Genomic DNA, 72,089 nt, shown 5'->3' with positions numbered 1-72,089 from the left:
CCGAGAGAAGACTGCATTTATAACCCCGGACGGCCTATACGAGTTCAAGGTGATGCCGTTTGGGCTGTGCACGGCGCCAGAAACGTTTCAAAGAGTCATGGACACTGTGCTAGCTGGCCCGAAGATTGCACACCTGCCTCGTATACCTCGACGACGTTGTGGTATTCGCCCGGACTTTCGACGAACACCTTGCAAGGTTGGAGTCTGTACTCGAGGCCATTCGTACGTCGGCGTTAACGCTGAAGCCTGAAAAAGTGCCGTTTCGCGTACGAGGAGCTCAAGTTTTTGGGCCACGTCGTCAACGCCGCGGGAGTCCTACCTGACCCGGCAAAAACTTCAGCCATTGCGAACTTCCCAAGGCCGAAAGACAAGAAGGGCCTGCGAAGATTTCTCGGACTTTGCGCATACTACCGGCGCTTCGTCGCAACCTTCACACTGCTTCACACGCATTGCTGAGCCACTCACACGCTTGACGAAAGATAGCACCCCTTTAAACTGGGAAAACGACCAAGAAAAAGCCTTCTGCGAGCTGCAAAAACGCCTGCAAAGCCCGCCCGTGCTCGCTAGTTTCGGCGAAGGCGCCGAAACGGAAATACACACGGACGCCAGTGATATAGCCCTCCTGCGCTGCCCAGGGGGCGCTGCGCAAGCGGCTTCCGGGCAGTACTTGAGCGGGTCCCATAGGATCCCGTGTTGACAGAAGCAAAATGAGCTCGATGCTTCCGATTGTTTTGCGACATGGTCACCAGCCCATCCCCGACGAGTCCGATCTCTTTTGGCGATCAACTTGGGATTAGGGGAAAAAGCTTTCCAGCGCTAAATACTACGTCTACAGCGCCGACGAAAGTGCCGGGACGGTGACGGCGCTCTGGCACTCGGAGGTTCACAGATCGATGGTCGTATGAAGTGAAATTTGAAGTGAAACTTGTAGTTTAAACTACTTACTACTCTAGGTGACAAGGACTTTTCAACAACAGGCGATCAAAAAAGAACAGTGACGCAATCGATGATGATGGCGCTTTAAAAGCCAGTGAGTCCGGCGGACCGCTGGCTCGCCTGCTGCGGTGCGCTGCTCTTTTGCGTACCTGCGCACTATGCGTGCGCTTTCATTAAATAGTGCTCGTTTGCGCCACCGTTACGAATACATGGTGCAGCGTTAGCTTGCCGTTTTGTTGCGTGTCTCAGTGACAAAATTCAGCGAGCGTAAGAAGCGTGAAATCTGTTTTGCGATTCCGAAATTAGTGGCCATAAAACAAAGTGGTCGGGCGAACCGAGAGGCCGCTCGCTTTCCTTGTTTGCGCTCACTTTACTTAATTACGCTCTTGCGTCATATATTACCAGTTCGCACTTAATAGGCTAGAATGAGGGTCAGCAACGTTTTGAAGTGTAGGGCCGAGTTGCATGCAGCCGACACGGCGGAGGGCTGGACGGCAAATCGGGTGGGAGGGGGGCTTTGAATGCAAAGCGAAAAAATTCAGCGAATCGCCAATAATATATGGCAATAATCTGGCGAAGTGTAAAGATGGGGGACAATTCAACTGGAATAAGCGACCAATTTTCTGTTCCTGTCTCGCTGTCTAACTCCATTTGAGGACAAAACTGGCTTGTCGGCGTTCAGATTGTTAGCTACGAAGAAAACCAACAAAGCAACAGAGTCAGTGATGATCGCATGTAAAGATTCGGGGCCTTCGCCGTGTATGCGGCTGTGTTATGTTATGTTATGCAAATATAGAAGCACACATTTCTGCAGGCAGCGGGCGTTCGATTTCGTGATTGTTTTAATTGCGTCCTTTAATATTGCTTAATTTGTTTATTTGACGCAATGCCTCAACTACTCGCTAGAATACAAGTACCCTGCCGTTCGTAAATCGTGCGGCGTAAAACGTTACGCAAGGATCATTTAGTTTGCGAAAATACAAAACGAAATTTCCACTCGTTTTCATGGCGGTGCCAGGCCAGCAGTGTCAGCTGAGTCGGCTGCGCAATTCTTGGGTTTGCTTGCATGCCCCGCTGAAGCAAGCTTTTGCAGTTACCTCAGGCTATAGGATGGGCAGCGTTCCGTGTTTATGCTACTCGTGAACTTTCCTTTGTCGACCGCACACGAGAAGAAAGAACGGTAATCGTCGTCAGGAAGTTAGACCACCCGACCTGGCGATACTGTCCCACGCCGCGACGACCGCGACTGCTCGCTGAAAAGAAATCCAATAAATCGGCTTGTTTGAGCGGATATTATTTTGTTTAGCCTCTACAACTACTGTAAGAGCTATTTCATACAGTATGCAGTCATTTAAACGCGCCACAAAGTGGTTTAAGTACAACCAAGTTTCACTCTGCCTAGTAATTGAAAACGCATGGAGGGCGGCGAGGGTCGTCTGCTTTTGTACTACCCAGAGGCGTCGGCCACTAGGGGCGCTGCATGTCGCCAAAACTGGGTGCCGTCCTCGTCCAAAAACAAAGCGATTGAGAAAAAGTAATCGCCTTTGCCCACCGTGGTCTGTCGATGGAGGAGAAAAACTACTCAGCGTCTGAAAAAGAGTGCCTCGCTATTATATGGGCGATTTCAAAATTTCGCCCATACGTGTATGGTAGGCAATTCAAGGTTGCGAGAGACCATCATGCGCTGTGTTGGCTCGCCAATTTGAAGGACCCCTCAGGCCGTCTCGGGCGGTGGATCTTGCGCCTGCAAGAAACAGTTCGACGTTACAATCGTCTATGAATCCGGGAGGAAACACTCCGACGCCGACTGCCTGTCCCGCGCTCCCGTCGACCCACCACCACAAGACTCTGATGAAGACAGCGTGTTCTTCGGAGTCGTGACGGAGAGCGACCCAGCCGCCCAGCAGCGTGTCGACCCGGACTTACGCGTCATAATCGACTACCTCGAAGGATGCAACGTCGCCGTGCCTAGAACCTTCAAACGCAACCTACCAGCATTCAGACTGAAAAACTCCGTTGTAGTGATGAAGAATTTCAACCCCGGAACGAGAACGAATTATCTTCTGGTCATTCCCGCAGACCTTCGTGACAACATTTTGGAAGCGTGCCACGACGACCCATCTTCCGGGCATCTCGGCACAGCCCTCACAATTGGAAAAATCAAGGCGAAGTACTACTGGCCCCGCCTTACATCCGACATCACCCACTACGTCCGAAGCTACCGTGACTGCCAGAAACGAAAAACGCCACCGACGAGACTCGCCGGACTTCAGCAACGGATCGCCGTCCCATCGAGGCCCTTTCAGAAGATTGGAATGGACCTTCTAGGCCCGTTCCCTACGTCCCGATCCGAGAACAAGTGGATTGTCGTAGCGACAGACTACAAGACGCGCTACACAGAGACCGCCGCTCTTCCGAGGGGGACTGCACAAGAAGTCGCAAAGTTCTTCATAAGCCAAGTGATGTTGCGACATGGAGCCTCGGAAGTCCTAATCACGGACAGCGGAACGGTCTTTACTGCGGAGCTGATGCAAGGAATATTATGCTACAGAAACACGGATCACCGAAGAATGACGGCGTACCACCACCAAACGAACGGACTAACGGAACGTCTGAACAAAACGATCGCAGATATGCTGTCAATGTATGTACGTCGACGTTGAAAGAGTGCCTCGAAGTGCCTTGACTTGAGTGTCTTGACTCAAGTGCCTTGAAATGCCTTGACGCAAGTCTCGAAGTGACTTGAGACGAAGTGCTCCCGTATTTCACGTTTGCGTACAACACGGCTATTCAGGAAACTATGCAGATGACGCCGTTCGAGCTTGTCTACGAAAGACGGCCAACTACGATGCTTGACGCCATGCTTCCGCATGTAGAAGACGACGACCTCAACCCCGACGTCCAAGGATACCTTCAGCGTGCGGAGGAGGCCCGCCAGCTCGCTCGAGTTCGTTCAACGGACTAGCAGCTGGTGCATGCCGGGCGCTGCAACCTCCGACGCCGAGACGCCGAGTACCACCCAGGGGATCGTGTTTGGATTTGGACAGCAATCCGACGACGCGGACTCAGTGAGAAGCTTCTGCGACGGTATTTCGGACCCTACCAGATTCTACAACGTGTCGGTCAACTTACCTACGAGGTGATCCCCGATGGTGATTCTGGAACATCAGGACGACGCACTCGGCCCGAAGTCGTCCACGTGGTTTGCTTGAAACCTTACTATGCAAGATGGCGGTCTTTTTTTGTTGTTTGTTCGGGCTGTCTTTTATTTTAGCATCGGTTCGGTGCACTCTTAGAGAGGGGGTAATGCCGCGAACCACGTATGGGTTTGTTTATTTACTGTTTGTTTACTGCCCGGCCACGCTCGGCTCTTTTATCTGTGTCCCAAGCGAAGCGCGTCTTCCATTCTTTATTTTAAATGCAGAGCATTTCAGTAACTCACGATGTCACCCGCGTTGACGTCCGTAGTTCGCACCGCACCCCTCCCTACTATATAAAAAAAAACTATCTGGCGCCAGGTTTCGATCCCTCGACCCTGCGGGCGGAACGCAATGTACATGGTGCTCTACCCATTGCGCCACAAAGCCGACACAGAATGGGACGCTATGAACGCGCCTTATATCGTTGACTCATTCAAATTACTGCTGACGAGCGCTCTCTCGTCAGCAGTTGCCACAAGTGCAACAAAATTAACGTAACGCAAACTACTTAACGTCGTGCGCCCCCGGAAATGCTCTGCATTTGATCGTGCCCCTCGCGAGGGGGATGTTTCACTGCGTCTTCTCTCGGTCGCGGGACCCGTGGCGCCATCTGGCGGAGGCGCGGCAAATATGGAATAGGGATGACGCGCTTTCGAGGCAATCCGCCGACGCGGCTGCTTTGTGTACAGACTCGGCGGCGAGCGTCCCGGGATTCTGGTGCCGACCGAACTCCATTTTTTAAATCTCAATACTTTATTTTCATCTCTAAATCTGGTTCAAGCGATGTAATCACTTGTGACTGCTCAATGAGCGTATGGAGTGCTACGACGTTGGAGCAACGCTCTCCTCTTGGGGGTGGTTGCTCGACTAGTTCTTGTACGGTCCATCCTAAACTTACGTCCTAAACTTGAATGTTTCCTATAACAAAATCCCAATAAAAATCTGATCCAATTAGGATAGTGATGTCGCTTTGGTCCCCGTACTCACGCTCAAGACTTTTATGTGCGCCGTGTGTGTCCTTCCTTTACTTCGTCCGCATCTCCCATTTGCTGCGCAATTATTTTTAGTTATCGAGACTTGTAGTGTCGATTATCTTTTATGCCACACTGGCTATCTCATTCAGATAGGCAGACTGTTTATCCCCAACGTCACTAGCCCAGAATAATCTTCTTTTATCTACAATGTTCTGAATGTAAATCGACGGTTCCAGAAGCACTCGCGCCGAAAGATAAAAGTCTGCAGAGCAGACGCCGCGGCATTCGAATCACCAGAGCTCGCTTGCGTACGTCACTCGGCTGACTGCTGCTTCGCCGCCTGTGTATTCTTTCAGTTGTTAGGGGAGCACAAGTTCGCTCCAGTAAACTTGTTTTCCTTGAAGGCAACTGCGTTGTCTTTGGCATTGTGACAATGTATAAAGATCACAGGGGGTACTCACTGATGTGCAACGTGTAGTGTCCCCGAAAGCTTTCTAAGCGTGTACTGCTCCTCAAACCTATTCAGTAAATTAATAATGAAGACGCACCAAGTAAGATGTGGGTATAATGAAAAGGGGAGAAAAGAGGGCGCAAGCTATAAGCCTTACGGTAATCACAGATGCGTCAAGCCGGACGCGCCTAGGAAATTTGGGGACAAGGGGCATGTGCCCTGGCCTAACCCTAACCAAACATTGCAGGCAAGAAGGCTGCATTAACACAAAGGTAACCATAGTGACCACTGCATAGCGCTAACGACGCTACAAAGGAGACCCCTAAACTTTTAATGCACTAGCAAAGCAAAACTTCCGCACAAGGCCCCGAGACCGCACTTCGCAAGACGTTGGAGAAAACAGAGGATAAACTGAACGGGTTACACTGCGTGGGCAAAAAACAAGATCAGGACACTAAACGAGCACGAGAAGTGCATTCAGCTGACCGAACAAACGCTAGAGGTGGACAACCGCCGACTCCACATACGTGAAGCCTGGCGCAGCCTTGCGGAACCGCTCAAAAAGCAGAAACACAAGAGGAAACTACGCATCAAATAGCCAACTACCAACAAGCCGCTGAGTATGCGGCAAAGAGCACGCACACTCAAACTAGATGGCGTGATGCGACGAAGTAGCACCCCCCTGTTCCGGTTGCTTCGGGAATCCAGGGTGTATCTGTACATTTAATTTTTCAATACGCTGAATACCAAACTTCCGCAATAAAAAAAAAAATCAGCATGACAGATGTCAGTTAGAACATGTGGCAACTGTGCCGAAGCCTCCCAGACCCGTTGTAGACACGAGGGGAAACGCAAAGGCACTTGAATGAGCTATGCATAAATTTGCGGGGGTCATGCGCAACAAACACATGTCAAAAACATGACTGCTATGGACTGGAGTACATATATAGAGGAAAAGAGAACTCGAACCTAGAAAAACCCTTTTACACTACAACCTAAAAGCCACGCTAGCAAGAACGAGTAGGGGGACAGCCCCGGACAGGGATAAAATCACATTCATATTCCTATTTATACTCCGTGACCATGATACGATACATTATTCGAATTTATAAACAGTATATGGTCAGGAGAAACCCCTCTTCCACCAGATTGCAAAACGTCCTTCGTCATCCTCATCCCAAAGGCAGGCAAACCGGTTCATACCGACAACCTCCACCCCATCTCCCTCACATCTTGTGTAAACAGACTAATGCAGACCGTGATAAGGGAAATGCTTTCGGAGCAAATAATAAAGCAGGGACAATGTTCGGGTTGAGACCGCCAATCGGAACAATATGTGTTACTGCTGCCGAAACACGACGTAATAAATCAAACAACACATCCTAGCAATAACAAAGTAGTCCTCGCCATGTGCATAAAATGAACCTCTGATAAGCTAAAGCATAGTGTAATTCTACCCCGCCTACCCGATACGCACTGTGGACGAAATGCTTTTAGATACATTCGCGACTTCTCACGGAAAGAACGGCGTAAATACGAATCCTAGGCGAAGAACACGGACCGTATAGAGTAGGCACGCGACGAACGCTGCAGGGGGCAGTAGTATCCTCAATACTATTCAATCTAGGAGTGCCAAATCTTCCCAAATAAAAGGCATAAGCTAGACACTCTACGCAGACGATATCACTTAGTGGGCAACGGCAGGAAGCATCGGAGAGATAGAAGTACGACTGGAAAGTGCAGCAAACGAGGTGGAGATGTACGCCCCACATTGCGGACTGCATAGCTCCTCCTCCCCCTGCCCCCCCCCCCCTTCCCCCCAAAAAAGAAGAAATTCAGCTCTCACTAACGCGTAAAACTTGAAGGTAGCGAAGCTTTACGCAACCTTCACGACCATCACAAAGGTTTAAGTCCACGATCGCAACCGATTTATTTCTTCTGCGCTGCAGCAACGACCGTTACACCGCCATTGTTGATATAAGTGTGAGCTTCTTTCATGTTTCTGAAAGTAATAATCATTGGACATCACCTTAGAGGGGCGAACGCTAGTACGTGTCTTTCTCGTTCGGAGCAAGTGTTGCCATGATTATGGCGAACGCTGGAGTTTTTTTGGCGAATCTTGGCCCATCTACATAATGAATATGCTTGACTTGACAAACGTGCGCCGGGGACGCTGGGAGGTCGCCGCGAGGCATGCGCACACGAGCGCTCGGCCTTTTCTTGTTTTTTTAACTGCCGCGCGGTCGCCGTAATCTTGGCCAATCTGGCGTATTTCCAAACGCTTCGCTGCACTGAGCACCCACGTGAGATGTCTGTTCGCGGGATACAGAACGGTAATTAAATGTCGTCATTGGCTGCTCCCCAAACCTAAAGCGACCCAAAACATACCAAATCACTATTATTAAGACAAACAACACGTAGATTTGTGTTTAGAAAAAAAAAATTAAATTTAGGCAAAAAAAAGTAAGCAATGAAAAAAAAAAGCGATAGACCTGCTGGGGCTCGAACTCAAGCCGTCAGCGCCACTACTCAGTAGTCTACATTGAGGCCACATAGCTTTTTTTTCTTTATTTCCAGACAAACACCGCTGTTACAAACATAATACACAACAACAAAACAAACCCATTACACTAAGACATAAAATCACTGTCCCACTCAAGGATACAGTGCTGACTGCTAAAATATTTTCATTTTTGTTAACTTCTCCACTTGTGACAACCAGTCTGGAACACATTGCCGTGCCTTTTGCACTTCAAGAAAAGATATATGGCCTCTCGGAAATACTCATTTACTGGGCGCGCATAAATGTCTGAGTGGCGGACTGCCATTCGGCATCTCCATATACTGTGCAGACCTAGTAACATTATTAGATCTAGATGAACGCCATCATCATCATGTTCAACGGACAAATACCGAATACCATGGGCATCGATTGGCAGATCGTTTTTCAGCGTACGTTGCAGCACATCCCAGAAGACCCCGTCCCAACAGTCAATGAAAACATGTTCAATGGTTTCCGGTTTGTTTCATAACCAACACTGTTCACCCCACGGCATAAAAGGGCCCTTTTCTTGCATCCATGTTTTCACAAGGAGTGTCTCGGTGTGTAGTTGAAAGAAAAATGTTTTACATCCCGGTGCAATTGGCATTGTTTTAACCCGTTTTAACACATCTCGACCCGTGCCAACCGAGTGAGCAATTCTGTACATAGGAATGGGGAAAACAGTGTCGCAGAGATCGTTATAGTTTCTTGCTCAAATACTTTAACGAAAACCGTGCGCATAGAAAACGTAATGAGTCCACAACTTCTTTTAGATAGCCACGGATACCACCTGACATACACAATGTCGTAACGGACAACTCAGGCAAAACCCTGCCTAATCCCACTTGGCAAACGGTGCGCGAAAAGGGATCTTTTACATTCCTCCAAAACAGAAAGCGGTTTGCCAACTGACGTAAAAAAAATGCGTTAAACCTAGCCCCCCTTCCCGTACACGTCGAAAGAGATTTGTACGACTCATCCTCTCCCAGGTTGAACCCCAAACAAAAACTGCGAAAACACGATGTAACTTGGACGTTTGCCTGTGAACAGTGGAGTACCTGTAACACATACCAAAGTTTGCTCGCCATGAAAAGGTTGCAAATTGTTGTGCGTGCGAAGATGGATAAATTCGCGTCCTTCCACTTCTCTGCCTTTTCCCTGAGCTCTACGGCTTGTCTCCTCCAGTAAGGGTCACTGTCGGAATAATACTTTAGGGGAACACCAAGGTACTTCACCGGTGTCGTCACCCACTTTACATTTTGAAATGCCACCGGTGTTGAACTCCACTCTCCGTGCCAGATGCCCAGGCTCTTAATTGTCCAGTTTACAGCACATCCACTAACATAACAAAACCATTTAACTGTATTAATGACCCCAGCAATGCTTTGTTGATCTACGCAGAAGATAGCGATATCGTCCTCGTATGCTAAAACTTTAATTTCAGCTCCATGAAGTGGAAATTCCTTGACAGTGTCCTTTTTTATTGTGCTTAAACATAATGATTCAATATATATGCAAAAGAGGAGGGGGAAAAGAGGACACCCCTGCCTCACAGACCTCTGCACTTCTATACGCCTTCCAACCACTTTGTTAACAATAAGTATACTTGTACAGTTGCTATACGCCATGCGCACACCCTCTAGAATGACTGACCCGATGTTACTATATTCCAAAACCGCCATAAGTCCATCGTGGGGCACACGATCAAACGCCTTTTCTAGGTCTACCTGTAGCATTGCGACGCCTGTATGCGTCACGTCGCAAATCTGAAGCACACTCCGTGCCTTGTGTATGTTCGTAAAAATTGACCTGCCCTTAATACAACAGGTTTGATGCGGCCCTACTAAGACACTAATTACAGTCTGCAACCTTCTAGCGAATATTTTCATTAGTATTTTATAATCAACGTTTGTTAAGCTTATGGGCCGGTACGATGTGACTTGACGGAGTTTGACCATTTCTTCTGCTTTGGGAATTAAAATCGTGTGGCCAGCCGAAAACGATGGTGGAAGCGTTTCTAACATATAAGCTTCTTCGAACACAGCAGTTAACACAGGGGATATGTCACGTGTAAAGGCCTTATAAAAAGCAGCACCCAAGCCACCTGGGCCTGATGACTTTCCCAAGTTTAACTTGTTAATAGCTTCCTTAACTTCCTCGACGGTGATAGGGGATTACATAAGTGACTATGCTTCATCATCAATTTTTGTTAGAAGTGACACAAATTCACTTTCAAACTTTGCCAGTTCAATAAGGCTTCGAGAAAACAAGGTCCTATAGTGTTAAAAAAAGGACGTTCAATATCTACTTTTTCACTGTTAATTGTGCCATTATATTCAATCTCCGTTATTTCGTTATGGCGAGCGTATCTTTTTTCCGTCCCCAGCGCTCTCTTGGTGGGCGTTTCGCCCGCTAGAATTTTTTAGATGCGACGCTGAGAGCATCTCTTGTCGGCGGCCCTGTCCTTCCTGCGTGCGTCCGTTGTTGTTGTACGCACCGCTGCCTTTCTGCGTGCGTCCGTTGTTGTCTGCACCGCTGCCTTCCTGCGTGCGTCCGTTGTTGTTTGCCGCAAGGCTGCGTCTATCCTCCACTCTCCCCCCCTCCTCTCCGATAGCGAACACTCTCTCGCGAGGGGCATTGGATTGGATTCGATTGGCTTGGCTTGACTTGGCGTGGCTTGGCTTGGATTGGATTGGATTGGATTGGATTTGGATTGGATTGTATTAAAGTGGATTGTGTTGGATTGTGTTGCGTCATAGCCGCGGCAGACGCACTGGTGCCGGCGCGTGCCCAGGTGAGAGCGAACACTCTCTCTCAACATCTGCGGGTGTGCGGGCCAGCGCGCTCTCACTCCGCCGGTAGGCGGCGCTGCGCATGTGCAGTACCCTCTCCTTCGGGCGCACTGCGCATATAACCGGTGTGCCGCTCTCCGGCGGCCTTTCGGTCGACGGTTGCTCTGCGCTTGCGCTTGAACCCCCCTCAGCGTCGTATCACACCAGGGTTCCCACGAGGGAAGGTGGGCGTAATTTTTCCGCTCTCGCTCTGACAAGCGCTGCGTGATAACGCTCCGCATCTATCTGCTCAAGTTTTGCTTTTGTGGCCCGTATCTGTTCTTTCAACGCCCCCGGCGCTCGCTTTTCTTCAGCAACCATCGTTTGCAACATAGTGCGCAAGAGGCATTCTTGCTTTTGTTTATCCTTTTTAATGGCACTTGCCCTTTCGATTGCTCCCATTGTTATTTCTTGTTTGAAGTGTTCCCATTGAACGCCGTATTTTTCACTGCTGCAATTTTATATTTTTTCCGAAGAGTTTCTTACTCGTTCCATAAAAATTTCATCTTCTAAGATTTTGTCATTTAATTTCCATAAATCCCATGTAAACTTATTGGTGTTGTCCTTTTTACTACCAAGGCAAAAGCAAACTAAGCAGTGGTCGGAGAACGAAACAGGGGATACGCTATAGTCGCAACACGAAGGCAGCGATTCGGCTGAAATGTATGCCCTATCCAAGCAGACGTTGCTAGCCCATTGGAAATGTGTAAACTGGGCATCTCTTCCGCTGCCAAAACAATCTCCCACGTCTTCCAGACCGAAATCATTCACAATTTCGCATAATAAAGCAGTGCTTATATCACGATAAGGCGTATTGCTGGTTTTGTCCCATTCCGAGCAAACACAATTAAAGTCACCCAATAACACAGTATACCGTTCAGCGCTGCAGTATTTTCCCATTTCTTCTAAACAATCGCGCCTTACTTGCACTCTAGTTGGTGCATATACACAAATCACTCGCCACTGCTCTGATGATAATGAGAAATCACAAAATACAAAGCGCCCATTTTGGCATGCTGTTACGTTTTCTATCACCACCTGTAACGACTTCGTATCAGAAGAACACAGCCTGCCGACAGTCCAACAGCGTGGCTAACACATACATATAAGCACGTTGTAAAAGGCCGCACCATAACGGCGGTCTGGTCCTCACTTTCGACTTTCGTTTCCTGAATGGCGACGACGTCAAGGTCTTTCTCCGTTACAATGCGGTACAGTTTGTCTCCTCTTAGCTGAGAGTCCTCGTACATTGAGGGTAGCTAATCGAAATGGCTTATGTAGGGACAACATTCAGAGGAACCAGACCGAGCGCATGGCGCTTATATATATACCTTGATCTCACGCCGTATGATGTGCGTTGCCCTCCACGTGGTCACGTAATCTTAGTACCGCCTTTTCCAGGTGACAACCCTCTTGGCTTGGCTGCTGATCGATGATTCTTTTTTCCCCGTCCGGCCTGCCACGGCGCCTCTGGCTTTCGCTGGTTGGGTTCCTCCCCAGCCTCCGGGCCATCTTCATGACGGCGCTTGTTTGGCTGCACCTCGAAGTCCATTCTCGCGCTCTCGGCTCTTGTAGCTTCAACGCTGTCCCCTTCTGGAGCGGCGGCGTCCACCTCCCGAGAAGAGTCGGTTGCTGGCCCGATGCTCCCCTGCGTCTTCACTGTCTTGCTCGGCTCCTTTCCCGAAGTGGCCTTGCCCGTTGCCTCAAGGCTGTCCCCTTCTATATCGCCGGCGTCCGCCTCCCGAGAAGAGTCGGCTGCTGGCCCGATGCTTCCCTGCGTCGTCACTGTCTTGCTCGGCTCCTTTCCCGAAGTGGCCTTGCCCGTTGCCTCAAGGCTGTCCCCTTCTATATCGCCGGCGTCCGCCTCCCGAGAAGAGTCGGCTGCTGGCCCGATGCTTCCCTGCGTCGTCACTGTCTTGCTCGGCTCCTTTCCCGAAGTGGCCTTGCCCGTTGCCTCAAGGCTGTCCCCTTCTATATCGCCGGCGTCCGCCTCCCGAGAAGAGTCGGCTGCTGGCCCGATGCTTCCCTGCGTCGTCACTGTCTTGCTCGGCTCCTTTCCCGAAGTGGCCTTGCCCGTTGCCTCAAGGCTGTCCCCTTCTATATCGCCGGCGTCCGCCTCCCGAGAAGAGTCGGCTGCTGGCCCGATGCTTCCCTGCGTCGTCACTGTCTTGCTCGGCTCCTTTCCCGAAGTGGCCTTGCCCGTTGCCTTCTCGAGGTTAGAGTGGGGGGGTTCAGGCGTTGCGGGTGCCACTGAAACTTCTGCTTCTTCATCGTCCATAACGAGGTCACCATTGTCTCCCTCCAAACCTCGACCCACAGCCCGGGCATACGAGCCGGTGCAATCTGCCTGCTCGTGCCCGAAGGCGTGACATTCAGAGAACCTGGGGACCCGGCATTCTCGGCGAATATGACCGGCCCTCTGACACCTGAGGCACATTGGCCCGAACGATAGGCTCCCTTTAGCAGGCGCTCAAAACAATAGCGCACGCAGTGAAATCACACGTCACGTGGGTGCTGGGTGCAGCGAAGCGTTTGGGAACTCGCGGGACGCTGGGCGGTCGTCAGGAGTCTTGTACACACGAGCGCCAGGCGTTATCTTGTTTTTCTTAACTGCCGGGTGGTCGCTTCGAGGCCTGCGCTCTCGTGCGCGTGCTCGGCAATTTGTTGGCACTTTTAAGTGCGTACACAAAAAAATACGATTTGCTAAACAGCTTCGCTGTTAAAAAAGCACATGTGTACACATGACGCCATCCACAAAACAGGATGTAAAACTAGGACTTTTACATTCAAGCGGAGCAATTCGCGAGGCTCAGATCAACGTATCTGGCCTGCACATTCACCAGAACTGAAGTGCAAACACCACCTTTAAGAACACTACGAAAAGTAGAACAATGGATTGGAAGGATGACACGAGGAGTCTAAAAAGAAAGAGGAAGGCTAAAATGCAAGGACGCAATGCGACTCGCAAACGCTTTCGTCAATAGTCGAATGCTGTACTCTGCACCACACCTAGACTAAAGAAAGCGTGACGAAGGAAACATCTAGGTCACCCTACGTAAAACTATGAAAAGTGCACAGGACCGCCCGATTACCCCCTTGAACACCCGCCTTGTGGTTGTGGGAAGGACTAACACTTTCAGAGAACTAAGCGAGGCACACCTCAGGGTCAAGCACATGGCTTTTAAATAAAATACATATAAATTTTGCATACCACAGAGAGGGAAGGACTGGAGTTTCTAAACTCTGGCGAGGAGCGCTCCGACCTGTACAAGGAACACGGGAACAGAGAACCGCGAAATCACGAGAAAAGCCCGAACGAGAGCTATACGTGCACTAAGCCTATGGCAACAAGACAAAAGTATTGTACGCAGTCGACGCAGTTAAAATGGGATAATACGGCAGCAGTTGTGCACGCAGGAAGACAAATTGATGGATTTAGCTTCCCAGCGGTGAGCGCAACGCAGGCAGAAGCCATGAGAAGCCAGAAACGGCGACTCATGCTATAAGTTCAAATACATCCTCAGACACTAAAGCAGCATGCCTTACATATGAAATAGGTTGGATATCACATCGCATACAAGCCTTTCAGCAAGTTAGTCAGGTCGAGGATCCACACCACCCCGCTTACTCAAGTGTGGATTCGCGGTCGCCAGGGAATGGCAGGCAACGAGACCGAGAACGCGGTCGCCCGCGGCGCTCTCACCTACCGGGCACCTGGCGTAAACCCGACCGGTCTTCACACCAAGAATTTCGCCCTCCTAACCTTTGCCGGCATTGCCTCCCATTACTGAAATACCAATCAATCGCCCATATCCACCACGTGCCAAGAGCCTGGGGAAGGAACACAAGCGAATACGTCTCCGACTTCTCACGAATACGTAACTGTGCCCGGCAGTACATCAACCCTTGGGCCCCTTTTTCGCAGGCGCCTGCTCGCTTTGTGGGGATGGTGCAAGTACCTACCACTTGCTGTGGACATTTCAGGCCAGCCCAGCGCTCATTCCCTACCCCAACCACACTAGAGAGGACTGGGAGGCGGTCCTGCTCGGATGCTAAGACCACAAAGCACAACAAGCTCTGGACAATCGCGCCCGACTAGCAGCATAACTAACGGAATCCCGGAATAGGGATCCACCTAGTATTGTAAGGGAGGGCCCACTACGGACTCTCATCAGGCACCTCTCTGTAACCTCTACCGCAATAAATATGTTCCACCAACACTACTCTCTGAACATTGGCCGCTCGCTCACCATCGCCAGGAGCGTCCTGTTCGCCCCCGTCGGCACCTTCGGTTCTTAAGGCAGCTCGTACTGCACGTGCGACGGTGACGCACCGTCATTTGCCCCTTCTTTTGTAGGGAGAGCTACAATGGCCGTATTCTCGCCGTTTCGTTGTAGCCGGTGGCCGCACCGCGAGCTGAGTGGTTGCCTAGCAGCCGCCCCAGCTGGCAGTGCCTCTTGCCGCGCCATCTGGCATGACGTCGGAGGAGGAGCCGCTGAACCGCGTTGGAACAACAATCACTGGCCGTTGTTACCGCCCGTTCGGAGTCTGTCGCGTCGTTGCCCGATGAATTCGCAAGCGAGTCATCCTTGTCAGCAACAATATTCAGATCCTTCCTCCTTGACACGAGTGCGCCGTTGCTTCAGTTCACTGTACCGATGTTCCGTCGCTGCAGCAGACGGCGGAGGAAGCCTCTTCGCCGGCGTCGTCCGCGATGCATCTCGGGATTGCACCCCGGCGCACCGCCGACTCTCTCGGTGCCCGGCGGTGCAACCAAAAATTACCCCGCGACGGTGCGCCCCGGTTTATCGAGGACGGACAGTGTTTATCGAAGATGCTATGACACGAAAATATAACAGGTCATGTCAAAATATTTTGTTTCTGTCAGAATAAATGTCAAGATCTTCACACAAAAGACATACCTACACATGGCGATGAGGAAAGAAAATTCAGGGATGCTTGCGCTCACGCGCAAGGCTTGAATGGCGTAACTGTTGTAGGTGAGCATTGCCGGACACATGGTTAAGTTTTACTATCATTGTTTCTTTGCGTAGTTGCCGTGCTAGTAATCGTCGCAATACGCATCGAAGAGGTCGTAGTCTTCTTCGCGGCCAGTGATGGATGCAAAGTCATCCTCAGCATTGTAGACTTCCACCAGCTCAACTGACGAAGGTTGCACGAGTCTCGCAAGGCTTGAACCGTAACTTAGTCTTAGAATTTACTTTTACGTGAGGGCTGAAGCACACATCACTACGCACTTGTACAAGTTCGAAATGGTTTATTTCAATGTTGTCGTTCTTTTGCACTGTGAGTAGTCTTCGTCATATGCACGATGTCGTCGTGTTCCTCATGCCAAGCATTACATGCACGGTAGCGCTTGATGACAGCGCAGTAGTTTTTTCAAAGACGATAGTCTTTCGTGGGATACTTGATCGGGAAAATTTTAGATGCGACGGCATCTCATTCACTCGCCTTGTCCCTCCATACGGCGTTGTCCGTCCACACCCCTCCCCCATTCTCCTCGTCGCGCGAGCTGCGCTCTCCGCCGCTCACCCCCTCTCCTCTCCGATAGCGAACACTCTCTCGCGAGGGGCATTGGATTGGATTCGATTGGATTGGCTTGGCTTGGCTTGGATTGGATTGGATCTGGATTGGATTGGATTAAAGTGGATTGTGTTGGATTGTGTTGCGTCATAGCCGCGCCACGTTGCGTCATAGCCGCGTCAGGGGGTTCACGGCACGTTTCACGCGATGGGCGAATCAACCTAACGGAAACAACAACGGAACCCCCTATGCGTCGCATCTACACAGGGGTTCCCGCGAGGGGAGGTGGGAGTAATTCTTGGTCTGTCTGTCGGTCTGTCTGTCTGTCTTCCTGTCTGTCACTCGATTCAGCAAGCTGGCCAAAGTGAGCAGATGCTGCATAATAGCCTTATATATACTCACAGCCAAATCTAAATGTCTAAGTAGCGACAGCGCACACGTTCGTAGGTGCGCGAAACCCCGAGGTGGCCTGCAGTGGGTAAGTCATGAAGTTTTTGGAGAACGCCTAAGCGCAGATTTTCAGGGAGGACAGGACCCAACTCTGGACCCTCGGGTGTATGTTATAGCGGTAGGGGATCCAATTACGTAGCTTGAACAGGCTCAGTGGAGGCAGAGTTCGTACTTTTAATAATTGCGCGCCGAGAAGGGTCGCGGCGCTGCTCGTCCCCAAAGCGCCACAAACTCTTTATTGTGAGCTCACTATTAGGGGTGCTTGAAGCGGCAGGGTCGGGGTTGTACGGGACAGACAATCGGGCTCTTGATGATAGCGGCCGGGCTTATAAGCTATGGTGTATGAATACTACTATAGACGCATAGCCCAGCGACCTAGGCGTCCTGCTGGGTCTTTCAGAGAGTAAAGCCAACAGAGCGCGTGGTGGTCGGATATCACCGAGAAGCTGCGGCCATACAGATACGGGAAAAATTTCGCCACAGGCTTCCACACCAGCGCCAGGCACTCCCCCTCCGTGATTGAGTAATTTTGTTCAGCGGACGTCAAGAGGCGGCTGGCGTACGCAATACGACGTCGCGGCCCTCCTGTCGGTGGACCAGGATAGCACCGATGCCATGTCCACTAGCGTCAGTCCGGACTTCGGTGGTGACAGTGGCGTCGAAGTGGGCCAAGATTGGTGAGGTGGTGAGAGCGGATATGAACTTAGCAAACGCCTTTGCTTGAGATGCGCCCCAGTTGAACTCAGCATCCTTTTTGATGATTGATTGATTGTGGGGTTTAACGCGCCGACGCAACGCAGGCGATGAGGCGCGCCGTAGTGGAGGGCTCCGGATTAATTTTGACCACCTGGGGATCTTTATCGTGCGCCGAAATCTCGTACACACGGGCGTTTTTGCTTTTCGCCTCCATCAGAAAAGCGGCCGCCGCGGCCGGGAATCGAACCCGCGACCTCGTGCTCAGCAGCGCAACGCAGCATCCTTTTTAAGAAGGTCTGTCAGAGGGCACGCGGTGCCAGCAAATCCGCGTATAAAACGCGGGAAGTAATAGCGTAAGCCCAGATAACTTCGGACATCCTCGGATGGGCGTGGCTAAAGAAATTGCTTAGCGATGCGCACTTTTGCAGGGTCGGGTTGAACGCCATTATTGCCAACAAGATCGCCAAGGTTATCTGTCGGCGGCCAAAGCGACATTTTGAGGAGTTCAGCTGAAGGCCTGCATGTCGAAATATTATGAGGATGTCTGAAAGGTGTTGAAGATGCGTTTAAAAGGAGGGAAAAAATACAATGACATCGTCAAGGTAGCCTAGGCACGTTGACCATTTGAAACTAACTGCGCAAAAGAGAGTCCATCATTCGTTCCAACGTTGCGGGAACATTGCATATTCCGAACGGCATAAATTTGAACTGGTAGAGACCGTCTGGTTTGAGGAAAGCGGTCTTCTCTAGGTCCATTTTGTCAACAGCTGTCTGCCAGTAGCCAGACAGACATCAATAGAAGAGAAGTATTTAGCACCATGTAATGAGTCGAGGGATTCGTCAATCATATGTAGGGGTGGAGAAAGCTTTTTTGTATTATAATTAAGTTGCTGGTAATCAAAGCAGGTGCCATCTTTCTTTTTTACCAGCACGATTGGTGAGGCCCAGGGGCTGCACGAAGGCTCAATAATATCCTTGAAGAGCATCTTGTCAACTTTGACTTGGATGACGTCCGGTTCAGCGCGAGACACGCGATACGGGCGCCTGTGGACGGGGTTGGTGTCGCATGTGGCAATGCGATGTGTGACGAATTTTTTCAGCCCAACACTGGGTTTTCCAAGTCAAATATATCATTGAACGAAGCCAAGAGCTAACGAAAAAGGTTTATCTGACCTGGGGTATGTCAGGGCTGATCATAGGGTCGAATTTTGTGGTGGGCGGAGATGTAGCGGGGGGAGCTGGCGAATGGGATATGGGGTCTACAGTAAAATCAGAAATTTGAAAATCCGAGAAAGGACAAGGAGTGGCGAAAGTCATTCCTCGTGGGAGAACTTGGCTGTGGAACGCGAAGTTCAGGAAAAGTAAAGAGACGTGGTTCTGCCGTATGGGGACAATAGTGTGGGGAAGGGCGACGTTGCGGGTGAGTAGAACGTCAAGGTGGGCCGCAACGATGTAGTCACCGTCTGGCACGGGCATGCTTGAAGACAGAGGAACATAAGTAGCAGCTTGAGGCGACAGGAAAATGTCATTAGAGCGTAAACGGAGGGAAGAAGGGGCGTGGTCGTCGGAGGAAAGTGGAAGCTCAAGGCGAAGAACCGTCGAACAGTCGAGAAGGTCTTCTGGTAAACCAGCGGTTCCGGCAGTAGCGAGCGACGTGCCCAACACGATTGCACGTGAAACAAACTGGCCTCTAATCCGGCGTTCTCCAGTCAGCGGGGTTTAAGTAGCGTGGAGGGCCGTGTAGTACACGGCACTCAGTTATACTCTACGCGGGCGTAGAGGTCCGCGTGGGGCATAACTGCGGCTGACAGCTGGAGGACTTACGGAGAATACTGGCTGGAGGCCCACGTTGGTGATTTCATTACGAACGACAGCCTGAATCAGCGAAACTGCTGGAACAGGGCTGTTGACAGAATGCGGCATAATTTTGTCATGAGCAGCCGCTTCCAGTTCTCAGCGTACTATCTTTTAGACGGTGTGTTCAAGGCACTCGCGGTAAGAAGGCGTGGGCGAAAACGACGGAGGGGCTGTTGCTTCGCAAGAAGAAGTCGCAGCGGTATTGGGCAGCCATTGGATCTGCTGCGTGATGAGACTACTCTTCGCTTGCTCGAAGCGTCGGCATTCTTTAAAGATGGCATCGACGGTCGTAGTCCTTGCATATCAGCAAGTGAAAGGCGTAGTCAGCTATTCATATGAGCACATGCCCAACCTTGTTCTGCTCAGTCATTTTATCATCGACCTTATTGCAGAGAGCTACAACGTCTCGAATGTATGAGGTGTGCGGCTCGGTCGACGTTTGGACGCGAGAAGCAAGTTCTGTTTTTGCATGTAGCTGACGGGTGACGAGTTTGCCGAACGCTTCCAACAGCTTGGCTTTACAGACGTCCCAGCTGGTGACAGTGGATTCATTCGTCTCGTACCACGGGAGTGCCGTACCTTTGAACTAGAAAAAACTCCCCCCACCTCCCCGAAGGGGATCGTGCAGAAATGCGAATGCATTGGGTGCACCGATGAGTGCGCTGCGGCAAACAGTAACGGAGAGAGGCGTGCGCTCCACTGCATTTATATACATTTTCCGAGCGCAGCGAGCGGAGAGAGGGTACGCGGAGAGGAGAGAGAGACGCGCGCAACACGCCCGCCCCGCGCGCGAGCTCTTTCTCCCGCCGAGCTCCGCGATGCGAGCGCCCTCACACGCCCGAGCGCGCTCCTCCTCTCCACTCACTCTCCGCTACTCCGCCCGAGCTCCACGATGCGAGCGCCCTCACACGCCCGAGCGCGCTCCTCCTCTCCCCTTGCCCTCCGCTACTCCCGTCCGAGCTACCACCTGCTCCGGTTGCTAGGCGCGCCACAGCTGTTGCTAGGGCCGGGGAGGAGCGCGGAGAGATAACACCTGCGGGCGCACGCCGACGGAGCACGACAACCCCCGACTAAGAAATGCATTCGCATTTACGACGAAGACGACGACGAAGGCAGAACTACGAGGCGCGCGCTCACGTGCGCTCGCGCTGGAGGAATGCAGGCGCACGCCGACGGAGCACGACAACCCCCGACTAAGAAATGCATTCGCATTTAAAAGACGTTGGCAAGAATGATCATGGGGTTCCACCTGTTGTGAACGCTCAGCTGCTCGTAGAAATTGAGCCAATCTTCTAGGTGAACGTTGTCAATGCCGGTGAAGAAACTAGGCTCGCTGGGCTGAGAAAAGGGAGAACGGATAGTCGAGGCGAGAGAGAGGGGATGTCTAGCAACCTCCACTAATTTGTTACAGAGAGGAATACGTAAAAATGAAGGTGTATATAACACACGTATTTACAGAGAATCGAGCACCGTGTTGGCGATAGCACGAAACTCTTCTACTTCCAACGGCTCCTCGAGATCCCAGCGGACCAACCGTCTTTTTAGCTGAGCCCAGTATAAGCCATTAATGCTTGGGGATGTGTATTAAAGGAGTTCTGACACTAAATTTCTCGCTTTCAGTTTTTATGCTGTAAAGAATACCAATTGGCCCAGTAATTACTAAAATCGAACCGAAAGCCGTCAGCCGCCAACACAGAATTAATCATAGCCCGTTTATTGCAACCAGTTTCAAATTCGGTCGCCGCGTGGGAAAATGGCCGTTCGAAGGCCAGCCTGCAAGCGGGCCAGTCTGACGTCACGGCCTCACCCGTGACGTCAGGGACGTCACGGGTGAGGCGACGCGCACCCCCGCGTCGCCGCGTTGCGCGTCGACATCGCGCACCCCGCGGTGCCGGCACCGCGCAGTTTTCGGCACAAGTGCAAGGGAACACCATGCGCCGGCCATGAACTGAAGAGCAAAGACGTCGAACACGCAAAGTGCGCAAAGTTTATAAGCATTGCTCCCCGTACGTCTCCTGCCCAAACACGTACGTCTCCTGCCCAGACGAATACCACCGACAACAGCAGCGCAGGATATCGTTTCCGGTTCCGAAAACGACTATATGACGTCACCCTAAACCAGCCCCACACGCCGGACGATGTTTCGTCACGCCCAAAGCGATTTCGCTAGTGCTGCCGATTTGTGGAAGCTTGCGGCCGGGACAATCAACATCGATTATAGATGTGATTCCGACCTCAGATCGCTGCAAAAATTTCTGTGAGGCATCTGTACACACTAATGAAGCCAATTTTAACATTTTTAGGCGTCAAAATTTGGTGTCAGTACTCCTTTAAATTCCCATTCTTCTGCGGCTAACACACACTGTGACAAGATATATATATATATATATATATATATATATATATATATATATATATATATATATATATATATATATATATATATATATATATATATATATATATATATATTTATATATATATATATTATATATTATATATATATGTGTATACCCTTATTCTGTCTTAATTCACCGAGCCTCTCATTTCCCATTTCTGATTCGCTACATACCGCTGGTCGACCACTCTCGACATGTCGTAGACACTCGAGTCACGGCCCGGCGTTAAAAAATTCCCCGCATTTCCCCGAGGGGAAGAATGTGAAAGTGCGAATGCACGAGTTGAATTTGCGCGGTTCGGTAATGTTCGCGAAAGAGTGATCACACACACACACACAACTACAAAGAAAGAAAGATGCATTTATTCACAGACACCTATTTGTGTTGTCGTTGTACTTGATTGCTAGAGCGGATCTCAGCTTTGAAATTTCGTGACAGTACTCCTTTAAGCGGGTGCATTAGCCCTTCTCACGCCCGATTCTTGGCCAATCCCCCACGTGGGTATGTGCCATGTCAGCGGCCAGGCAGCGCGCGCCCATCTCCCCCCGTTGCCAAGGAAGACGAGGAGATTTCTGGCCAATCCCCCACGTGGGTATGTGCTATGTCAGCGGCCAGGCTGCGCGCGCCCATCTCCACGTGCGCGGACATCGCCGGTGGACGCAGGTTCAGGGTCGCTTAAGAAGTGCATTGCACTTAAAAGAAGGTCCCCTTCGCCCCAAGTAGTCCGAGTGGCGCTGGCTACCACCCACAAGTACCGCAAACAAAAAAAATACCTTAACATAAATACCCGAGAAAGTGGTGGGGAAACCGCCCCGCCGGTAGCGTAGTGGTTATCGCACCAGACCGGTATTCTGGAGGTCCTGGGTTCGGATCCCACCCGGAGGGCATTGTTTCACACCACTTTCTTTCTGACTCAAAAAATTCTTCATCTGTTTTTATGACCTACCGGATTATCCCCTTTACTTTCCGAGATTTTCTTGACTGCCAACCCTTATTCTTTCTCAATTCACCGAGCCCCTCATTTCCCATTTCTGATTCGCTATGTAATATATATATATATATATATATATATATATATATATATATACCAGAAAACTTCGAACAAGGTAGCGACCACGATTGTCAATGCCGGGGAAGAAACTAGGCTCGCGGGGCTGAGAAAAGAAAAAATTGGATAGCCCCGCGAAAATGGAGGATTGGAAGGAAGGATTGGGAAGGGAAGATTGGATTGGACAGCTAGCAACAATCGGGGTCGCTACCTTGTTGGAGGTTAGGGCTGCTAGGGCTGCTAACTTAAAAAAAAACACGAGTCCGTTTTAACGGAAGTCAAGTTGGCCAACTGCAACAGTCGCACGTGTTGGATGAGCTGTTCGGGAGGGTGCAGGTTGGCTGGAGCTTCTTCTGCGCGCTAGCGGAACTCCCTCGAACGTGGGCAGGTCGTGGGGCGCTGGTCCGTGCTGTCGTTCCCTGGCCGTTGCCTTCTAGGCCGTCGCAGGGGAACCACGGTTGCGCACCCGGTGCTAGAACAGCGGCGTCCGGTGCGCAGGCTGCCCTCTTGCTCACGATCACCGCCGAGCAATCCAGAACACCCCGTCCCCTTCGCCGGAATCCTCTAGCACACCTCCTCTTCCTCTTCGTGGCACATAGCCCCACCATAGAGATTAGCCGTCTTCTCTGACGAAATGGTCTTCAAAAACGCGAAGTTATCGCTACTTCCTCACAATAATGCTGCGACTTTATTATTGTGGGAGCAATCCCCGACCGGCTAACGGGGCTGTTTCTCGTAATGGGTATGTGCTGACTGGTGGGCGGAGGAGAAAGAAGACCAAGCTGGCTTGCCCTAGCTTGCATGTGGATCGCCAGTGTTTGCCGGCACAAGTTCGCCCTGTTATAAACGCTTTTACTCTCCTTACTGGAGCTCATCGCTACATAAGTGGTGAAGGTGCGGGGTATATGATACCCCATCCGTCAAGGACGCACAGCTCAGGGTCACCAATTCAAGTCGAAGTTTCGCCCGTCCACGGGCGAACCAGCCGTCGTCCACTCGGACTTCCAGCGGAGTGCGGCCTTTTACCTGATCGCACGTCCAGGATGACAGGACGGGACGCTGGCGCTGTGAACACGACTCCGACGGGCAGCCCTTTTTAGTGCCTGGTTCAGCAGCAGCGGCAACCAAACGTCTTTTACGGAGAGCCTTATGAAGACGCGGAAGATTGGCTTGACCACTTCGAGCGCTTGGCAACGTTTAACGGCTGGGACAACAGATTCAAGCTGCGAAATGTGTACTTTTCACTGGAAGAAAACCCTCGAACCTGGTATGAAAATAATGAATACACGATGTCGTCTTGGGAGGAGTTTCGCCAACGGTTACTAGCGACCTACCCAAACAGTGACCGCAAGGAGAAGGCTGAGGCTGCCCTTCAAACCCGAAACCAGCGCCCGAACGAGATCGTCGCCATGTACGCCGAACACATGGCTCATCTTTTTAAGCGCGCTGACCCTCAATGACCGATGACACGAAGGTTCGACATCTCATGCGCGGCGTCAAGCAAGACATCTTTGCAGGGCTGATGCGGAGTCCCCCGACAACGGCTTCCGAGTTCGTCCGCGAGGCTACCACGATTGAAAGGGCGCTCCACCAAAGGGCGCGGCACTACAGTCGCAACGAACCAGCCCTGCCCAACGTATCCGGGATGGACAGCCTCGGTATCCGGGAGCTCGTGAGACAGACTGTTCGCGAAGAGCTTCAAAGCTGCAGCAGGGACAGGTTCCACCTGCTCCGCTGTCCATAGCAGAACTAGTTAGGGAGGAGGTAAGGCAGGCTGTTCGGGTACCAGAACAAGTTGACGTATTCCGGCAGGATGAGCCCCGCTCTTCATATTCAGCAGCCTTGCGCCAGCCCGTCTATGGCGCTCCTCCTATCGTTGCCTCGGTCGCACCACAACGTACCCTGGAGCTGACGCCGCGCACACCCTACTCGACGGAAACGGGTCGCCGGAAGAGTGACCTGTGGCGCACCGCTGACAACACGCCTCTCTGCTTCCACTGCGAGGAAGCAGGGCATATCTACCGGAGCTGCCCCTATCGCCGAGCTGGTCTGCGTGGATTTCCGCCGAATGCACCAAGGCCGCAAAACGGACAGGGACCCCCCGAAATCGTTGACTACATCGCCGGACGCCGTAAATTTTATTCGCCGCAACGCCCTCAGTCTAGGTCCCCGTCCCCGATGCGACGCAGGTCCTCCAGCCCTCGATTTGCCTCGGACCCAGGCAGTCGGCCCTCTGGTAGCCCGGAAGGCCGGGGAAACTGAGGCCAGCGACTTCCAGAGGTGAGGCCGCTGATGTCACAAACTGCCAAGATCTTCCACTGCAACGACAGCTATGACGAGACGACGAGCAGTCAGTACCTGAAACTTGTTTAACCCAACCGACTGCCTGCGAAGTGCTGGTAGATATCGACGGCTGTAGACGACTGCATTGGCCGATACCGGTGCTGATCGTTCAGTCATCAGTGAAACTCTGGCTTCTACGCTAAAGAAAGTCATCACACCCTAGACTGGCCTGCAAGTTCGCACTGCTGCAAACAATCTGATCACCCCAGTGGGTAGGTGTACTGCGTGCATAAAAATTCACGGTTTCACCTACGTTAACGACTTTATTGTGCTCCCTGGTTGCTCGAGGGACTTAATTTTCGACATGGACTTTCTGCAGACAAATGGGGCAGTTATCGACCTGCAAAAATCGAAAATTAGCTTCTCGACAAAGGGAGCCATAGCAAGCAACATCGAAGACAAGCGCGACGGAGCACTACGCATTAATGACGACGACGTCACACTGCCTGCCCGTTCTAGCTTTTTTGTAATGGTCAAAAATGACAAATTCGCGGATTGTGAAGGCATCGCTGAAGGAAACGTTCAGTTATTGCTGGATAGGGGTATTTATTTAGCTAGAGGATTTGTCAACTTGCACACCGGATGCACTCAATTTTTGGTCACCAATTTTTCCAGCGAACGTCGACATCTTGCGAAAGGCACTACAATCGCATTCATTGAGGAAGTCTCTGACGTTACGCACGTGGGCGTGCTCAGGATGCTGTCTCTTGATTCGCTCACAAGTTACACCGACATACCAGTTGAAATAAACAACGACCTCCCGACCGCTCAGAAAGAAGCCCTAAAACGGTTAGTGCATGACTTCGCCGACTGTTTCGCCACGTCTTCCAAAGTGCGCCGTACTCCCATCGCGAAGCATCGCATCGCGACTGATGAATCCACTAGACCGATGCGTCAACAACCCTACCACGTGTCGCCTAAAGAGAGGGAGGCCATAAAAACGCAGGTCAAAGAGATGCTCGCCGACGACGTTATCCAACCATCCAAAAGTTCGTGGGCCTCCCCAGTTGTACTCGTAAAGAAAAAGGACAACACGCTTCGCTTTTGCGTAGAGTGTCGCAAACTGAACAGTATCACTCAACGCGATGTTTATCCACTTCCCCGAATAGATGATACGTTGGACCGTTTGTTTAACGCTAAATTCTTCTCGTCTCTGGACTTAAAATTTGGTTATTGGCAAATAGAAGTTGATTAAAGGGACCGTGAGAAAACAGCATTCATTACACCCGATGGCCTATACAAATTTAAAGTCCTCCCATTTGGCCTCTGTTCTGCCCCTGCAACGTTCCAGCGTATGATGGATACTGTACTCGCTGGATTGAAATGGCAGACTTGCCTTGTTTACTTGGACGATGTAGTCGTGTTTTCTAGTTCTTTCGAATAACATCTAACACGACTGCGAGGCGTTTTGGAAGCAATCCGCTCTGCCGAGCTTACTATTAAGCCTCAAAAATGCCACCTTGGGTTCCAGGAGCTGAAATTTCTTGGACACATGGTTAGTGCTCAAGGCGTCCGCCCAGATCCGGAAAAAACAGCGGCCGTGAGTTCTTTTCCAGTACCAACCGACAAAAAAGCTGTCCGACGATTCCTAGGTCTCTGTGCCTATTACAGACGCTTTGTCGAAGGGTTCTCTAGAATTGCGGAGCCACTCACGCGCCTCACATGAGAAGACGTACCCTTTGTTTGGACGGAAGCGCAGAAAGTGGCATTTCATGAACTGCGTAGCCGCCTGCAAACGGCCCCAATCTTGGCACACTTCGATGAAAATAGCGACACAGAAATCAAAACTGACGCCAGTAACGTCGGAATCGGAGCTATCTTGGTTCAGTGGCAGCAGGGTGCCGAGAAAGTTATAGCCTACGCCAGTCGCACACTGTCTAAAGCTGAACGCAACTATTCGGCGACAGAAAAAGAGTGTCTTGCCGTGATATGGGCTATAACTAAATTTCGGCCATATTTGTATGGAAGGCCCTTCAGAGCCGTAAGCGACCACCATTCGTTGTGTTGGCTTGCCAGCCTCAAGGACCCCTCCGGTAGACTTGCTCGATGGAGCCTACGGCTGCAGGAGTACGACGTAACGGTCGTGTATAAATCTGGAAAGAAGCACAGTGATGCCGACTGTTTGTCGCGGGCGCCAATGCTGAATGAGGCACATGAAACGGAAGAGGATTTCCCGTTCCTCGGGGCCGTCCATACTGCGGACATGGCCCTTTAGCAACGGGACGCAGACCTACGGGCACTGATTGAGCACCTTCGCGGCGAAAACAGTACACCGCCACGCTTCTTTCTACGAGGTTTGGCTTCGTATTCCCTGCGAAACAACGTGCTCTACAAACGAAGCTACGGCAGCAAGGAGACATTTCTTCTGGTAGTGCCATCTGCTCTGAGAAGCAAAATTTTACGAGCCTGTCATGACGAGCCTTCCGCCGGGCACCTAGGTGTTAGTCGCACCTTCGCTCGGATTCATGAACGGTATTACTGGCCCAACCTTCTTCGACCAGTACGACACTACGTCAGGACTTGCCGGGATTGCCAGCGCCGCAGGAAACCTTCCGTCAGGCCAGCGGGATTCCTTCATCCAGTGGATCCTCCCGACGCGGCGTTCCGTCAGGTTGGGATGGATCTCCTTGGGCTTTTTCCAACTTCGGCGTCGGGGAACAAGTGGATCGTAGTAGCTAACGATTACTTGACGCGTTATGCCGAGACCAAGGCCCTTCCCAACGGCACCGCTTTTGAAGTCGCCAAATTCTTCGTTGAAGACATTGTTCTACGCCACGGCGCGCCGACGATTATTATAACAGACAGGGGCACCGCTTTTACTGCCACCTTCCCAGAGGACGTCTTCAAGCTAACCAATAGCACTCACCGGAAATGCACTGCCTACCACCCTCAAACCAACGGCCTCACCGAACGCCTTAATAGAACCCTAACTGACATGCTATCCATGTAGGTAGACCTGCAGGACAAAAACTGGGACGAAATTCTTCCCTACGCAACGTTTGCCTACAACACTGCTATGCAAGAAACAACGCGATATGCACCGTTTGAACTTGTTTACGGACGCTCTCTAACGACAACCTTACATTGAATGTTGCCTGTCGATTCAACAGACGTGACCAGCACTGATGCCGAGGCTTTTACCCAATGGGCGGAGGAAGCACGACAGCTAGCACGCGTCCGCATTCGACATCAACAAGAAATCGACGCCGAGAAATACAACAAGGGACACCGTAACGTCGACTATCGACCAGGCGACCTTGTGTGGGTGTGGACGCCGATTCGCCGCAGAGTACTTTCGGAGAAGCTGCTTCGGCGATACTTTGGGCCTTACCGTGTTCTTCGCTGTCTGTCCGACGTTACCTAAGAGGTCATACCCGAGGACACAACAGCCCGTTCTTCACGACGGAGGTCCGATCCAGAAGCTGTCCATGTGGTACGCATAAAGCCGTACTACACCCGGTCTTGCGAACTCGAAGCATGATGCTATGCGAGCTTACGTGCCCTTACTCTCGCCCACCACTGAACATCAACGTGCCTATCTTGCGTTTTGCTCCCCTGGCATCGGGCCGATGCCAACTTGGAGGGTGGAGCAATGCCGCGACTTTATTATTGTGGGAGCAATCCCCGACCGGCTAATGAGGCTGTTTCGAGTAATGGGTATGTGCTGACTGGTGGACGGAGGAGAAAGAAGTCCAAGCTCGCTTGCTGTAGCTTGCTTGTGGATCGCCAGTGTTTGCCAGCACAAGTTCGCCCCGTTAATAAACGCTTTTATTCTCATATATATATCTCATATACGAAACTTAAGGGGTAGAATTAAGGGGCAGCTTCAGCTCTTGGCTGATGGGTCAGAGCTATTCTATCGTGTTGCGGAGTACTGTCGTGGTGTACTGTTGTACTGGTCCGGAGAGGCTGCAACCGGAACTTTGTAAGTTGTATCTAAATGTACGTCTGAACAAGTACTTTTAGGCTCATCAACCACACAGTTTTGTAATCTGCAACCGTTGCGCGTTGGGAACCTCAATGACATGGTTACCTCCTCGACACCGGTTTTATGCTTGTGCTTCTAGAAATCTTGCGCGCCTATATCCCCCACCGAACGCAGAAAATTACGTTGATACGACGTCCATTTTAGCATGCACAAGAACGTTCTTTTAGCAGCGCAGCTGTTGTTGCTGGCCGTACTGTGTGCGGCGTCATCAGGAAATCCCGGGCCGTAGTTACTCCCGCCTTTAACCGCGCACGAGAGCACGCGCCTCACGAGGAGCGCCCGGCGTCGTCCAGGCTTGCGCGTGGCGCTCGCAAAAATACAAAGAAAACAGTTCAGGTGCGTCCGTGCCTCAAAGGGGGAGCACAAGACAGCTCACCCTAAAGACGCCCAGCTCAAAAACCCGGTTGCCGCCGGTTCTGGCACGTGCTGACGTGTTCCACTTTGGGAGAAATGGAAAAGTCTCTGGACAAAACAATCCGGGCCCGTCAGTCATGCATGATCAAGACTACAATATAGATTGATATGACGATGACTCCTACTACCAAAGTGAAAAGCGACGACAAAACATGTACATAACCAATTTCAAACCTAACTGAATGCGTTGTAGTGCGTCCTTCAGTGCTCACGTAGAAATATATTTTCCATCTTCGCTGTGGTTCAATCCTTGCTCGACTTAATGGAAGCTTCGCCATTTTTTCTACGATGATTTAATGGGTCACATGTCTCCTATTGTGGTAAGCTATGTGCACGGCGGTCTCGGCAAAGGCAAAGGGGAAAAAAAACGCAGTATATGCCGGGAAGTTTTAGTGAAACTGCTAGTCAACATTTTTCTTAAAAAACAAGCTGTTTTTTGCAGCTGGCTTGCAGTCAGTTTTATTGCGTCGGCAAAGTGCCGGAGTTCACGGGCGCACGTGCACATGGGAAGCAAAAAGGCCACAAGCGTAAAACCACCGTGCCCATCAAAACATCTCATAGACGTCATAGATGTCCTGGATTCCACTCCAGTCTTTGCAGCTGTGTGTGGCCTGCAAAGCGCAGCTTGAATTAACCTTATAGATTCAAGACCTCGCACTATCCGGACGTGTGCACCATTAGCTCGGAAGGAATGATTGAGGTAGCTATCCCTTCATCATTCTTATTATAAACGCTGTAAATGTTTTGATCCGTTGTAATATTTGCGAAATTTCCCCTGTTTTGTGTATAGCAATATTGTAAATTGGAGGACACAAGCTTCAACGATTCCCTCCACCCCACACCCACTTTTCCCGAGCCGAAGCGGCCACCATATCTACCCCACCCATTATTACAGCACCTGCACCTTTTGTCGTACGACGTACGACGACGTTTTATGCCAAGTGTGTTCCGCACCCTCGCTAATATCTGTTTTAGGGTGTTCCTAAAGCCTGCTTATCCCTTCACAGAACATGAAAGAAAGCTCAGCCGACGATGTCATCATCGAAGACCGAGTGGTGAAGTCTGCCGTGCGAGATCTTGAGATCCCGGACGTTGATTTTCAAACGTTTCTGAGGGATTCATGGATGAGATGTCCTCGAGCGACGGCCATCGTTAGTGCAACGTTTGTCGTCAATTTTGTGGGCTTAAATATTGCGGTACATGGCACAGCAATTATTTCTGTGGCTGTTTTTCTTGTTGCTGGCTTTGTCGTGTTTTTAAGGCGTGCACTGCAAACCACTACTTAAGAACACAGGCGAAGTGTCTAAGTAATAGCGTTCACAGAAGAAACTCGAGCCAAGAAATTTATGAGAAAAATGTCGGTGTCTTGCTACTAGGCCAGCGTATTTTATTGAATATACACATTTCGTTCTGCTATAATTTTAGCGGTAATTGGAAGAGAGTGCCAATTTGCCAAGCATGCCATGCATGAGTAAATAACTATCCAATAATGCCACAAAATGCCACGGTTAAATGAAGCAACTTCATAAATACGTGATAACGATAACAATAAACTACTACAAATATTACTATAATAATAATAATGCTTCGTTTCCCATCAAATAATGCAGGAAACTGTGGGCAAGAACTTCCGAAAGAAGTAGCTTGAAAAAAGTGGCCCTCAGCCATGTTCACCGTATTACAGCGACTGTATGTGGCAAAGTATGATAACCGCCACAGCAACAGGTGCCGGCCTTAAGAAACTGCACAACCAGTTACAAAAAATTAGGAAAATACGTTATACGGAGTATGCAGCGGAGAATAGGAATATTAAACGTGCGAGTAGTTTATAGTCTGGGAGTACGTACACGATGACAAAAAAACGCATTTCAACAATGTGCGACAATGTATATTTACACATTCATGTTGAAAAAAGTACAGAGGTTTCGCTATGTATAAACACGATGGGTACAACAACGTGAATAAAAGCCACAACAAAAGTAAAAACGCCGCCGTGTGCACAAATATTTTCTTGCATTTGCATGTTTGCGCTTTGCTATTTGTGGAGCTGATTGGGGTTTGGCTTCAGGCAGCTGGTAAGCCGTTCTGTAGCCAATTCGAACTGAGGATACGGCGACGAAGTATGGCAAAGAAAAACCTAAAAACTAACAATCACGAGGACGGAATGAAAAGCAAAATCACAAAAACGTAAAAGACAGAACGCAAACAAGAAACAAAAGTGAAAATAAAGCAGAAACGGGAGGGAGCAATATTCCTAATGCAAAACAAAAGCAGTACTGCAAGTATAAAGAAGACAAAATGCTCTCGAACTAAAAAATAAAAACTTCACCACACTTCTACTTCTTTCCATTCACTTCGAGTTCAGCGTGCTACAGCTGACCACAAGCCCTAAATTCGTGCCAACAAATACTCATTGGTTTAAGCAGCTACTGCTATTTGGAAGTGAAACCACAAAAAAGACTTTCAGCCACCCAGGAAATAGTTTTGGCTAAAACCCGTTTGCTATTTTTTGGTCATCCTTGCGGACAAGGGGGTGGTTTTGGAGCATTTTCTAAACGGGGAAAAAAAATCAAGGCTCTTCGCACTGCGAAGGTGGATGACTAGTGCGGAGCTGATGTATGAAAACTTGTTGCAGACTTTTTTGTATCGCTCATCGTCGCTTACGGTTGCCATTTCTCTGCTCTCGCTATGATACATTGACCGGCATACTCGCAATTGCAGACACATTCTTGGATAATGACGATTCGATGCACTTTCTCTGTTGTGTGGGCTGGATTTCGCCGATTGGTTTGGCTGGATTGGTGTGGCATCGCAAGCCAAATGTATCCAAAGTGAAATGCGTAAACTTCCCCTTTTAAGTCCCGAAACATTCACATTGAAATCATTGACTACCGCCGCAGGGGTAACGTCATCACGATTAAACCACGCCTGAGGACAGTCAAGTGGAACCTAATACTTTTAGGAGTTCTGAATGCGGAAGCATTCATGTCCAGTTGAACGCTTGGGACGCTTTGCTTCCACCGTGCGTTCTCGAGGGACTTCGTTCTCTTGCTGCTTGACGCGATTTGCTTCGCAATCCACCTTCGCCTTTCGCTTTCGGGTGGTTTCTACCTGCCTTCCACGCATTGCCCCGTGTATTGCGAGAGTTAAAGAAGATTCTGGGTTTCGCTGTCTATCTGATAGGATATATTATTTAAAGCTGTTGTGCAGCATACCCAAAGACTAAATACAAAATACAATAAAAAGTAATTTTTACCAATATTCTCTTATACATAACAACCAACATCGTGCTCAACATCCACCAAAAACAAGGACGAATTACTGAAAACAATTTTTTTTATTTCAGTAGACCAAAAATATTCATCAAAATTCGGGAAGCTGCAAGTTTCAAAGTTTCTGAAAAATAATTTAAAAAACAAGGTGAAAAAATATTGCTCGTTGGCAATGTGTGGTTTCTCAAATAGCTTACACTTTTTCTGGGCGTTTGTTTTCTTATTGTATACAACTCCGCGGGAAGGCGGACCAGCATTTTTCTTGTGCTTTTTTATTACCGCGCATTCCTAAGCAGCAGACATGCTCTCTTTGGTTCCGATTTTAAAATAGTGGTGTCCAAGATGACTAGAATTGCATTATACTCCTTTTCTTTGTCTTGCAGTTAGTACTTCAGCGCGTATTTCTTTTTGTCGAACTTTGCATAAGTGTGTGTATATGTACATATAGAAAAAGATTCATTTTTAGTCGTGTTTTTGTCGATGACTCGGGGTTCTTTGGAAACTTTTGTGTTGTAATCCTTCGTTTTGTTGCTCACCTTTTTCTCGTACTCTCTTTCTGGCAGCTTTATCATTTTTACTTATTCCCCTTTTTGGTGATAGCGATTGCTCTGTTAAATTGTGTACATAGACAGGTGTACTGTGATATACATCCTGTGAAGCATTTGCTCACCTTATAATGCTGCTGACACAGTGTGCAGAAGCCTGCGGACCTCTGTCAGGCCGTTTGCGCCTTTATTCCCAGTCTGTCCTTGCTTATACGAGAAATAAAGGTATAATACAATTCAATCTGTTCGGTCGCCGTGCAGCATCGTTCTGGTCCCTTACTTCATCTGCAGTATACTGGCGTTGACGGCCACCTTTTGCTGCATTCAATTCTAACGGTTACTGTGGAACACCTTGCGCTTAAATGCACGCGGAACCTTTGTAGTTTTGTTTGCGCATTTTTTTTTCACTCGGATAGAAATATGTATGAAAGACTACTCCTGGTGCAGCACCGCTGTACTTATTCACCTCCGGTTCTTTGAAAAACGCAGAAATATTAACTTCAAGTTCACCGCTACAAATGACACACTGTCTATACATAACGGTGAGATCTCAAGCAGGCGAGATGTTTGTGTAGTTCGCATTAAAGGAATGACAGCCTCAGGCGGCCGAAATGGCAACCGGCCCTCCAGTTGAGGAGCAGAAAGTAAAAAAAAAAGCCTCAAAGACACTGTGGTGGGTCGTCTCGGTGCTTGTTTGCTTGCTTATCATAAGCGGACGTTTGTTTTTCCGCAATATTCCTTGTTAATGAGGGGCGTGGACAAGATGGTGCTGTTTAGAGAACAGCTTAATACGCTCTTCCTTGCTGCATGCATGCAGTATTCGCACTGGCATTCAACTGAATAAACAGAACGAGAAGTATATATTACTGTGTTCTGTGAAGACGAGTCTTTAATTTCTTATAGATGGCATTGACATCGGTCGCCTCTCAGAACGGCTTTAATTAAAGACCGCAAATGGGGCCGCTGAACGCACGCCACAGCACCTGCGAGGCTGTTGGCTGATTACGGCACATCTGGGCTTTATGGAGTACTTCGGGCCAGTTAACTCGGTTACGGTGAAGCCGAACCACCATAGGCGAGTGTGCGGAGTAAATAGCTTTCGCGGTAAACTGCGCGATGCATGCTTGAAATACCGTCGAACCACGTGGTTTTAATTTACGGCGGTGCGCCGTGTTGCACGCACATAGACCGGTAAACACACGCCGCGGGTGACCTCGACACGTGCACGAACGTTAGTTTGCTTGTCACCTTCGCTCAAGCGCAGCTGCACCGGGCCACGTTTCATGACAACACGGGGACAGCGCAAAACTGACCGAGCGTAGCCGATGTTTTACTCCGAACCGCTTTGAGCAGTTGACAAGGCTTTCATTGGATTGCTCGGAGCGATTGTCAATTCAGTCAAGCGATTAGGTGTTTTCCATCTGAGTATATGGATTCATTCTGTATCATGCGCAATGAGGCACAGGTTGAAATGGGTAACGGAGAAAGGAGGTGTTAACTGACGTACAAGATATGTTACCGTCAGCGGTGTTGTTACTGAAGAAGTAGAAGATCACAGAACCGGCCGCTTTTCTGATGGAGGCGAAAAGCAAAAACGCCGGTGTGTACGAGATTTCGGCGCACGTTAAAGATCCCCAGGTGGTCAAAATTAATCCGGAGCCCTCCACTACGGCGCGCCTCATCACCTGCGCTGCGTCGGCGCGTTAAAACCCCACAATCAATCAATCAAGAAGATCACAAAACTCTTTTAAGATCACCTCACATGCGCAAAGTCAAAGGTTTACGCATATACCGTTGAGTGTTGTTTCGTGAACAATCGGTCGGCTATTAGCCCGCACTCTGTTATTTTCTTCTATTATGGGAAGCACACTGGGTACAGTTTGATATAAGACTTTCATAGTCTTGCATTATTATTTATCTTGGTCAGTTGAGTGGCGTCCCGCGCAGCGTGCCTGCCTAATTGCATTATCATGTAGTACCTAGACCACACGATTTCTGACAGAGTGCCGTTGCACTTTCTTGCACAGGAAGAAAGGGGGTTCGTCCTCACGTCAATAGGGAGCTCTCGCTTAGCGGTAGTGTATACGGTGTCTTTGTATGGAGACACCGAAGTACGGAAGGAGAAGTATTTAATTATGACGACGAGTGAGCAACAACAAAATTCAGCTGTTTTATAGTGCCCTTTATTTCGAGCGGTACTAACACGTAGGGTTTTACTCCTGTTGATACGCTGAGCACGGGTGTGTGCCGCCAGCAGTGGGCGTTTTCCCAGTTGTGCAAACATATTGTTACGTGGCGGTAGGACGGGTGACATGAAACATGGTAGATGCTCAAGTGATCTATTTATCGAAAGAGATGCAACCAATTTACAATTCGGCCATCACAGCTCGAGCAATGCCCCACGTCAACCGTCTTCATCTTCATCGGTATGAGATGACCATCGCACTACGCTGCACAGTGCACTTCATAATCTTCTCGTTACACTCCCCTCCCCCGATAGAAGGTGAGGTGACAGTCAATGAACCAGTGCGGTGAAGACGAAATGAATATAGACAGTGAAGTCCATGCCGCCACTGCTGACGATGATCAGTTGATGCAGATGGGCCCCAGAACAGCGATGCAGCGGACGCCACAAAGGAACCTCAAAGCCCTTGGAATCGCACCAGAGAACTGGGCAGGGGAATGGCATCGGCTTGTGATCTGGTCGCGGTTAGTCAGGTCGGCTGATTTCGTCGGATCACGGGCAGGGGACACCGGGCTGGGGAATGCTCAGGCCAATGGCTCACCGGGGCTGGGGCGGACCGACGCGATCCTTGAGCTTTGAGGTGGTCGCTTCAGGAACCGAGACGGGCGTAGCTGGAGGACTACGATGGGCATCAGAATCGCAACCTCGACGAAAACATGTAACGTGGTGGTAGGACGGATTATATGAACCATGGTAGATGCTGAAGGGATTTATTTACAGAAAGAGATGCCATGCAGCAGAAAGCCATGCCATGAAAGCCATGCCATACAGAAAGCCATGCAGCAATATCTTGACTCATTCCTTGCATGTGTGTGGCAAGGGGAATCAGCGCTGCGCAGACGGTGTCTATAGAACGGCGTTGCGCCGAAAGCACGGGAAAAACGATCTTATTCGAAAATCTTCCATTCGTGACGCAAGATATTTGGCGCAAAAGCAGAGTGTTTTATTTGGGAGCTTGAGCACATTAGTATTGCTCTTTATCCTCTTATCAAGGGGCAACGGGTACCCTTGCTTTATTTTGCTTGGGGCTATGCAACAAACAAAATTCTATAGGTGGGTTGGACTTGGTAGCTGCTCAAGCTGAGTTTCAAATATGCACGTGAAGGGATGCATGCACTGTATAGGGTGACTCCCAAGAGTTCGACGCGAAGACTGAATGTTTTGTATTTTTGTTTGTTTGTTTGTTTATTTGAATATCTTCGGCACGATACACGTACATCACACGGTACTTTTCAATTTTTATCTACTGTTGAAGGGAACGGGGCAATAGGCGTTCGAGACGCCTATCGAGGCCCCGTATCTGAAGATTGCACAACGGCAACAGCGATAGCTTAACAAAACACATTTAACAACGAAAGAATGCAAATTATGACATAATAATGAGACACTGCGACGCAGGCGAGCATGCATAAACATAAATACAGGTTAATTTTACACCATAAAGCACAACATATTATAGTGTGATAACGCAATTCAAGAAATGTTAGAGACAGTAAAATAATCAAAAGAATTTTTAGCAAACCCAAAATTCTAAACCAGCACAAATAATACCCAGACTGAAAGGTGTTATTGAGATCCGTATTCGTAATAAACAGAAGTTATTTTTGCGCCCTTTCTCCTGTTCTGCGCGCAATGGCTACACCACTGCAGTTAACAGAATAGCGAAGTATTGGAGCCACTAACAAGTTACTTTATGAAATTAGAATTTTTTTGAGGCCCCCTAGTACATCCCCTGCTAGATAGTCATGTACATACGACCTACTGCGTTTCTCGTCTCTTTGAGGATCATACACAGCAGACAGCGCTGGTTCCACATTTTTCTGGCATTGCACTATATCAGCCCATTTTGCGAGAGATGCTCAGCAAAGACAGAAACCGGCATGGCCCACAGGGAGGTCGCTATGGTTTCTGACAGTTGTAGTTTGAAACGTCGACGGAATTTTTTCGTCATTGTGATTAACACACTCGTCGCTTCCTCAGATCGATGCAGCCAGCGGAGAACGCATCACTTATGCAGACCTGGAAGAAACGTGTGAGCGCATTGCAGCCGGTTTTCAGGATCTTGGTCTTCAGCTCGGAGACACCATGGCCTTTATCTCAGCTAATAGCATGGACCTGGTGATGGCGTTCATCGCCGCTATATTCGCCGGTGTCAAGATCGCCTGCGCCAAAACTACATTCAACGAAAGTAAGCATAATCACTTGAATTTATGGTAGTCATAACGAGCGAGGCTGTTGGCTGTGCATGTTCCAGGCGCAAGATAGGCTCCTTGACCGCCGATTGCTTTAAGGGAACTGTTTACTACAATACGGTTTGGCCTAAATAGGCTTAGCGAAATAAAACCTTCCTCCGTTGATACAGGCTTTGAGTATACCAGTGCTTAATAGTGAGCATCTGTCAGGTTGATATTTCTGATAAATTTCCAAGCCCAGCTGATACTTTTCCAATGTTGCAATGTTACCCACTGTGGCTCAGTTTATTGCCTTAGTACGTGTAGTTTGTTCTGGTAATAAAACGTAAACTCCTACTACGTGCAGCACTGCAGTGGCTAGGTCGTTGTTCTGCTAAAAACAGCGGATGCTAATTTGATAGCGGCCCGACGGATGTTTTTCTAATGGAAGCAGACAGCAAAAACATCTCCGTGTTGAGATTTATGGGCTTGTTTAACATCTCCAGATTGTTTAAATTATTCCGTTGCACTACATTACCCCTTTCGTCTACGCTCAGCTGCAGCATAAATACATGCAGCTTTGTTTTTACCTCTGAAGGTTGTCTAAACAGAAGAGAAGATTACTCAATTACCTTCAAATGTACAGCATTTCTGTATACATTAATTCGTTTTCAAGCCCGACATTTTCTGCTTCAAAAGGGGTAGAAAAACGTCTGAGCCCCAAGATATGCCGGCTGTTGGAGCAGATGGTTTCAAAATGAAGTCACTATGAGTTCATTGTCTGGCACTAAACTTGGTCTCAGAGGGGCGGGTAAAGTTTAGAGCATGAAACTGTGATAACACTTGAGCCGATTTGAGGGTTCGGTAACAATAATTCAGGCAGACGCTAACAACTGCTTACTTGTGAGGTAGCGAAGAGATTACACTTTATTTCACGCTGTGCGGTCCTCTACGTCTGGAGGACCGAACTATCGTATTTACGTATTCTTTTGTTTGACAATGCCTTCGTTACGGCAGTGGTATATTTTAGGCGTGTAACCTTAGTCTCTACATACAGGCTCTTGCGCGAACATGGTTTGCTAATTTCGTAATTATCATGCTTTCAGTAGCCTGGCAGGCCTCCAGTGGTTTGATTGTGTCCTTTCATTACCATACTCAAGCCCCTTTTCACTTTGCATCGTTTTCGTTTTCTCTGGTTTTATTCCTTTCTCTTGCGGTTTTGCCCTCCCCCTTTCCCCCAACGGAGAATTATTTTCTTCTCTTTTGTTTCCTTCTCCTCTGACATTGCAAGCCCTGCATATTCGCAATAACCGTAAACGTGCTTTGTTATATGTGTTATTATTATGCTCAGATTAGTCTTGTAGTCCTCAATATGTCCTCTGAAACGCGTTTCTGAGTCTAACGCCATAGCGCATTCACTAGCTGTCCGCTTTGTTCGCTAAAGCGTTGGCTATAAGGTTCAGCAAGGTATGCATGCTGGACTCGTGGTCTGTAAGCCCAAGGTTTGAATCGCAGAGCCACCTATTTTTTCTTTGCAGTAATTCTGCTCGCGCTGTGGACCATCTCTTGGACTAAATTTATTCCATGCCGACGGTGGCGGTACATTTTTCCTCATTCGGGCATTTAATGCTTTCTGATGGATAAACATTCAGAGCAATGCCATACGTTGATAAACATATTGAGCTCTTTTGCACACATTAGGAGTCAGATATAAAGCCTAGACAAAACATTAACCTTCGAAGTATTTTATGGCTTCAAACTGGACTTTGAAACCCTAAAACGGTTATTTATAACGATGAAAGTCGGCTTTGAGGAGTGTGTAAGGAAGAAGGCATACCTAGGGACACTTAGTACGAATGGCTGTTAAGTTGACTTGTGTATGCTTCCTAGAGATGCTTACTATAAAGCCGACATACCAATTGTCTAACTTGTCGTTTATTCATCAGGGGAGATAGAGCCGGTGCTAAACATGACGAAGCCATCGGTAGTCTTCTGTGACATCTTCAGTGCGCAGAAAGTGCGACAGGCATGCCAAGGCGTAACTTCTGTGAAGGTATGTTTGGTTGATATTCTAATAGCTGCAAATGGTCGAGTACGAGCTGGTTTAAAAATCATCTGCCCTGAAAGGAAAATAATTATAATAGTTTAATTTCAGAGAAATATCTCTTTAGGGCAATGGGTTATCTTCGCGACATAGCACAACAAACAATTAAGACCTTCACTTCATACATGGCGTAATGTCCTGTGCGAAGTTTCTTGAAAGAACGGTTTACAAAAGGTTCTCACAAAACATCTTCGGATTGCCTTTTTAGAATGTTAGCTCATCTGTTTCGATCGATGAAATCGTTCATTTTTGCAAACTCTCGTTTCGAATTTTTGGAGTGCGGATCGAATTCTATCGTTGGTTGACTTGCTGCAAAACTCCTAAAGGAGCTTAGCAGAACGCAAACTCTAAAGCTTTATAAGCGAATATTCATAAAAGCTCCTTATACGGCCGCAACTTCTCGTTGTACGAGTTATATGTTTTTTAAAAAAGGTGTTGTGCTGCTGATAATGGCGACGTGGTATAATTACGGCTGTGGTCGTTTTTTTTTCTGATATAGGCGACGAACAGAGTTTCTCGTGAGGCCATGTTTCGATGAATTTTAAAAATCATAAGTGGTTTAAATTATTGCCTGGTCCTCCCCTATAGCAGCCGACCGTTTTTTCGAACTCCAAAAATTCGGACTTGGTTCGGAATATTCGGACTTTCCGGACTTTCCCGAGGCACCGCCAGTTGTCCCATAGGAGTAATTTATATGAACAACGAATATTTCAGACAAAATAAAGCCAGAAGTTTCATTTTCCGGTCAACACTTTCCGCGACAGAGCCACGATGCGACTCTAGGGCGACACTATTCTTAAACCTAACCCACCTGGATAGCTTCGGAACGGATGGAGATTGGCTTGACTCCCGCCTGGGATAAGAAATATTGATCTGGTATTTGTGTGGTGCTCAGTGCTAACAGACGACGAGACCGTGCGCCAAATGACCGCGCTACCCCAAAGTTACCCTGAGTCCGACGTAGACACTCCCGACCACGCAAGACATTGCCAACGCTTTGGCGTTGTTGTCCTATGTTTATGGAGGAAAGGTGACGCTTGCGGATATGCAAGCAGACGTTCTCACACGAAGGAGGGATGTACGGCACGGAACCGTTACCGACTTCATGAGTCCTATTTAAATGAATTGAAGTTCCTTTTGGCGAGTTGATGATTTTTCGGACTGCTCTTTTATTCAGACTATTTTTCGTTCCCCTCCAGGTCCGAAAAATCGGTCGGCTACTGTATTTCCTGCCTGGCAGCCGAGGTGTTGCCTGGGCGCGTAAAACCAGTTTGAATCTCTGATATAACTTAACGCTTTGCTTGAGTGCACCACAACATCTACTATTTCTTAGCAAGCAGCAACTCTATGCGTTAGATGCTGCGCCGAAAGTTTCTATTTTATAGCTTTGTACTTATTGCAAATGGTTTCTCGTAGGTGCTTGTGACAACCGGGGATTGTGACGGTATGGTAAATTTTGCGAAGCTCAAGGATACGCCTCGAAGCCGCTTCGAGAGGGCCCAAAACACTTCCCCAGGCGACATTTTCACAGTGTTCCAATCAAGTGGATCGACTGGTCTACCCAAAGGAGTTCTTATTACACACCGAAACTTTGTAGCTCAGCTTGTTACGTTTGGGTGAGTAGAACGTCGACTTGAAAAACGTACGCTGCTGTCAGTTAGAGGTGGTCATTATTTTATATAATGCGTGCTGCATTGTTTCATACATGATAAAACAAGGAAGGTTTGTAGTTGCTACTACCTTCGAATAACACTGTAGTGCGTAATAGACATTGTGTGACTGTATTCAACTGATGTGAAAATATTACTGTAGAAGAACTAAGGCTTTGTGGTATTTACATAAGCTCAGCGACTACAAAACCAAAACATTTTAAGACATTATCAAACTGTTCTTCACACCTCGATGAGGCTTTTTATAAGGGAGATACCGAAACGTTTGAGGGCTGGCAGGGGCAGGTACACCTGACATTCGCCTAAAACCCCATGAGGCTTAACCTAGTCTAATTGACGTCCATTGTGCTTGAATACACACTAAGAAAACCAACTCTACGAAAGCCTAATGCCGGGTGCACGCGTATAAAGAGAAACCACAATGACATGACAAAACAGAGTTCGTACTATTTTGCTTTAGAATGACTGTGCCAAATATAAAAACCATCAAAGCTGTGACTAAAAAAGGCAGCGATAAGAACACATTACAAATGCAGATACTTCCTTCGCCATAAGTGACGGAGTCCGGCTATGGTACCAGCGACCAGTTATCGGTGAAAGCGACGCAGCGTAATCAGAAGTACATAACGAGCTTTTTATTTAAGCCTGTGCCATTTTAATATGGCGTCAGCCTAGTGGCAAATGGAAGACACATTGTACCACTATTGTTGTTTTTGTAATCGCATGCCTATAAAGCCCTCCAGATGGACGGCCTCTTCTAAACATACCTAGCCAGTCATACCCAGGTTGATCCGAATGAATTCCATGTCTCACAATTTTTCTATCCTGTCTCTGCCAAGCTGTCTGTAGTGTGGTCTGTGTAATTGTTGTTGTTTACTTTAATTTGTACGCATTTAGTCATTCAGTTCATAAATAGTTTTAGGCTGAGGCAATGACACGCACATCTCCGTAATGCCTGCTTAAATGTAAGGACCACATTGCTAGCCGCTGCATAAAGAAGGTCATGTAACAAAATGATTTGTGAAGAAGGCGGTTCCTTTGTGTGGTTGAGAACAGAACGGCCATATCAGGGTAGTGAGGTGCCTGTGCACATGTGATGTACAGAAGCAAAATTCGACGATGTACTCTATTCAGCTTACGTGCTTCAAGGCCGAAGCATTGAGAACATCCGCGGTGACTTTAAAGAAACTTTAATTTGGCGGTACATCGCAGGTGTCATCCTGAATTAAGGAAGCTATCATAATAGAAACTTGTGACTTTTAAGCACAAGGTTCCGATTGGCTGCGATCTCGTATCGAGAGAAAAGGACGAAAGCAAAGGGAATAAAGTGACGTACATATAATGTTGCAGCAAAAACGACCTGGAGAAGTATCGCTATGGAAGGCCATGATGCTTTTGCATTCAAAGCCAGTCAGCGGACTTAAACGGCTCGAAGAAAAACGTGTAATTTCATTTCATTATTCAAAATTCAGGAATCCGCTTAAGACCGATTATGCATGGGAATGCGAAAGTAGCGCGTTTTATTTATAGCTATGAAATTTTGTATGCTTAACGCGAGGTCTGCCGTAATTCTTCTGCTGCGAGAATACTATTATCATTAGCGGTAAATACCTGGCGTGTAATCTTCGAGTCATGACAGTTGCGGCAATGTCGGCTAGTGGCGCTTTTAGCTGCAAATACCACATGCCTCTTCGCTTACCATGCGATATTTTTAGGTTTCCTTGCATCTTCCTCTGAAGCGTAGTTCTTTGTGCAGCCACGCTTCAGAGCCGCCACTGAGCACAGAAAGAAACGTGTCCAATAGTGGAATGGCGAGCTCTCGTTACCATCGTCATGATTCTTTTTGCACTGTATCGTGTTACTTATCTCTGTCTCTGTTATTCTGTTACTGTCTTATCTCTGTTACTCTCTGTTGCTGAGAAGCTTGGCCTGTTGCCTCTGTAAGCTCTTTGTATAAGATTAGCATTGTAAACTGCTTCGTTACGTTTCTATTGAGAACGCTCAAATTAGTCCTGTAGGACTCCAGGGATGTGACCGAGTCCTGTCGACCCATCGTACTGACGTTTTTCATTTTACGTCGTTGTCTTGTTGAATCTATGGCTAAGAGTACGAAGCATTGCCAATCGTCATTCTGTGCCCTGCATAAACGCCATTAGCTGCAAGGTACTTTGTTACTAAGGCAATTGGCACTCTCCAATTACTTATACTGGCCTCAGTACATGTCCTTAAAATACGTATCTGAGTCTAAGGCGAGAAAGAACTTCGTAGGTTTGCCTTAATTTAGATAGAGGCAAGGACCGGCCCGGGCGTGGGGTTCTTGTTAGATTTGCATTCTGTAGGCCCCGGGTTCGAATGCCACAGCATGCCACCAAATTTTCATTACTGTTTTTCTATTTACGACGTGGACTGTTTTTAAAACCACCGTTGGTTACGGCCGCGTCCGCGTAATGGGGAATTTTTTTTGCCTTATATGCTGATGTAAGCGTGATCACATTTATTTCCAGCCACTACAGCCGAGAGTCAGAGAGAGAGAGAGAAAAGACTTTATTCACAGGATCCTGCGTGGGGTAGGTGCCGGCCTCGCAGGGCGCGGTCTACCCTTCTAATGTTCTAGTCTATGCAGTCCTAGAAACACTGGGCCTAGAACTCGAGGGTTGAACCTGACCCGACAGAGGATACTTGGGTTCCCGCGCCCCGCGCTTGCGGGTCACGAGTTCCCGTTCTCCTCTGCCTGGCCAGGGCCCCCTCGAGCCGCTGGATCGCCCATTTCTGAGATTGGCAGTCCACCGAGCGGATCCACCGCTCCATCTGCGCTGGCAGTTCTTGGCGGGCGGTGCTGTCGTCGGCACCAGTTTCTCCGCCATGAGATTCCCCAGCCCTGCCACACACATCACCGTCGGCACCGTCGCACGAACCGCCGCCCGGTATCTCTGCACTGTCACACCTCACTATGTGTTCTAGTGTAGCCAGTTCTTGTTCACATACACTGCACACCGGGCTTGCGAACATCTCGGGACATATGTGGCGCGCCATCGCCGGAGTTAACGCGCACTTCACTTGTAGGTGACGAAGCAACACCGATCTCCTGTGGCTAGGGTGCGCCTGTTCTCCCCACGCGCCGTACGTGGACCTGTCATTTGCACATGCCTTCACGTGTTTCCTCCACGCGCTGTGCTCCGCGAGGCATTCAATTACTATCCGGTGTTGACAATTAAAAACGCCAGAATTTTCTCACTCATGAAGCATGTTGCATTTTTATGAAGGAGAGGATGAATAACGGGGAAGCTATGAGCAGAAAAATGAACGAGAAAAAAGGCGAGGAACTTTCGGACGCCATGTTGGCATAAAGAGATTCAGTCTAATGTAAATACAGTCATTCTTTCTTTACGGCGGCTTCGGACTCCTTTCTTCTACACAGCATACGCCATTTGCCTTAACAACTATCACGACACCACGCACCATGCCGTTACAGTAAACACTAAAAATATCGCAGCCAGTTTCTACGAGATGAAGCCATGAACCGACCGAATAGCCGCCTGATGCATTTATACATTTTTGAGCTGTTTCTCATAGCACTCGTTTTATGAAGCAACCGCATAACACATTCGTAGCTTTTCAGTGTACAGTTCCGATTCGTCTGCGGTTTGGTAGCCAATGAAGAGGACAAGCAGTTGTAAAAACTTTAATACAAATGGTTCGTGGTGTAGTAACAAATGAAAAGTAAAAACAATACCAATTGTTTAATACAACGTGAGAATTTGTTAAACTGCAGTATTATAATCCTCTCTTCGGACCTAATAAGATGGGTACACGCATAAAACAATGTTTTGTTTGAGACGATATATGAGTAATTATCCAGTTATTGAACCCGGAACTTTCCAAATCTTTAGGAAGGTATTGTCAATCCTTTATAATTTTGTTCTCAGTTGAAAAATTTTATCGCCTATGAACAGCTAACAACCGACATAGGCCCGTTCTTTTGCGAAGAATGTCAATAGCCATTTGTGACGATCAAGCGGGAAAGTATGCAAATGACGAGGCCCAACGTAACATTTTACTAAAAATATGTCGTCAGCACAGATACATTTTGCCGCTCAAGTATGGTGATTTGCTTTGCGTGATGTCCCAGGTCCGATTACACATTTATGTCAAATGATATTGTTTTTTCTGTATTTGCTTCTAGGATGCCGTTACTGTCCATTTTGTCGGTTCTGGAAAGGCATATTCAGGAAAGATTCTTATATTACAAATATAAATCTTCTCCTTACCGTACCCCATGCATAAGGTTTATAAGATCGGTTTAGATTTATTCCACGTTACATGTGTACTGAGTACCAAATAGGTATTAGTGGAAGGAAAGATAAATTGCTCATGAAAGCCAGTATTAAATAGGGGGGGGATGTGGCCGCACAGATGCGAGAGCTCAAACAACTTCATCAGTAAAAAATTAAAGGTATTTATTGTTTTTAAACGCCTAATTAATTAGTAATTACAAAATTTCCTACCATCAACCACGCTGCCCGTAAGTCATACAATATCAAGCTTCTTCAGTAACTTTTGTTCTCACAGTTCCCGCAGCATGTACACAGGTTGACCTATTAGAAATCAAAAGGTTTTAAACAATACAAATACACAATCCTCGTTGTGGACACATTGGAGCAGTTGGACTTTAGAATGGTCTCAAAACCACCTCCACCAGATTCCTCGGATGTATTCAGAATTACACTAAATGTGTGCAACCATTTTTCTCTCTGTGTGAAGTACGTAGTTGCGGTGGCAATCACGTCCCAATCAAAGTAATCTCATTTCCCGCTATTTCCAGATACAAAAACGCAGGCGTGCGAAATTCCAAAGTGTTCCTCCTCTATTTACCCGTTATGCACGCTGGGCCCTTCTGGCTCCTTTTCACCATGCTCACACACCACGTCGAACTAGTTCTCCTGGCCGCTTCGGACCTGGCGTCTGTGCTTCTTCCTATCGCCAAGTACAAGGTGAGATGGTGTCGGCATCCGTCGAGTAGCGGGTGCCTTGTTGAACCTACCAAAGGGTCACGTATCAAACATTCCCATGCAAACAATTGGCTTTTTACAGCGGCCGAGCAAAACATTGACTGGCGATGTTTAAAATATAAGCACTGCGCGACTCGAGAGACCAAAACATAAAGACACACAGTGGGCTTCTAAACATCGTGTCATATACGGGCTTCATTTTCTCCCTGTACTTACGTCATTTGTGTGGCGGTACAGACTAGCAACAATTAGTAGTACTTACAGCAAGTAGTATTAATTACCGAGGGAAAAAGAGCAATAAAGTGCTAGCTGAAAATTGATTGATTGAATATGGGTTTAACGCGCCGAAACTACAATGTTTAGGAGGCGCGATGTAGTGCGAAGCTCCGGATTAATTTTGACCACCCAGAGACATTTCCATGTCGAAGAACTTCGCTGGTTTTTGTTCACAACACTGCCCAACATTATCGTTTTAGGTGAATAACGTCGTTCTTTACCCGACGCACGGTCACCACATTGCCCAGCGGGGGCTTCCACCATCCCTCGATATAAGTAGCATGCGCTACGTTTTCATCGCTGGAAGCTCGATACCTCCACAGGTGATGAGAGCGCTTGCTTACCTGTTTAAGGACTGCAAAATTGTACACGGTGAGTGCACAGCTTGGACCACATGAAAATGCGGACCAAATTAATTTAGCGGCCGAAATATTTGTTGCCTAAAGTAAGAGCAAAAATTTTTATATAATCACAAAGCATAATGGCTCACTCAAGGTGCCGGCACAAGTCATAAGTGATTGTGAGCGACCTTAGGAAGCTGTAATCGAGTGAACAGTAAATTATATTTTGGTTGCAGTAGAGTAAATGCTCTTGTTCGAAACAGAATATTGTGCTACAGGAGTGCGCATAGATATGTAGGAATTGTAACTTTCCCTGAGATCATTGTGTCGGATAAGGAACATGTGGCACATCTTTCTACGCTTTGAGCAGGTGGCGCAACAAAAAATGCCTGTTCTCTTTTCTTCGTCACACCGCAGGTTCAAGCAAGCAATCTTCATGCATATTTTATGCAAATTCTCGCGTTTCTCTTAACGAGTTTTTAGTGCATGACAACTAACGTAAATTCCAAGGGGCTGTTGTCATAAAGGTCTGACCAATATACACCGGAGGTAGGAAGAACCTTTTGGGAAAGAAAATAAATGGGAAAACCAGTGTCTATAAAGTACATAGTTTTTTTCTCTGTGTCTTCGACGCCGTGTTTGAAGTCCTCGACAGACCACAATTTCTGTTGCGCTAGCAACACCCCCGACTCTTTTTACCTGTGCTTAGCTATGCGTTGTGCTGATGCTGAATAAGATGAAAGGCTTGTTAAAAATCATGAAAGAAATCCCGCAGTGAGGAACGACCAATAAGGCGTCAGGAAAGTCGTTGTCCCTCATTGTTTAAAATACAGGTAACGATGCTGTGCTGTCCGGAAAAAAATGAGTGAAAAAGCTAGGAATGCACTGCTATAATAATTTTTTTCACTGTTGTGAGGTGTGCAGTTTGCAGCGACTATCTCGTACTTGGGCACGAAAGGCAGTTGCAAACATTGTCTCATCGCCTCATAGTAATGTTGTTTTAAATCCATGGGGCAAAATCCGAGTTTTCGTGAGTATTTGCCCACACTTTTTAAGGAAAAATCGAAATCTGACAATATCAAGAGTGTTATAACTGATGCAAATATTGCCCAAGATACTTGTAGTTGCAGTAGAGAATGCGCTGTATTGTGCATTCATGCATGGCTCAAAGTCGATAACACTGGCATTTTTTTCCTTTCTATATTATGTTTTAGGGTACGGATTAACGGAAGGCTGCTGTGGTGTGGCGTATACTCGGGATACCTGCTACGATTTCAAGACGTCAGGAACTCCTATGCCGTACGTGCATATAAAGGTGAGATGGGTAAACTGATGATGCCAGGGAAGAGATGTTGTATAAGACTTCGTTACGGACCACAACTCATAGGATGACGTTATATTTGCCGTACAGTGCACACAAGACTCGGTATGCACATTTAAACACTAACGCTCACATTACGCGAAAAGCGTGAAGTTTGAAATATTACTTCAAAGTTGCACGTTTTCCAAGCGGTTTGGTATCGTCTATAATTCCTTGAATGAAATAAACACAGTATTTGGTTGTATTTTGCGTGGACACTAAAAAGCATCTTGAACATGCAAGCGTCAGTACAACTATGACATTACTATATGAATGATCAAAGCTTCACACAGTATTTGAATTAAAAAAACTGCGTTATTTGCAAGAGCTAGCTTTTCGCGTCCACTTATTAGTGCTCCAAAAAAGAACTTGAATGATGTTGCTTTGGCTGAATTTCAAGCGGGACAAAATTGTGTTTGGCAGTGAAGTTATGCCATAACTGGAGTTTGTTGCGTCATGAACACGTAACCGCATGGTAAGACACGAAACACCGCACGAGAATTTCTGGCAAAATATTTCAGTGCTAGTATTTGTCTGATGAAAATTCTCAATATACCCAAAAGGCACACATTGTCAAACAACCCGTCAACTGCTAATGTAACTGTCTTCATCCAAGGTCATAGACGTGGATACAGGCGAGAAACTTAACCCTGGACAGTATGGCGAGATATGTATTAAGGGACCTGCGTGCTTCCAAGGCTACCTCGGCATGCCCGTAGCAACAGCTGCTGCTTTCGACAACGAAGGCTTCGTCAAGACAGGCAAGCACCTGATCTCAGGCTTTTCAATACCTTTCAGAGGTGGCCGCACCAGCAATTTCGTTCAAACTATTCGGCATTAAACATTGATCCGAGTTAGCGATAGACATCGTGCAGCGTATTACGCGGAAACTTAGGTGTTCTCTCATAAAATTGTAGTAAGAACTAGAAAAGAGCAAAGTGACGCATTCACCCATTTTGTACAAGATATGGAGTTGTTTTGTTGGAGCTCAGAGCTTTCAATTTTCAACGCTTTCACTGTTACGCTAATTCCAAAATTCATAGCGTGTTTTGATACCGGTAATATTAGTCTTGAGATAGCTGCAACAAAACAAAAAAATGCCCGCGCCGTATTGGTCAGTCGTAGAAAAATTGTGGGTGAAGGAAACACAGGTTCGAAGATTTGTTGAAGTAATTAATGTTGAGTGCTAGGTAAAGGCATAGCTCAAAAGACAGTTTGAACGAGGACTAAAGCAAGTAGATAGCAAAGGCGGCTTGCAAAGCAATGAGTTTGTACAGATGCAGAATGAGAAATATTTGAACATAATGAAGACCATTTTTAGCGGGTACTTTCTACAGTGTGGCACAGAGTTTCGCACAGACCATTGCTCTGAAATTTAAGTTTGAGCATTTGGCCTAGTGTCACAGCTGTAATGGGGCCGTCGCTTTCCCAGGAGACACCGGATACTATACCGCTCGGGGGGAGCTGTATGTGTTGGACAGAATAAAGGATCTCATCAAGTGCAAGGACCTCCAGGTGGCACCGACAGAGCTTGAAGAACTACTGCAGGAACACCCGGATGTTGCACAGAGTGCAGTTACCGGAGTACCTCATCCTGAGTACGGTGAAGCTCCTATGGCGTTTTTGGTACTCAACGAAGAAGCACGGCTTGCTGATGAAGGTAGCTTGAAGAAAAAGAGGCAGGAGATTACAGAGTACATAAAAGGTGAGTTTCTTGTTTCAAGCTCTGATAAATTAGGTGCCGTAACGTGAAGCCAAGGGAATCTCAAGAGGCTTCTACATCATGACGTCGACCTCAAATTCTAGTTCACCTCTAGCTATTAAGAGGCGACGTGGAAGTGACATCTAAAAAGGTGACTTGCTGAGTAAAAAAGTTTTATACTCAACCGTAGCCGAAGGGTTATCGTTCGCAGGAGGTAAAGTTAGGAGATTGACATGAAGTAATGTTCATGGTGGAAGGCTCAGAAATCTACAGCAAAATGCATATCTTCAAGTAATAGCCATGGTTACCGAGTCCAACACCGACAGCAATAGAAATATCTCCCGCCTTGCTCATTCTTCTTTTTCCTTCATATTTATTTCCGCTCTGAAGCTCCCTGTGAATTTCTGTTACTGCGTTGGCGATACGCAGCAACGATATTTCTTGTTAACGAAGTTTTGGCTGCTACACAACTTGGTTGCTGGAACGCCATGTTGTTACTTGATAACTGTGGCAAACCACCCCTTGCGGTCTTGTTTCTTAGTCGGCAAGTAGGTCCCCTAGTTAAATATTCCTGTAGAGCATCTGCAATGCTCTGCAAGGCGCACGAAACATTTTCCCTCCCCTTTCTGAGTATTAAATTGTAAGTCTCGTGCTACTTACCACTGGTTGATGTTAATCCTTAAAGTAGGAGGTCACGTTTTCCGGAGTCGTATGAGGTCCTAGCGATGTTGGGAAACCTTGCCAGAGAAAAAATCTAAATAAACATGCCGGTTGAAGTTAACAGAAGCCGAAAGATGATTTTAGAGATTAGGAAATGCCAAAAGGTATACTGAGGTCACCGGTCACCTAGGGCACCTTGTCATGTTTCTTAAAAAGCAATGATTTGCTACAGAAACCTTCAAAGAACTAGCAATATCACACAGCGGCCCAATACCACTTCAGACCGTGGGCTCTCCAAGCCGACATGACAATTGACGATAAAACACTCTAAATGCAGCCAAGAATGCGGATGGTGCTGGAAACTGTGTAAACATTATTTTCTTTATGTGCCTCCAGTTTATATTACATAGAAATCTCAAATTGTTATCGCTAGGGGAACATCTGCGCACAGATGTTTGTTGGAATTTCAAGGCACTGTTGTGCCAGTGCTTGAGGCACGGCAAGCTTAAGCGGGGAAAGGGAACATGGAGCAAGCAGGCCTGACGAACTGTTCTGCAAAAATAAAATGATCAAGGCTTCGCACAAGGAAGGAAGGAAGGAAGGAAGGAAGGAAGGAAGGAAGGAAGGAAGAAAGGAAGGAATAGTGCAGGAAAGGCAGGGAGGTTAACCAGGATACTGTCCGGTTGGCTACCCTACTCAAGGGTGAGGGGATACGGGAAATGAAAGGGAAAGGAAGGACAGCGGTACATATTAAAGGAGAAAATGAGAGGAAGAAAATCAGGAAAAACACAAGGTGTGACCAGACAACTACAAAGGCGGTACAGACGACGCACACAACCAGAAAATGTACAAAAGTAATACGGTCCACTGATAAAACTGGCGAACTAAGGGCACTGCACTGTAGTAATGTCCCTACAATCGTTCAGACAGGCCCGTGTCCTTCAAAAAGTGCAGTAAGGCTTTTGTAGCCTTTTCGGCCTGTGACGGACAACGCCTAGACACAAAATTGTCTTTGCTGTAAAGGGGTGGTCGTCGAATCGGCGAAGTGTGGTGGAGAGCTGTTGCCTCGGCGTTATAAATCAGTCACAGTGGCACAGAAGGTGTTCAATCGTCTCGTCGGTGACACACACATCACAAGCAGGGCTGTTGGCCATTCCAATGGGGTCGGAGTAAGCACCGGTGAAGGCAACACCTAGCCACAAGCGACAAAGTAAGGTGACGTCCGGACGTGGCACGTTGTTAGGTAGTTGGCGCTGCAAATCTGGGTAGAGCGAGTAAAGACGAGCGTTTGAGAACTCAGGTGTATTACACTTAGCGAGAGTGACTGCCCGGGCAATGGACCGCAGCGACCTTGCTGCATCAGTGCGTGATTGGGGGATGCGGGTGAATCTTGCACTTCTGTGGGCGCCATGAGCCTCTCTATCCGCCTGTTCATTCCGAGTAATGCCGCAGTGGCTTGGGAGCCACTGGAAAACAATATCATGTCTATGCCTGACTAATGTGTCATATATGCACAGGATTTCCGCCACAAGGTGTTCGTATGGGCCGCGGCGGAGGGCAGACTGGGTGCGCTGAAGAGCAGACCTCGAGTCGCATAGCACAACCCATTTGTCTGGCGCCTCCCGCTCGCTGAATAGAAGGGCCTCCCAAATAGCTGCCAATTCAGAAGCGGTTGACGTCGTCAAGTTTGAAAACTTCAAAGGAATTTCGATCGACTTTTGTGGTATGATAACAGCGCCGGCAGAACTGGACGTGGTGACCGACCCATCCGTGTAGACATGGACCCGGTCTCTGTATGCCTCATGTAGAAAGAGTAGGGATAGCTGTTGAAGACCACTAGGTGGAAGGTCAGCTTTCTTTTTTATTCCCGGGATGTTTAAGTGCAGTTGTGGCAGTAGCAGGCACCGAAGTGGCGACGAGGGCCGAGACGGAGGTGCATAGCTCGATGGCAAGCTCCCACTGAGAGCGGCAACCACAAAAAAATTACTCCCACCTCCCCTCGCGGGAACCCCTGTGTAGATGCGATGCATAGGGGGTTCTGTTGTTGTTTCCGTTAGGTTGATTCTTCCATCGCGTGAAACGTGCCGTGAACCCCCTGCCGCGCCTATGACGCAACACAATCGAACACAATCCACTTTAATCCAATCCAATCCAATCCAAGCCAAGCCAAGTCAAGCCAAGCCAAGCCAAGCCAAGCCAATCCAATCGAATCCAATCCAATGCCCCTCGCGAGAGTGTTCGCTATCGGACAGGAGACGGGCGAACGGCGGAGAGCGCAGCTCGCGCAGCCCGGACATGGGCCGCTTTAAATAAAGTTTGATCTCTCTCTCTCGCGGGGCGAGGAGAATGGGGGAGGAGTGTGGACGGACAACAACGCCGTATGGAGGGACAAGGCGAGTGAATGAGATGCCGTCGCATCTAAAAGATGCCTGCGGTTGTGTTGAAGGTAGGGATGCAAGGTGGTGGTGGGGCAACCGGGTGAGTTGCCTAAGGTGTGCCCTCAGTGTCTCCACTGTCATGTGGGTTGTGATCGGGTGATCCCTTGCAATGCAAATTTTGGCTACAGTTGAGGCGCAACGCGGGGGACCAAGACTTGTCCGTAGACCCTGGGCCTGTATGGCCTGAATTGCCTGTAGGTTGGTTTTACACGTGTTGGTTAATACAGGCAGGCTGTAACGGAAAATACCGCGAAACAGGGCATCGTATAGGCGTAACATTGAGTGCACGGAGACACCCCAAGTCTTTCCGGCCAGAAACTTGAATAGCTGGACCACTGCAGTTAGTCTCTTTTTCAGGTATGAAACTTGAGGAGTCCATGATAGATTCCGGCCCACGATAACTCCTAGAAAACGGTGACTTTTGACGTAAGGAATATGTTGTCCATTTAAAGAAATTTTATACTGCGACATTTTTTTGCGGGTGAAGGCAACCAGTGCACATTTCTCTGGAGATATTTCCAGGCCTTTTCGACGCAGGAAAAAACATGTCAGTGTTGCGGTTTTCTGAAGTCGGGCCCGAATCTGAGGACGTGAAACTCCTGATGCCCATATGCAGATGTCGTCAGCGTAGATGGAGAGGTGGACGCTGGTTGGTAATGCGGTAGTAAGTCGTATCAACGTGAGGTTAAACAATGTAGGCACATGGCGCAGTGAAAAAAGTAGTGCGGGAACACTAAACCGTCATTCTTACCATTGAATTAGGGAAAACAGTTATAATCGTGGCAGCATAGGAAGCACGAGCGTAGGAAGATTTTGTATCTCAAATTTACTACACAAAAATTTATCCAACATTCGAAAGAACGCGTAGGTTATTAACGCGAAGAGCAGAATCAGATGCACAAAATAATACCGCGCATCTAACGGCTCTACATATTGTGTAGTTTGGCAGCAAAAAGACAAACGGATCTTTTAACCGGAAACAGAGCACTTTCAGTACGTCATGGCGAATTTTACTGAGAGGATTTCAGAGGCCCCATTTTAAAACAGTGCACCTTTTTCTTGGGAATATCCCGAGGCAAAAGTATTCTTTTGAAATGAATTGAAGCACTGAAAGCACTGGGACACCACATAATTGAACACCGTCCCATATGACCCTAAAACATGTTTAAAAGAACGTACTTGGCACCTAAATATACTAGCGACATAATTCGCGTTAGGAAGGATCCTTGAAAAGATGACACGACCTCTCCAATGTTATTAAAAGTCTGTGTAGAAGGAATACGAAGGGGATACTTAGGCTAAATGCTGGATACGAGCTGATGCGGTGAACATGGCTCACCTGAAATTTGCGAATTACCTCGTTTTTCAAGGAGCTTGTCGTAGATAAAGTATCATTCGTAAGAGTTCTTCAGAAAGCCTAGGCATTATCTTGAGATGAATACTAACATATTTGAAACTAAGCCTACTACCGGAGTGTTTGCACATGATGAAAGGTGGACGGACATGTTTTAATGGTATACAAACCACGAAATAAAAAATTGACAAGTTGTTTATATGCAATTAACGGCACTTGAAAAGCATTTTTGAGCAATAGGCAGCAGCTAATCTCTGTCACCAATATAAATAATATGCTGCAAATGCCAATTTCTGGTACTAAATATGAGCAGCTAACTCTTGCGCGTCAGGTACTTTCTAAAATAAAGTGTGGGGCAGTTGAAGCAGCTGTAACAAATAATGGGTGTTAATTCTTAGCAAACCAAGACTTAGCAAACAACTTGTGTAAAAGGCCGGGTAAAGCCAGCCAAGCGAAAAAAGCGAGGGGTGGCTCGGTGTGTCACGGGGAACACTGGGAAAAAGTAGAACATCCAAAAACCGGAAGGGCTACCGATGCGTGGTGGGAAGAAAAACCGATGCAGAAGGGGAAGAGAAAAGGAAGAGGGATAAAAAATCGCGCCCACCTCCCCGCGAGGGGAACTCTGTGTAGATGCGACGCATCGTGGGGTTCACTTGGTGTTTCCATTGGATTGATTCTGAAATCGCGTGAAACGTGTCGGGAACGCGTATGATTGTTATGTTTTATTATTATTATTATGTTTTATTGGCCAATCTTGGTCAATCTCTCTGAGTGGTATGCTTGGAGCTTCGCTGTCGCAACGACCTTTACTCCATCATTGTTGCTGTAAGTGCGAGCTTCTTTTCTTTTATTGCAAGTCTTAATCATTGCCCCATCATGCGTTGTATCAGTAGCATCTTGACGTAGTTTCAATGAGTCAAGGATATAAGGCGCGTTCGTAGCATTTGATTCTGTCTCGGTTTTGTGGCGCAGTGGGAAGAGCACCATGTACCTCGCGTTCCGCCCACAGGGTCGTGGGATCGAAACCAGGCGCCGCTAACTATTATTTTTTTTTATAGTGTAGGGGGATGAGTGCGGACAACGCCGTATGGAGGGACAAGGCGAGTGAATGAGATGCAGTCGCATCTAGAATATTGGTAGGTGAAGAATGGATTATAATTGCGCACGGGTTAAGGTGTTGGAAGTGTGCCATAAAAACTCTTTCCTTGCTGCAGACACCAAGAAGCTGGTGAAAACGTTCCTGTTAACGATAGTTGTACAGTTAATTATTGGTATGGTTACATGGCTGTACCAACCCATAGCTATGTAATTGTAAGCAGTATCATGCTTCTTTACTTTCAGGTCTCGTGGCCGATCATAAGCAGCTGCACGGTGGGGTCGAGTTTGTGGACGCGATTCCACAGACGGAAACGGGGAAGCCACATCGTCGCAACCTGAGGGACGCCTACGTACTAAGAAACGCGTCGTTTGCTGTTAATGGAAAACCGCAATAATGAAGCCTTTTCATTTTCATTTCATATCGTAAAACTGTCTTTGCGTGTCCCCCGTGCATTGATATCTATGGAGATGTAGAAGACTCACGTGTGTACAACACGGGCAAAGCTAGGTTCAAACATACCTGTGCACTCTACCCAGTACATCAGAGAAGATTTGGGCTTCACAATAATTGTAGAAAGCGCACTTGTGATGTTAATTTATGTTGCAGCGTCCTTAAGCAGACAGTTTGTTTCAAGTGATTATCACCAACATTTAGCTATGTGGCAAACAGCAGCCTTGTAAAACTATGTTTTCCTTGGAATCAGAACTTCGGATTCGTAATGATGCTGAGAATAAATTTAATAAAGACCTCACCCACTTGTGCGGAAAATCCTCCACATTTCGAGTCATTTTTATTTAAACTAGCTCTCGCGCTCGTAGACAAGCGGTCGCGATAGAGATGACGTGGCGAGGCAGGCAGTGGTTGCGTTCAAATCCCAGCGTTTCGCGATGCATGCATGCTTTTGCTGGGGGTTGGTATTAGCACATTTGGGCACTTGGCGGCGATGTGGTGAGCATAGTAATGAAAACTGCGCATTTATTCGTTGTACGACGCCTGTGGTAACTGCTGCTCCAGAAAGCACACAAACCACGGAACACCTACTGTCATGGGCACAGAACTAGTAGAGTCGGGGAAGATGGCATCGACACCTTATGCGTGCGCGCCACTGCAGTGCCAGGGGCAAAATTAGATTTCATCACATATTTTTCCTGCGTTGATGATGCCCGAATAACATAAATGCGGTAAATGGCCAGTTACTTCGAGCTGCTATGAAGGGGGATGTGCGTTCCCAGCGCGTCCAGCTTTGACTGATCATCCTTGTCTTCGGCGAGAGGGTGCACTCACGGCGTTTGGGGAAGCACAGTAGTGGTGGGTGTGTTGTAGAACTGGGAAGCAGCGCTGTGCAAACTACGTGGGTAGGTGGGGTAGGGTGGGACTAGGGTTGATAAAAACGTCGCGGTGACGGAACAAAGTGGCTCACCGGAGCCCTTGCATAGGGTGGTAGTAGCAGGGCGAAAGCAAGCGGGGAAGAAGCAGTGCAGACTGCACATTGGAAGCGACGAGGGAAGGAGGAAACCGTCTATCAAAATTGTAGGTATGTACCTGGATGATAATTGCGCCGCGTTTCCCTGGTTTCAGAGGATGGTAAACAAATGAAACAAAATGTGTTACGTCCTGAAACGTATTTAAAACCCTACGTGAGGTATCAATCAAAGAGACATGCAGCAAATTATGCAAGCACTGGTGGAATCTTGCTTCGTATACGGAATTCCTTACCGCCTTGTCAAGCGCACGCAGACGCTTGCACTCGAAGGGCTGTTCAAGGCAACACGACGCCTTGTCACGGGGCTTCCCGCTACGCACGTTTCTAAACGGTCAAGAGCTGTAGCCTCATTATCGACTTGTCTTAAGTAACTGAGAGGCATTCACGCTTGCCTGCGTTCTCGCAATGGAATCCAGCGGTGACACACCTCGCTGAATAGGCTACACACTAGTTGTTTAAATAATGGCCGCAAGGCACACCTCCGTGGCAGCACATCACCGTTAGTGATGGCAAGCCAGAATACGTTCACATGGAATGTAATCACGGCGTTCGAAGCGAACCGCGACGCCCAATCCATACAAGCGGCATTTCAGTATGAGCGTGTCGTCCATACAGATATATCCGAGGTGGCTACGGCTCACTCATTCGTCACGTCAGCGACGGCCTGCTTCCACAAAACTAAGGGGGCTCAAGACCGCCGTAATAACTTTGGTGTCACTCCGGCTTACTGCACAGTAGCTGAACTGCGAGTCACCTCTGTCCAGCTCGGTAAAACTGTCAAGGAGGACCCAGTGAGCTCCATTGTGAATCACCATTTGTACACTGACTCTCAAGCAGCGTATGAAGCCGATGTCTATGTGCAAATCACCAGCTACGTCACCGAAGCCAATCTCCGCAAAGTTCTCAAACTCGAAGAACCGGTAAAGCTTTTACAATTCTCTGGGTGCCAACGCACAGCCACATCTTCGGAAAGGAAAACCCATACCGTCTAGCAAGCGAAAATTTAGTTTCCATGGTAGCTGGAAACTCCGTCCAAGCGGTGACGTAGGAAGCCTTGCCCATACCTCCATTTTAAGCCGATGCCGCAGCTGAACGACAGTGAAGTCAAGCCCTCCGAACAATCTAGCTCTAGGCCATGGCAAACCCTCCTTACACATTTGCACCCCCTTCCCCTGTGTTTTCGAGACTGGAAACTATAATCATACCACGAATTCAGCCGCGTACGCTGTTCAAGCCATTCTTTCTCCCGAGTTTTTTTCGCGATGGGGTCGCTGCCAACGTTTCCGAGCCATTGGAGCTCTTGCAATATTAGGGCTGGCCTGCGATGTGTTGTGCGGGAATGCCTCCGCAACAGTATCCCCACTGCTGTGACATCACCAACGTGTCGCTGCGGCCATGGACCACGTTTCTGCAGTCCTGGTACTTCCCGCCGCCCAAAGCGTTGGCTGCGTACGGTACCAGCGGTAAGGCACTGTAGAAGGAGCCCGAGTAGCAACACAGGATCGCGCTCCACCCCTTGTGTGGGAGCTCGAGCAAAAGGCGGCACGAGCCGTGCTGACGCGCGCAAGCAGCAGGCCCGAGACATTGTAGTGTCCTGGAACAATACATTGTTTGCACTCCTACGAATGGTTGTCTGGTCTTAGGATCCATCTATCTTACCCTGTCTAAGTAAAAGCCCTAAATGCCCCATGACGCTAAAAAACTACGCCCGTCATCGGTGCAGCCAAATAATGTCCTAAAATTGCTACCCCAGTGTTCATGAAGAACAGAGGATAGGAAAAGAAGGTTTGTTTCGCACAGATTTTAACCAGGGGCCATCGGAAGGCCAGGCTGACACACATTTTCTTCACCCCTGGTGATACTCGATCGCAGCTGACCAAAGGTGGACCTAGTCAAAGCGTTCTGGAGTTCTTTAGAAATCTGGGGCAGAGGCGTATACTGAAGTCTACAGTAATAATCTGTGCATGCCAGTTACAGAAGTGAGAAAGAACGTGTACGCTAATAGCGCATATGGAGGGTGACTGGCCATGCCTCTCCATAATATACCAGAGAAAATAATAAAAAAGGCTACACGAAAAATTCTCAGGACTACTATCATGATGATGATGATATTTGGATGGCAGGGGTGCAAGGCGAACTGGGGCGAAGAGCGCCAAAAGAGTGGCGACATCTGAGAGATGAAGACGTAAACACTAAATTCAGTCAGGGAGAACAAAGGAAAAATCAATCAGAGACAGTGAGGATGGCTGGTATAGAAGGTCAGACTGTGATTATGCGTGGTACGAAATTAGGTATAAAAATTTTACTTCTGCTTGATAATTATAAAGGCGATTGACAGAAAACAAGGGATTCTCAGGCGGGAAAAATGCTGGGTGGGGTGGGATGTGTTGTCTGTAGAGTTGGGAGAAGTGTTTGTGTCCTGTTGTGTCGAGTGCTTTGCATCTAAGTAGTACGTGGATCATGGAAAGCCATCCCCACACCCGCTGCACAGTGGCCTTGGAGATCCCGTGAGCAGGTGGGAGTGTGTTACATGTGTGTGGCCTATCCGTAATATAGCCAAAGTAACTTCAGTGTGTTTTGCGTATGTTGGTGGTGCACAGCCCCAAGAGTGGCTTTACTACGTGCAGTTCGTTGTCTGTGTGTTCCTTCCAGTGTGCGTGCCATGTTTTGAGGAGGTGTTGGCTGATGTAAGACTTGAGGTCGGTGTAGGGTACGGTTTATATGTCAACTGTATGTGTAAGTGCAGCAGAAGCGTTTGATCTGCGGGCTTGTTTTCTGCGATCCCAGAGTAGTGACCTGGAACCCAGCACATGGTCACTTAGAGGTTAAACGCATATAGAGAGATAATGGTACTAATGCGAAGATTGACTACAAGTGTTTTAGAAAATATTTGGCATAACAATGTCCGGACAATACTTAAGGAATCAGTATATATTATGAATTGGGCAAGTCGAGCTATAAGAATATGATTTGTATCAAGAAGTATGCCGTAAGCTTCTGCCGGGAAGATACTAGTATTTTTATTTAGAGATTTACAGACATTGAAGGTCGAACCATGCGCAGAACAGGACACAGTGTTTGCAATTTTTGAGGCATCTGTGTAAACCTCTGCGCACATGTATTTGGGCTGCAGATCAAGACAGGAAATGTTGCGGGATCGCGCTTCTGAGAACTCTATTTTTCCCGACACTTGTGAACAATACGCATATGATATCGGCAGAAGCTGTCAAAGTACAAAATCTGGGCCGGAGGTGTTGGTATTGTTTAAAAACGAGGCAGCAAGTTCCGACGCTTCTTCTCTTACTCTGAAAGAGAAGGAAGCAGAAATGAATGGATGATTGAAAAGGAGTTGAGTTATTGATGTATTGTAAAGAACTCACTTAAAAGGATGGTGAGGCATTGATGAGATTTTAAAAGCGTAAAAAAGGTCCGTGTATGCTCGCTGACGTTCTAGTTTTGATTTGTTGCACTGCAAACACGGGCTTTCGACTGGGCTGGTGTGCAAGGCTCCAAATGCCATGTGTGGCCCTAGATGAAGCACTGGGTTCAGCATTTTTAGGGATGTTTTAGTGGCTGACCCATGCACGACACTTCCGTAATCCAAGCGTGAACATATTAAGTTAGTAAAAACGGCGAGGGGAAGTTGTTAGCCGCCAGCAAAAGAAATGTGTGAAAGAACCTTCGAGATAGTCCTTGTTTTTAGGCATTTATGTTTTAGTTGCCTAATATGTGGATCAACGTGAGCTTTTTGTCAAGGACTACAGATAGAAACTTGTGTCCGTTTTTGACTGGAATCGAGACACCATTGAGTTTGATGTCTGGATACGGCTGAATGCCAAGCCTCTTGGAAAATGAAACGCAAGTGAATTTCCCTGCATTAAATTTAAAACCGTTGCTATCTGCCCAGCTAGCTAGCTAGTTACCACCACCAAGCTGGACTTCACTCTCGCCTACGGGAGGTTCCCGTTTGAACCAACTCCAATTTGTACCTTCCCTCTTGTTCATTCACGTTTCAGCACGGCGCAAAACGATCCTCTCGTTTAGCCCTTTCTCATTTCGCCTGTTCCCATTTGAACCCATTTCCATTTATACCTTCTCGTCTGTTCCCTCCCGCTTCATCCGGGTACAAGACGTCGTTCCCGTTTCGCATTTTCCCATTTAGCCCCTTTCCGGAATAACCTACCAGGTTCGACTCAGGTGACTCGGACCGAGGTCTACGACTTTCGAAATAAAGGTTACGCCCGACTGTACTTTGACCCAATGTTATGATTTACGTCCGGCGTAACCCAAACCCAAAAATTACATTTACGTTCGACGTAACCTGATAATAAATTGAAGTTACGACAGCAAATAAAAGTTCCAGCAGGTGGAAACAAAGCTCAGACATGCAGCATCACCATTTTATTACCATGGTTCGTTTTACGATACGGGGCGTAAATTAAAAAAAAAAAAAAACAATGCGTAGGTTGCTGCGTTACGTCCAATCCGGTACAGTGTTAGTGAATTACGGCTGTAACCGTAGGTTTTCGCGTATGTTTCCGCGTTCCGCATGCTTCCGCATGTTTCCGCGTTAGCACAATAAAGAAGAAAAGAAGCTTCCGCGTTGGTCGGGCGGTGTGGAGCATGTTGCTCGAATGCGCACTCCGTCAGTGGTGTGGGCTCGAGTCTTGAGGGTTTAGTATAGGGCTAATGCTTTATTTAAACGCGAGAAACATATCTCAGAAAATTTAATTCTCAAGTCTAGCTAACTAATGGAAATAGTATTTTACGAAAGCGGTAAATATTCTGGGCCAAAGCAGTGGCTTTTACTCTCCATTTTAACGTTGGTCTAACGGTCGCTCTATATGCAAATGTATGTAAAAAGACGGCGATTGAAGTCTTTAGGTTTAATACATGGGTGGGTACGCAGTACGAAAATGTAGTACATAATATTTAGGTTGTCCTCCATCTAATGCTTCAAACATTTTTTACAGAACCAGCTGCTGGCTTGAGAATTTTTTTTTTGAAATGCCAGCACAGACAGGCATCACACGCAATGCCCGCAGATTCGACGAGTGGATACTTGCAGTAGTTGAATTTGAACTTCGGTGAATGCTTCTTGACTATAAAAAAAAAACTATGCAACAGACGGGATTCGAACCCACATCAATGCAACATGTTCCGTTCACAAGTTTTTTGACACCTAAATCTTTCCGGTCCTGACTGATAGGTTTGCCGTTGTGGCCGCTGGGAGCCCCGGTGCTGGAAAAAGTCTTCCGAGGGCATAACTTATTGCTTCAGCGCGATTGATTTTTTTCTGAAAAGGATCGCGAATGAAGGAACAAACTTTTTTTGATTCTGTACAGGAGCCAGACGAACCAGAATTGTGAAAGCATTTCTTTCTACAAAAAGCTTAAAGAGCACAGTATCGGCCTTGGACATTCGCAAACTTTCATCCGTCAGAAATATCGCCGTATGCTCAATTCCAGATGAATTGCTGAGTGGACATTTTTACAGTAATTAATGGCCCGTTTTTTGGAGGCACATTTGGGGAACACTTTCAAAAACAGTAAAGCATATTTTCACAAATTCGAATTGTTTGAAAGGATATGAGTTCGAATGGAAAGGGCGTTTTGGTAGCGGGTTTAAACGGGAAGGGCCCAAACGGGAAGGTCGTTTCGGGAACGTGCTACACTGGACGGGTCAAACGGGAAAGGCGTTTCGGGAATAGGTTCAAACGGTACGGGTTCAAACGAGAATGGGTTGTTTCGGGCTACACCCTCGCCGACAGACCGGTTACAGGATTTGAAGGATAGTTACGTCGTCTACATAGATTGCACAGGAAATTGATGGTGGCAATGCCTTTCTGCGCGAATTCATTTTCACAATAAACAGAGGGCAGCTCAAAACTCCGCTTTGTAGCACGCCATTTTCCTGCGCATGAACTGTTGAGAGGGCAGTTCCAACTCTTATGTGCGAGGTTCTCTCAGACATGTAACTGGAAAGTTACATTGTGTTCCGACCATTGTGTTCCGTTGTTCCGACCATTGTGTTCCGAGAAGTAAACGAGTCTCCAATTAATCATCTTCTCGAGGAGCTTGCGCAGGCAGCGTGTCAGGGTGATAGGTCGATAGCTGGCTGGAGAGCATGGGTCCTTCCCCTCCTTTAAAGTGTTTGTGGAGTGGGCAGAACTGGACACGCGTTGGAAGTGTTGTGCAAGTGTGTTAACCTGGTCTTCGAGTGTGTCCCCTGCTGTGCTAACGGGGAAGGCTGTGTGTGGGTGGTCCTTTAACTTCGTGTCCAGTCTTTGTGTATGCCTGTGTATGAGTGTATAGATGTTGTCAAAGACCGCCAACTATCTCGTTTTACCTCGCGGTGCACACACTTCCCAAGTGCTTTGGTCCGTTTAAATAATATGGGGTTCTGCGACAGACGTGGGTACAGACGGAGGATACCCCACGCCTTGTTTTGTTGAGTGCATGTCCTGTAGCTCTAATAAAAACCGACTTTTGTGGAGTGCATGTCCTGTAGCTCTAATAAAATCCAGCATTTCTTACAGTTTCTTACATTTCTTACAGAAGCACAGGTGATTCTGAAATACAGTAATAACTCGTTAACTCGAACTCGCTTATCACAAAAAACCGGCTAAGTCGAAATTTTCCGCGGCACCGAACCATTTCCTATACGTCCCATGTGTTTTCCCCTTTATTTCGAAGTACTGTTGGGCCAAACTGCGGGTATCCCGAAATCTTGACTGATAATGGAACGAAAATTTCGCCGCCGCAGACCATTTCACAAGATTCACGCGATGTCGCCGCGCCTAAGTCCCTCGATTTTTTTTCTCGATTAGCTGCGCCTACCACAAAGCCGATGTTTTCCCCGAACGTGAAGTCTGAGCCTAGAGGCATACGAACTTCGTCAAGCAACCCTTTGGCACCTCATATGGCAGTAGAGACATACGCAGAGGCATAGGCGTGCGCAGAGTTCTCGATTAGGGGGGGCAAAGTCTTCCCGCTGCGCCCCCCCCCCCTTACAGTAACTCCCGACCTCTCTCTTCCCACTGAAGGCCTAGCGGTCCGAACACTGTGCAAAGAGGGATGGTTATAAAATTTTTATTTCAATGTGGTGGTATTGCAACACATACAAAATATTTCTGAGCAGACATTTTTACTTTAATGTGTTACATTGGCAAAATATGGGCCAATTTGGCGCCCCCCTTCAGATGATTAGGGGGGGCGGCCGCCCCCCCTGCCCCCCCCCTGTGCGCACGCCTATGCGCAGAGGTACAGTGTACGGCGAAGACAGGAGCGCGACCACGAACCTCCTCGTGAGGTGCCAACATCTGCCGAAGCGAGGAATTTGCTGCGCTTGCTGCGATATAACGTTGAGTGCGCCGGCAGAAAAGATTGGCTCATGCAATGCGTCAAGGAGCTAGAGGGCTCCTTACTAGGCCCGAGTGCGACCGCAAAGCAGACCAGCATTACGCAGTTCTTTTTTGCTAAGTAAAATTGCAGTGCCACGAAAACCAGCCGCTGAACATGTCTTGTATGTATTTTTTTTCTCTTTAAAACCTTTATCAAAAGCAAGACTGAAAGCTGCTGTTGAAGAGCTGATAAGCATTAGCGCCTTTTTTGCGATGAACTCGGTATTTCATGGCAATTACTACAACTTTGCTTACCTCAAAAATCCGCTTATCTCGAAATATTTCACGGTTTTTACTACTTCGAGTTAACGAGGTATTACTGTAATTTTGTTGAAATAATTTCGATTGGGCACTAAACTTTATGAAGTCCAAAGGTGGGTCATGTATATTCTAAACGCCACACTACACCGCGTATATTAACACCTCCGTCAGATTGAATGTGTTATTCAAAATAGCATAAATGAATCGAAAAAGAGTAATTTTTAATGTTGATTTATCTGCGGACCATTTTTTAAACACTTCTTTTTATCTTACGTACAGTTAAAAGCATGATGATGCGGTGCTCACTGTTGTGGTTTACAGCACTCCTTTTGGCAGCGTACGCACTGCTGGTAGAACTAAAAATTCCGCTTTCCAACGTTGTAGGGCCCTATCAGGGGAACCGTTTCGGTTCAAGGTGTTTCAAGTGATAGCTTTTTATTTGGAATAGAAAGCATATACTCCCCAAGAATCAGCTGTCTTCCCAAGTGTATTTTGTACTGTCAATGCTAGTAGGTCTCGGTAGTTGTGTAACGGGGTATCTTGAGGGCTGTTTTGAAGGCTTTGTGTAGGTCTCCCCTCGTTCTGTCTCTGCCTTGTGGAGCTTGTGACACGAAAGTTATGTTACACTCTGCTCATAACGACGCCATTGGCAAGTCGCAGCCTTCTTATTTCATGTCGCCAGGGCGGCGGCCGATTCTGTTTACTATTCTGCTTACGCCTTTGGTGCTCTTTTAAGCGTTGAAATGTCTTTGCGGCAATTCCTGCGGCAATTCCTGTGGCCCTGTAGCCACATGTTGAAGGTTCTGGTTTTTGTTTCTTCGGGGATTGGTGTGCTGCTCAGGAGTATTTCTATGCTTGAATTCGGGCAAAATGCGAAGGCGTTGGCACAAATTTAAAGGCTGTAAAGTATAAGGTACTCTTTATTTGCAGTTTTGAAGAAACGTATAAAACGACAAAGCTTTATATATATTTTCAGCACCACTTATTTTAGCCCCGAGTTTAATTATAACAACCATCGAACTGTAGAAGGAAACGACAAAGAAGACGCATTTCTTTGATCAAGCAGGTTATAAGCATCGGCTACAAAATGTGTAAGTAAAAGCGCCTCTTGGTACCCTGCCCTGTTAGTTATTGCCGTTTTGGTGTGCTCACTCATATGTGGAGCAGATTATGAGTTCGCCTGGTTGGGGACAGTGACAATATAGCGTACGCTCGAAACACTGGAACGCATTGCTGAGAGCCAAGAATGTAAGTTTGTAACGCAAAGAAAAGCGTTTTCTCAAGGCGCGTCAAAAGAATCAACATATTTTAGCATTTGCAAACAATACAAATATGCTTTACGTGTCTGAAAACAACGCTACTGGGGTGTTCATTACAACAGGGCCGTATTTCTTACGGTTACGGTAGCCATATTTAAATAACTGCTTTTTGCTACAGGTTATGGACACGGCACCCCACTCACTGGCTTTTTTTGGTGGCTCTAGTAGGCCATGTCTCATGAGGTCATTTATCTCGTCGCCATGACCTTGAGCTGCCGCAGTGCAAGTGTTCCAGGTGTGGCGTCAGGCCACGTGGTTGTCAGCGGAGAGGCGCCGCGGTTGCGTTCGCTCGGGTCCCTGACGCTGCGGTACTACGTGACTAGGCGATGTTTTAACGGTTGCTTTGTCGGCGCTTAGTCCGCTGGTTTATGAATGGCGCGGCGTCTGGGCCGTCTGCACTCGCGGTCAACTTTTAGGGGCGAAGCTCCTTAGGGCGTGGGTCTGTCCATCCTCGACGCATGTATGTAGCCACCTCTAGTTTAGTTCTTGGATTGTTTACTAGATGGCGTGGCTACCTCTAGTTTAGTTCTTGGATTGTTTACTAGATGGCGGTACTTGTATATGATGAAAAGATGCGCTTGGATTGTTTACTAGATGGCGTGGCTACCTCTAGTTTAGTTCTTGGATTGTTCACTAGATGGCGTGGAGCGTTGTAATAAAATCCGTTCGCTGTTGGCGCGCGCTCGGAGTCGCCCGATGGATAAGGCTGCAGATGTGCGAGCCCGCGAGGCAGAAGCGCTCCGTGAAGCTGCGCGACGCCGCCTCCAAGATCCTGCCGTACGAGAGCGGGAGGCCGAAGCGTGTCGTCTGGCTGCGCGACGACGCCGCCAAGATCCCAGCGTTCGAGAACGAGAGGCCCAAGCGTCACGGCAACGGCGCGAGGACCCTGCCGTACGCGAAGCGGCACGGCTGCGGCGCGAAGAGGATCTCCAAAACGTCAGAGAACGGGAAGCGGCGAGAAAGCGCGCGTATCGGCAGGCAGACCCCGATGCAGTGAGAGCTCGTGAGGCGTCTGCAAAACGCATCAGGCGAGCTCAGCCCCAAGCTGCCGACGCGCGGTTTAAGCGAGACTTTCTAGACGTTACGTTCGGACACAGATGTAGTGGGCGTACTTTCACTGAAGAGTCACGGTTTTACCGATGATTTCCCCTCAGGAGCTTCGCCCACTCATCATCATTCACCCCGTGGATATGCTGTGAATTTTTGCTTGTGATAACAAGGTATACACGTGTCAACCCTCCCCCATTTTTTGTTCAAGTGTCAATCAACATTCTGAACCAGTGATATTTTGTACGTATCTCTCTCGGTATCTGTCGGGTATCTGTCGGGTATCGGGTATCGGGTGTCGGGTCGGAGATCTCTCGGGTATCTGCAGCGCACGATAAAATTTGCTCCTTCACACTTAAAATTGCTGGCCTATAAAACACTTATCCGTCGAAAACTAGGGTATGCCGCCACGATATGGGAGCCGCACCAACGTTTCCTCATCGACAACAAAGAAGCCATCCAAAACCGCGCAGTTAGATTTTCTTTCTCGGATTTTTCTTCATTTACCAGCGTCACAAACCTCAAATCTCGTGCATCCCTTCTTCCCCTCAACAACCGTCAGAAACTAGCAAGGCTGGCATTATTCCACAGGTTTCACTACTAATGATCACAAAACTCTTACGTCGCGCCAAAATCGCGTACATCTACTAACACCAAAAACGAACATCAAGTTTCATACCCCCGCTCACGCACCAACCCTTTCGCACAATCATTTTTTTTTCGCTCAGCCAAAGATTGGAACAATCTTCCCAATCACCTGGTACAGACCAAAGACCTTGACCGGTTTAAATCATTGCTCACCACGCCCGGAATTTTGTAGTTTCTTCATGGGTTTTCCTTTTCTTTTTCTCTTTTCCCTTTCGTTGTTTCGCTTTTTTTTGCTTTTTTTATTGTTCTGGTTCTCCTTGTCTTTATTGTTTTCAGTGCAATAGAAGCACTGGAGTGTTGCATTCTCACATTATATTGTTTTTTTTTCTTTTTCTGCCGCATTTATAGCTACATAGCTTTTTGCTGTTGATCTCATCTGACTTGTATGTATGTTTGCACCGTTGTACTGCTGTGATCCATGGTTCATCAAGCAGTTTAAACACTGATTAGGTCCCAATGTACAGCATGTAGCATGTCCGGCCATGTATGGTTGTTTTTATACTTTCTCACTCATTTATTGCTGTTCCGGTCTTGTATATAGTTATGTTGCTATAACACCGCCTCACCCCTACCCTCGTTTTTTGTACTAGTCTTCGATTTGTACCACCCCTCATGCAATGCCTCCTCCTTGGAGGCTTTTGAGGTATAAAAATAAATAAATAAATAAATAAATAAATAAATAAATAAATAAATAAATAAATAAATATCTTGTCATCGAAATATTCGCAATCGGGCTGATGTTGAATTTTTTCTTCCTGATATCCAGCAAGTGAAACAAGCGAGTCAGTTGAAGGTAAGTTGCACCGAGAGCAACAGTTTGCACTTACAGAACCACTTCAAGCACGTTTGCAGTGATTTTGTTTTTTGTTTTCTTTGTGCCTGGAGCGCGATGTTTTTAGTGGCGATCTAGTTAGTGTCTGTGAATTGGAAAACGGCCCGAATAGTCTGCGGCTTTTAAAAGGCGTGTCTAAAGGTGTTGGAGCTTATAGAAATGGTGCCACAAAACCTGCGGTTGGCCTTGCGGCATTGACCTTGAGCATTCAATTCACTGTGCTGCAGCGTACGTGGAGCGATTGCGCTTTCCATTTGCAGCGCCGTTGCGGTTAAAAAAGTAACGTTTCAGAGCGAAAGCCTTAGGCGCCCCACCCGACGGAAAACAGCCGTAGCTGTTGTTGTAGTCTGGAGTAGGAAATGGCCGCCGCGGCAGAGTGTAAATAAAGCACATTTAAGGTCGAGGGAGATATCAGCCCGGGTTTTTAAAGAGCCGATGCCGACTGCGTTGCCACGACGCCATCTCCGCACGTTGGCAGTGGGAGAAAAGTTGCAGTGGTTGTTGTTACTTCATTCGTGCCACATACTCAGTTTGGGCGATTGGCCAAGAAACGGTTAGCCTTTTAGGGCGAATGCTTCCAGTTGATAACTCGGAAAAATGATTCTCTAAAAGAGAACAGTGCGTGTTTGCCCGAAGTAACGTTGCGAAAGCTACTCATCAAGGCAACTATACCTCTTTGGTCAACGTTGCTACCAACATGGCGACTAAAGTAGAACCAGGCCTGCTTTACCTCTGAAGTGCTTTCTTTGGGACGAAAAACAGCCGCCGAGGCCATTACGGGTTTACTGGCCTCTGTAGATGATGGGGTCGGGGCTGTCGCCACACACAGCACAAGTGGGCGAGGAGGAAAAATTGAAGCCGTTCCACTCAATGTGAAAGCAGTCGGAATTGCAGAGCAGTGATTCATCGTAATGGGTGGCAGCGCCGTTATCCGCTCACTGCTGCCACCAAATGCATTCAATTAATTTCAAATTTCCCGCCTTCGCAGCGCTCACGCGTCCCCTGCCTGAAACTGCGCCAGCGGGAGTTCTGTGCTTTCCGTGCTTGCTTTAACGTTGTATGCTTGAGTTTGAGCTTGATTTTGCTTCATTTTGAACGCACCGCTTTTTCTTGCGTGGCTGGAGCCTTTCTACGTCATTTCGAACGCGCCATTTTTTTCTTGCGTGGCTGGAGATTTTCTGCGTCATTTCGAACGCGCCATTTTTTTTTCTTGCGTGACCGGTTTTTTAGCTTACTATCGTAAAAACCAACCGAACGAGCGTTGCTAACTAAATGAAGCGGGGTGGCCGGTACACAGGTTTTGCCTGAATTGTACCTCCAGTTTTCGTAGCGCTAAACAACGGGGAGATGTATGACATGCGCCAGCAGTTCACGAGGTTCGAACGGTTGTGACTATTTAAACCGCCTGGTTTTCGAAGCCTTAGAGTGACTCCCTGACGACGCTATAGAAGGCTCTTCTTGGGTCCGTTATCTCGCTGAACCTCCTGATTCCGGCAGTCGCATCGGCCGTTAGCGAGCTGTGACGACAAGGTGAGCCCATAAAGTGCTCTCCACTTAATAGCCATACGCAGTTTGTTACCGTGCGCTTCTTCTGAAGACTGGGCGTAGGCGTCCTTGAAGAACCTCGGGGCCATCGGGATGGCGAAACACGCGTTCGGGACACCGCGCTCTTCTAAGCTGCAGACAAAATGGCAGAAACTACGGCGACTTCTGGAAGACCTGACGCGGGGACGTCGGACCGCTCGCATAGTGTTGGCATTGCGATTCATAAGCTCCCAAGCACACCGCATGAAAAGTACGCCAGGCGTCCGTGATGCCGTTCACGTAGTTTTGCTTCGTAATCGCATTCGTCTTTTGGCATCGCGACGCGTGCGAGGTTCTTCTAAATTGTAGAGGCATGTTTGAAACATTCATACAAAACCGGCTCCGTGCCTGTTCGGGGATATTGAGAGCTTACGGCAATAACGGCATTCTACAGCAATGTCGCATGATAGTGTGCCAGATCGAATTGACCTATTACACTTTGTCAAGTGGAAACTTAATAAGCAGAGAAATGTGTGCTCAAAATTTCGAAATGACAATCCACCCAGCCTGTCACCAAGCTATTAGACATAGTGCTAAGGCTCAGAGCATGCTCGCTTACTTTTGGTTGCTGAGTGAACTGGCACAGTTTTTGTAGTGCATTAGGGTTAGAAATTATTGTGGTTTATTACGCCACAAAAAGCAAAAACGTACTGTGTGCAACAGCACATAACACACAACGCTTGGAGATGAGTTGAGTAAAAATGAATATGCGTGGCTAGGTGTAATCGCCATTGCCATTCTAATGTTACCACCGACAGTAAACCATCGACCGCGGAAAACAGGTGAAACATTGTATGGTGATGTTATTATATGACATCAGCTGCGAGTTTTCCGACGTTCCTGTACCTCGGACTTGTTCGAGGTGTGCGAACTCACGACAGCAGCACTCTTGCTGGAGAGGAAAAGCCTGAGTTTAAAGGCAGTTAAGAGGAAAACAAATTTTGGTAGTTTGTTTTAATGCATAGGTGTATGAGGTTAGGTTTCCGTACACTCTTTAACGCCTTCAGATGAAAACACCTTGCAGCGAAGATAATTTTATTCAAGTATCAATTAAGCACGAGGCTCTCATAAAGCGTGATATTACTGTGTGTGCAGCTTCTTTGCTCGCTTGCTTGCTTAAGCGGCTAAAACTCCCGTTGCTGAACGTAGCTCTAAAGCGCGAGGCGTTCTAGGGCGCGAAATGGCCTATAACACGAACTTTAACCCGGCAGTAGCGAAACAGAATGAACAGCGGTGCGACACGTAGGAAACAGATCGAAGCAATTTGACAGACAGCGCAAAGCGGTAGCGAATTGCGAAGCGAATCGTCTCAAGCGGCAAGAAGACGAAGACCTTCGAGAACGCGGGGTGGAAGCTGAAGGCATTCAAATGGACATTAATGCTTTTGTGTTGATGTCCCTTTGTGTAGTGCTTAGGATTGGTTGGACTCTGTTCGCATCGTACGTTCGTTGCTATGAAATGGCCGGGTGGTCGTAGTCGGTGATTTCAATATACAGTCAAAAGCCTAATGACAGTAAACACGGGGGTACGTGTTGCTCAGTAAAACCACAGGCGTTGCGGTGCTGAGCACGAGGTCGCGGGTCGACTCCCTGCC

General features: G+C 47.8%; 1 protein-coding gene across 1 annotated transcript; it reads left to right on the top strand.

Annotated features, from left to right (window-relative positions):
- The first annotated feature begins 30,233 nt into the window (after positions 1–30,233).
- On the top strand, positions 30,234–56,808 carry LOC144157760 (luciferin 4-monooxygenase-like). Its single transcript, XM_077688528.1, has 11 exons — positions 30,234–30,373; positions 30,681–30,824; positions 37,716–37,923; positions 39,853–39,959; positions 41,427–41,626; positions 46,503–46,671; positions 47,166–47,337; positions 48,521–48,621; positions 49,283–49,427; positions 50,099–50,371; positions 56,162–56,808. Exons 1-11 carry the CDS (start codon positions 30,365–30,367, stop codon positions 56,311–56,313), a joined length of 1,680 nt encoding a protein of 559 aa, XP_077544654.1. The 5' UTR covers positions 30,234–30,364; the 3' UTR covers positions 56,314–56,808.
- Positions 56,809–72,089: the final 15,281 nt, after the last annotated feature.

The sequence above is a fragment of the Haemaphysalis longicornis genome, unplaced genomic scaffold (assembly GCF_048455015.1).
Source record: "Haemaphysalis longicornis isolate Haplotype H1 unplaced genomic scaffold, Haemaphysalis longicornis Haplotype H1 scaffold_10, whole genome shotgun sequence".
NCBI lineage: Eukaryota > Metazoa > Arthropoda > Arachnida > Ixodida > Ixodidae > Haemaphysalis > Haemaphysalis longicornis.
The sequence above is the reverse complement of the archived record's forward strand: the minus strand, read 5'-3'. Positions and strand labels throughout refer to the sequence as shown.

Coding starts and splice junctions, on each gene's coding strand:
- LOC144157760 (XM_077688528.1), top strand. Junction 41,627..46,502: donor GCTCAGCTTGTTACGTTTGG/GTGAGTAGAACG, acceptor CGCTATTTCCAG/ATACAAAAACGCAGGCGTGC. Junction 49,428..50,098: donor CGAAGGCTTCGTCAAGACAG/GCAAGCACCTGA, acceptor TCGCTTTCCCAG/GAGACACCGGATACTATACC.